Raw genomic sequence first — 64,492 nt, 5'->3', positions numbered from 1 at the left:
CCTTGCCCATGGCCCTGGCTCTGGCTCGGCTAGCGCGGAGCCCTCCTTGGTGGTCGCCAGCGGGATGACATCGATGCCGTCTTCTCCCTGTGCCTCCGCTTTTACCGTTCTGTTCTTGACGGTGCTTGGCTCGACGACTGTGTCCTCTTCTTCCTCCCCTCTCTGGTGGACGGGATGGTTCATCTCGGCGGTAGGCTCACTCCCTGCAGCTTCTTCTTCTTCGTCGTCGCCTTCGATCAACGAAGGCAATGCATGGCCCAAGGAGTAGCTACTTGCCACCCCGCTAGTCATCACCTCTCCTTGGACGCGCCCACCGTTCGTATCCACATCCTCGGCGTGTGGCTCGTCCTGGGACGCCGCCGCCACCGCCAACGGAACCACCGCGTCGCAGCCGATGATGCCCCCCTGCGCGGCCACCGGCGGCGGCTGGGCTGCCGACGCGCAGGGAAGGCCGCCGCCGTCGTCACGGCTGGGACCATCACCGTCGTCGTCGGCCGCGGGCCTAAAGAGGAGCGCGCCGGCGTCGGCGGAGGTGGCGACGATGGCGGCGATGACGCAGTTGGACATGAGGAACCAGAAGGCGGTGTCCCCCGCGAGCGCGGCCGGCGGCGGGCGCAGCAGCGACACGTAGAGCAGCGGCAGCGAGGCCACCAGCGCCGAGACGGAGGCCCTGGCGACGGCCTGCCGCCGCGGCAGCGCGCCCGCCACAGCAGCGGGGAGCATTTCTACCTATCTAGGAGTATCTATCTACGTCGCTCGCGGCGGGATTAATGCCACCCACCGCGACCTGGTGAGCTTGCAGGTGTTTCTTGTGCGCGACTTGGTGTGTGCGTGTGTCGGGTACTCGGGTGCGGTAACATGTAGCTGTCCAATTTATAGGGGGGCTTTGTGGAGTATTCTCTGTAGGAGTGGCACCCTGCTACCCAGCTGAGCTGCCATGTAGCGTTTGGTGATGTGATCTTGTTTAGCTTAATAAAACAGTGGCGTGGTGGTTTTGTCGTCGTGCTCGGGGGGAGGGTGCTTAATGATGACGATGCTGGAGCAGCAACCATGTGTGTCTGGACTCTGGAGAGTGCCAGTGACCTCTGCCCTGTACAGCAAGTAGTGTGTTCCTCACGTTGCGGCACCCAGCCGTGTGCCTGTCAGCCTGTGCGGTATGTCTATGTGTCATGAGGCGGAGGGCAGGGAGGGAGCGAGCGAGCGCGTCCGACCTGCGGAGCAGGGCAACCCCGGGCGTCTCGGTGAAAAAGGCTCCATCGGTGGCCGCACCGGCCGCGAGCCACCGTACCGTGCGCGTGCGCCGGCGGCGGGGCCAGCCACAAATGCTGGTGGCGCATCCGCGTGCCGGCGTGTTGGTGTCCGTCCCATCTCCCGTGGCCACAGGGGTGCCGCGCGCGCCTCGCGAACACGCGACATTTGTTGGACGGACAAATTTGAACCACCATCAGCTATTCAGCTTGCATAACATTCGGTTACGAACCTATACATGTTCTTGGAAATCAAGCGTTACGGCGAGCCCCTGAAAACGTTCCGGTGTTGTATGCACGTTACCTTTAGTACTCTTGGTGATTCGGAGATTTCACGTCCAGTCCAAAGTTGGCAAGGGGAAAAAACAAAAAAAAAGACGATGATTGAACAGAACTTGGATGATACACCACGTTGACTTTCGAGTATACCGAGCACGCTACTCACACACTGATTGCATCGTTAGTATACACGAATACACGATCGAATCAACCACCGTACAGGAACCGCGCGTCCACAGTCAGGCCAAACGCCTCAGCCCACCTGGCCCTGCACAGGATCTTGCTCTCAGGAAAACTAGAGCCTGTGACGTCGTTCTTGCAGTTTAACTACTCTTGTTTAGATTGCAAATTTTTGCAACACGATACTGTAGCGCTTTCGTTTGTATTTGACAAATTTTATCTAATCATGGACTAACTAGACTAAAAAGATTCGTCTCGTGACGTACAATTAAACTGTGTAATTAGTTATTTTTTTACATACATTTACTGCTCCATACATGTGTTCTAAAATTAATGTGACGGAGAGAGAGCGTAAAAAGTTGAAATTTAGAGGGGAACTAAACAAGGCCGTGTTCTCTGCCCAGAACAGCTGCAGCCCGTCCAGCCGCGGGCGCCAATCGGAGCCCTGTACGGCTCAATCAACCGGCGGCACTGATGGCGCTCGGGGCCACCACCTGGCGCGCGACAGAGGAGCCCCTCTGAATTATGCTGTGAGGGCGACCGAAACGAAAATGCAAGGCTTCAACTCTCCAGCAGAGCTCGAGGGAAATGATTCTGCCAGGATGATTGCTGAGACAGCTAAGGGGAACGACCAACAGCAACTCCACGTAAACTCGAGTCTCGAACGACACCCATCGACCTCAGTTTTTCCCCCTTGCTTGCCGCATGTTTCATCGATCTTCGATGAAATGGATCTGCAAGCGTTGCCAGCAATAATTGTGAAATGCTCGTGGTTAATATAGTGTGTGAATCATGAGATCAAGGACCACGCGTTGATGCTGCGTGCAGTGTGCAGAAACAACAAGCAAGCAGGGCTTCAGCTCACTGTTAACTGACATGGTGGGCACTTCATGGGCACCCAAGCTATGCTAGCTTCAGATTCCAGCATCGATGCCTCTTCGTCCTTTCTCGCGAGACGAAATCATGGGGTCATCCTTCAGTCAGCACGAACAATGAGTAGTATGTCCTTAACTTCACAGTGAGTTTACTGTGTTTGTTGTTTCTCTGAGTAATCCAGAAAACGGTCGTCCTTAACTTCACAATGAGAAGCCAATCAATTGGTTTTCAAGTAGATAGTCTCTCAAAAAGGAAAAGTAACATACTAATCCACCCTGGTCAGGCTAATCCATTCCGTCCATTAGAAATCACTGGAAGTTTGATGTGCATCACTCAAACTCCGCTGATTTCCTCGCTACAGGTGGAAAAGCTGCTCGCACAGCTATTCACGCCGCCACGATTAAATTTTGACGACCAACGAGTTGATTGCCTCACAAGTTAAAATGATTAGAAAACGACGGCAGGGGTCAGAAACAAAATGGAACATCAACATCTTCTTTACTGAGAAATGTACTAGCAGATGCTTTGTTCTAAGATCAAATGAGGAGCCAACGACCAATTTGCATCCTCGTTGCTCTCTGTGACTCGGCTGGTGAGTCGAAACAAAAAAACATGTTGCATCAAGGTCTGCATGAAAGCCGCGCTGATCATCTGGTCTGTCTTCAGTGATCCGATAGAAAAAAGGAGAAACTATATTAGAGAGAGAGAGAGAGCAGATGATGATGATGATGATGGGTAATCGGGCGACAAAGTGAACTCCCACTATCTGATTCTGATCCGTAAGCTAGCGCGTCCGAGTATTACAAATTGCATCTTTTTGAAAGGGCAGTTCTATCTCGCAAAGTTGCGGTTTGTCCCGTCCTCTTGGATGTCTATCCATTCTTCCCTCGCATCGCAGGCATGGCGTCCATTTGTTTCGCCGCGTGGGCTGGCCCGCTGCCGAAATGGGAATAGATTGGCGGTGAGCTGGCATGTAGGTGCTGGGCTCGCCCACGTGACGTGGATGTCCAGCGTTGCTTCCCAGTGAAGCCGGGCGCCTGGGGTGCCACCTGTCTCGGCGCCGTTGCCCATGTCACGCGGATTGATTAGTAGCTCGTGCTCGAGTGGACTGAGGGGTCTAGGCTTTGGGGTCAACATGTGCAACAGACCTGGCTTATTATTATTACTCGGTCCCTCTTATAATGGGCCTAAACTTCCATCCAAGAAAGCTGATGTGGGCCTCCTTGCGAGTTGTGCGAACGGGCCGCGCTTACGATTTGTGCGAGCAGCCCAGGGATAGGATAGCGCGCGAATACTGCTGGCTGCTCGCTCGCTCGCTCTAAGGCATCAACACGCGCCCTCCCGGTCGGAACAGCGCACCCGTCCGACCTTCTGCCTGGCGCCTCGCCCTGCCACAGCTGCCGCGGCCGCGCGCGCTCAGCGCTCGGCAGCCGGCAGCTTGCAGAGGAGGCGGGGAGGGGGAGGGGATCACCGGATCAGGCTTCAGGCCGGAGGACGGGAGGAGGGGGTCAGCGAGGTCTCGTGCGCTCAGGATGGAAACGGATCGGATATGTATGGAATCGAATTCGGATAGTATTTTTTACCGTATTTTAACTCGAATAAGGATATGGATTCGGATATTCTCGAATACGAATGTAAAATGGATGCATCGGATTCGGATTTGAATTCAGATATTTACTCGATATATAGGATAACATTTAACTATTTTCTTTATTAATAGTTTTAGAATATGAAACAGTTATATATATACAAACTAAAGTATGATAATATAGCAAACATAGCTTGTTAAAAATAGCTTATTTATCAATAAATATTTTAATAAATGAAATAAGAAATAAAAATATATTTTCAATAAATATATAAATATTTTTAATTAATATATAATAAAAAATTATAAAAGTAATTTCACCTATGAATAGATAAGATATGAATATTTACGAGTAAACTTAATCTTCTTATAATTTTATTATAAAAATTAATAGTGTTGGTTATGAAAAATAAATATAACCTTTTTAACAGTTCTATTGAAAACAGATACAAATTGTATCGGATATTGTCGAATACGGATGTGGAATCGGATAGAGAAAAATAATAAAAATTAGATTCGAATGTATCTATTTTACTACTATATTAAATTTAAATACGTTATGAATATAAATATTAATGTTTAAACGGATGCGAATACCGAACATTTCGGATATCCACGTGCACGATAACCCCCCCCCCCCCCCCCCCCCCGGCGGCCTCGCCTCTGGCCAGTCTGCCTGCCTGCCCGTACCCCCCTTGCCGCCCACTAGCACCCTGCGCCGGCACCGCGCTGCCGCGACGCGATGGCCAGCCAGCCACTGCTCGGCCTGCGGCCCGGCTCGGCTAGGACAAACCTGACTGACCCTGTCCTGCTCCTGCCTCCTGCCCGGCCTGCTCGCGCCTCCTCTCGCCACGCCTTTTCACGCGCACGTGTTTGACCGGGCCGTGGGGCCGCGGGGGGCGCGCGCGTCGTGTGCGTGGGTCAGCTCGCGCACTGCCGGCCTGCCGAGCCATGCGGTACTACAGTACTACTGGCCTACTGGAGCGCCACAGTCGAGAAGGTCGGGTCGGTCTCCGCAGTGGGCTGCGCGCGCCAGGGGGGGCAGGTTTTGCTGCAGTGGCGGCAGCATACACGGGCACGGCCAGCACGGGTCCCTGGCTCCGTCAGGACAACCAGTAGCAGTGCTCCACTGTTCCTGCGTACGTGCCGCAGGGACGCGATCCGAGCCACCCGGACGCTTGGGTCGTACGATGCCAAAGTTTTTTTTTAAAAAAAAGATACGGTGCCAAAGTATACGGGTAGTATATACGTTTACATCGGCGCCTCTAACTCCATACAAAGGGTACCTATGATCAAGGCATGATTGGCAGGTGATATGCCATAATGCCAACGACGAATGAAAGGTCCGTCTTAGACGGCTTATCTGGCTTTAGCTCCGCATGTTTCGTGTAAACTAAGGTACTACAGTTTAAATTTTTTTATAAAAAGAAAGTTAAATTACTTTTCTCAACTACACTCAGAATTCGGATAACCCTTTGAACTATTGCTATGCTCTTTGATTCAAATTACCATCTAATATAATTTATCCTTTTCATTTCGCTATGCATAGGTGGAGTTTTAAGTTGAAATTTTATAAGATGATAGTACACATCATAACACATGTTATAAAAAATATATCATATTTTTTTATTATTTTAATATGATAGGATATTTAATAATAAATTAATTATTGGAGTTAAAATTATATAAAAATAACGATGAAAATATTATAATATTTTTTTAATATGCATTGTGATGTCCATTACTACTCTGTAAAATTTGAAATTAAAAATTCAACTTGTGCATGAAAAAATAAAAAACAAATTGTATTACGGGGTAAAATAAATTAAATAGCATAGTTTGGAAGGTAAATTGAACCAAATTATAGTTTAGAAGGTTATTCAGACTTTCGCTATACTTGGGAGGAGTAAATTGAACTTTTTTTCTTAAAAAAACGGAGATACTAAGTCGTCTAAGGGTGTGTTCGTTTCCTGGGGTCTAAAGTTTAGAGGGGTCACATCAAAGAGAATCTTATCATTTATAAGTATTAAATAAAGTCTAATAATAAAACTAATTGCAGAACCCCAGTGCTAATTCGCGAAACGAATCTAATGAGGTATATTAGTCCATGATTAGCGGATGATTACTGTAGCATCACTGTTGCAAATTATGGATTAATTAGGCTCATTAAATTTGTCTCGCGAATTAGCACCCAGCTGTGCAAAAAGTTTTATAAACAGATTTTATTTAATATTTTTAAATAGCAAGATTCTCTTTGATGTGATGGGTATAAAATTTAGAGGGCTGGAAACGAACAGGCCCTAAGAATAAAATGCTTGATATTCGATGTGTCAAGGTTGGGCAGCCGCTCCCGGTGTCGATTATCCAAGCAAAGCTGTACCCCTGCGCTTGCGTGTTGCGTCTAGCTGCTTGCTGGATCCCTCAGCTATCGCAGGCACTGCTGTATGCCGCGCCTCTGCGCCCAAGTACGAACGCGACGCGCCACGGCGTACGCTGGGCCCGCCGCCCAGGCCCCAGGCCTTGCCGCCGTTGGCGTTCGCGCCGCGTCTTTTCCCCCGCGTTGAATCCAGGATCCGAGCACGGCCGTCCGATCGCGTGCTGCCCACCATCAACCCTCTTTCGCATTCGCAACTCTCTCTTTGATCTGTCACTGGCTCACTGCGCACGCTTCGCTAGTCACACCTGACCCGCGGTCGCACGACCCGGCCGCGACGCCGTTCCTCTGCCACCCTGCGCATTGACCCGTACGCCCCGTGGCCCCCTGGAGCCAGAGGCCTTTAGTAGTAATGACGCTTTGATCCGGTGCGCACACGCATTGCACCGTGGCCATGCGCCTTTCGTTGATTTGTGCCGGACACGCTGGCAGCGCACTCCCCGTTGTTCTTGGAGCTTGTGTCACTCGTCAGTGATCAGTCAGTTCGTCCTCACAAAAATTTTAAAAATGTTTCACCAAAAATGTTTTTGAAAATAGATGTCCTAGATTTAAACACACTACCAGGTGACCTACCTCCCTATGCCCTCGCGCTATACCCCACCCGCAATAGCAAGTACACCACCCGCAATGGCTCCCTCCCTCTCCTTCGCTCTCTCCCTGGCCATCTTGCTCCTGCTCCAGCTCGAAGCCGCCACCGCGCAGCCCGGCGCCGGGGACGCGGTGCCCCAGCTGCCGAGGGCGGAGCTGGCGGCCGTGTTCCGCGTGATGGCGGACCTCCTGGGCGACCCGGCGTGGCCGCAGCTCCACCCGCGGCCCTGCACCGACACGCCGTGGCCGGGGCTCCAGTGCGAGGCGGCCCCCGACGACGCGCGGGTGCTCCGCGCGTCGCGGCTCCACTTCGGGCCCGACGTCGCCACCCCACCCTGCCGGCCCGGGGCCAGGCTCGACGCCGCATCGCTGCGCGGCCTGCCGCACCTCAAGACGCTCTCACTGTTCGGTTGCTTCGCTGGCGCCGGCGTCGAGTTGTCGGCGGCGCTGTTCGCGGGCGGGCCACCGTCGTCGCTTGAGCAGATCGTGCTCAAGTCCAACCCGGGGCTGAGGGGCCCGATACCCGCGACGCTGGGCGGCCTGCGGAGCCTCCGCGTGCTCAGCCTATCGCAGAACGGGTTCGGCGGCGGGATCCCGAGGGAGCTCGCCGGCCTCGCCGCGCTGCAGCAGCTCGACCTCAGCTACAACAACATCACCGGCGAGGTAAAACCAAACGTGCGCGCACGCAACATTGTCTTGTCACGTGTCATGCGATTAAACGTCTGCTCGTTGCTACGCGCGGCGTGACCGCATCACCAGCAGATACCCGAAGAGATCGGAGGGATGGCGAGCCTGACCATCCTGGACCTGAGCTGGAACGGCATCGCCGGCGGCGTGCCGGCGGCGCTGGGGAAGCTGCGGAGGCTGCAGAAGGCGGACCTGAGCCACAACCGCCTCGCCGGCCGCGTGCCGCCGGAGGTGGGTTCGCTGCGGGAGCTGGTGTTCCTGGACCTGAGCCACAACGCGCTCGCGGGCCCGCTGCCGGGCTCGCTGGCCGGCCTGTCTAAGCTGCAGTACCTGCTGCTGCAGGAAAACCCGCTGGGCACGGCGGTGCCGAGCGTCGTCGGCGCGCTGCGGCGGCTGCAGGTGCTGGGCCTGTCCGAGTGCGGCCTGACGGGGCCCATCCCGCGGGCCGCGTTCGCGGCGCTGGGCAGCCTCACGGCGCTGTCGCTGGACCGGAACCGGCTGGACGGGCCGATCCCGGCGACCCTGGCCGCCCTGCCGCACCTGGGCCAGCTGAACCTGAGCCAGAACCGGCTGGCTGGGGAGATCGCGCTGCCGGGGGAGTTCGTGGCGCGGCTCGGGCGGCGCCTCGACGTGCGGGGCAACGACGAGCTCTGCGTCGGCAGGGGGCTGCAGGGGAGCGGCTACCTGGTGGCGCCGCCGTGCGCGGACCGTCGGGACGGCGGCAGATCGCCGGAGGGATCCGGTGCTGCCGCGGCGGCGGCGCCCGGTGGCCGGCGGCGGGGCTACGGTTACGGGGCCGTCGGCGTACTGGCGTGTCACGTTTTCGTGTCGTCTCTGGTGTACCGGTTGTGACGTGATGTTACTTGGCTCGCTCTTCTTGCGTGGTCGTCTGTGCTTAACGGCTAACCGGATGGGACGCGTGTTTTCCTTGGCACGTAGCTGACCTCTGATCCTGCCTGCCCTATGTGGGCGCGCAGCGGTACTCCTCGTTGCTCACTGAAGCATATTTTTTCAAGAAAAAAAATTCTTGATCTAATACTTACTTATACGTGTAGACAATACAAAATGGTGCTGCATTTCAGTACTTACCATTCATATTTCTTCTTTCATAATGACAGCTTGCATTTACAAAGATATCATAAACTTATCTAAAGTTTAACTACAGTCAACTATAGGGATGCCGTAATGTGATAACCCTTCCGATCGGAATAACTTCACGATTCAACAACCTTATTAACTTGCAGTTAGATAATTTTGCCAGTGTGAAGCATTATCTTTTTTTTTCGGATGAAGGTAGTATATGCAACAGAGATAATAAATCACAAGTTACTGCAACAAAGACAATAGGCGCAAGTAACATTATACGTTAATGGAATGACGGTCTTATAAAATGAGACGTGAGATTTGAAGTAAGGTGAAGGAGATGTGAGAGAGAAACAAAAAGGTAATTAGCTTTGAACCCAGTTGTTAAAAAAGAAAGAAAGCTTTGAACGAAACAATCATTGGTCCTCCGGGTTCTATTCGGATTTCAAGAAAAGGTGGAAAGAGAGCATAAACCCCTTCATCCCCTTGCTCTCGGAGTCGGAGCTCGCAGGCGCCGTTCCCCTGCCCTCACCGTCCCTTGGCTATTTTTCCTCGCCGCCGCCGCCTACATTTCTCCATCGCCACCACGCGCATTCCGGCACCACCGCCGCCCACCCGAACCCACCCTTCTCCTCGCAATACAACTGCATAAAACTGACCGCCGCCACTCCGCACCTAGGCCGAAGCCGCAACCCCCGAGCGAGCTAGCTCCAATGGCGGCCGCCTCGTCGTCGCGTGCCGCGCCTTTCGCCGCCGCAGCTCCGGTGGGGCCCGCTGGCTTCGGATCTGCCTGAGGCAAGGCTAGCGCGCTCGGAGCTTTGCTGGCATTGGAGCGGCTTGCCGTTTCGGCTGCGGCGGGGAGATAGCTTCTTGCTGCGGCGGGACGACCAGGTTCGGCGCGGTGCGCTTCCAATCCCACGCTTTTATTTCTCCCTTGGTCTATCACAGGTGTACTGAAGTCTGTTTTCCGTGTGCAGGGGAATTTGGCTTCGCGGCAGGCGGCGGCATCCAAGCCCAGCAGATAAGACCGTAAGAATTCAGCACGCAATTCTCAGTTTTCACTAATTGGTTCCAAAATGGTGCTTCAGTACGCATATACAGAACAAAGAGTTCAAGTGGATCTTGTCTTCAGAGGAACCGGCGAATTGTTCCACTTTACTTTAGGTTTGCTTCCGAGAGTGACTTGATTAGGACTAGTGTGGTACACTAGAGTCAGATATGAATTGGAAGCGGGGAGTATGAAAGCTGCATCATTCTGGAGGGGGTATTGATTTCAACCAATAGCATATGGCCAGATGCTTGTAGGTGGGGTTTAACACTTCAGCAGATTTTAAGCATAAATGTGAAAGGATCGCAGTTAACAACCAAGGTCCCGGTAGCCAATATTGAGGTCAAGCAATTGCTGTCAAAGATATAAGTATTCAATCCAGGGGTTTGTACTTTTTCAAAGAAAAATCATAGGTCATATGATACAAATATTTGGCTACCAGGACATGGGTATTCTCTTGGGAAGGTAGAAGTGGTTGGCCATAAAATAAAAAACTAGAAACTAATGATCTTACAGAGTTTCTGTATTAACAATTGAATTTTCCTTCAAGTTTTTATCCAGCCCTTATCATCACTTCAGAACATAGATGCCAATTTCGTACAGAAAACAGTCATACCTCAACTACCAGCATTCACTATGGCCCAGTGGTCACCTTGAAATTGTTTTGGCTTCTGGCTCCCCCTAGTGGCATTTTCTTACTTTGCAATGACTTAACGATTTCATATGCTAAGCCCATAATCACAATACAAAAGAGATAAAGTGAGTACAGAGGATATAATAGGAAGGTTTAAATAATTTAGGTGGGTCCAGAGGTCTGAGGAACTTTCGATTCATAATCCTTTCTTGTTATCTTAGATGTTGTTGGGTATTTTTGAATACGTTCCTTTGCACAATATACTCATAGTTCTATCATTCTGAAATATCATAACGTAGGATCTGCTGTGGCATGTTGGCTTATATATACTGTAAGATCTGAATAACAGCTTAGGGCTGCATCTGCATGCCTTTTGATTTATCCTTTCATGTCAAGGTATCATCAACTTAGTTTGAATGTGCATATACCTCATTAGCGACTTTATACCTGTCCCACCTCCCAAATCTTCTCCCATTTAGGCTTTGATTATAGGTTTACTATTTTGCTAGTGATGAATAGTGATGTCTTCTTATAGTAGAAGCACAAAACTGCACTGCAAAATAAAGATCAACCCTGTCCTGTTATTTTGTCCTTAATCATCTAGCAAATTTTTCGGTTCCGAAAATGGCCGGCAGCTAAACCTACTCGAAGTGTGTATCGTGCGTCGTGATCGAAGGTGGCCTGGCACACAATGACTTAAGATTTATACTGGTTCAGGCAAATGTGCCCTACGTCCAGTCGGGGGTCGGTCGGATGTATTGTTTGAGCCCAAATGCTCGTGAGAGTTGGGGAGTTACAAGCTTTCGAGTGGAGGATGAATCTCTTGGATTTCGGTCCCCTTTCCTAGGCGGCTGACCCTCCCTTTTATAGTCCAAGGGGGGTCTACTTTACAGGGGAACTAAGGGTAAGAAAAGAGAGAGAGAGAGAGAGAGAGAGAGATCCTAACCCCACCGGTCGGGGTCGTCAGCTCTGTCAGTCGGAGTCCTTAGACGGCCACCGTCCAAGCCCTGTCTCGCGGTGTGGCCGTCACGTTCCTTCCCTGTATATCGCATTCCGTCGGTCGGGGGCGGGTGTGCGCCAATAAGTACGGTACGGCAGTCACACCCCGTCCTTGGCGCCATGCCCTGTCACTCCGTCGTGTCATGATGACGTTGTGCCCCGTCCCTTCGTGAGGACGGGTAGGTGGAATAGCGTCCCTTTGCTGTGGCAACAAAGGGGGACTGTAGCCCCGTGGAGGGTGGTTGGCCGTGTACGGCAAGTTGACTTCGGCATCCACCCTTATCCTCAACACTTGCTCTTGAGGACCGTCAGTGCGCAAGGCCTGGCCGGCCCCCAACCTCGTCAGTCGGGGGCAGCGACATGTGTACGACGGAGTCCGATCGGCCCCTTAGTTCAGGACCATGGTATGGACCTAGGCCCTGGTCGTCCACTCGGTCAGGGACGCGGGTCGAGGCTCCTGCCGACCGGCCGGCCGGTCGGGACCGTGGGCCTGGAGGAAGTCACGGCCCAGGAGGGCGGTCGTTTGATCCATGAACAGTCTCAAGCTATCCAGAGTGCCAGCGGGAAGTGGGCTCGCTGACCCGTCAAAATTACACTAATTGCCCCCTGTATCATCACATAAGCTGCTCGATTCGTCTTCTCTCTCCTTGCAATTTTATGGTATTTTGTATCTTATCACCTGCAGGTTATTGTCACAGTGCAGAATATGGCTTCCAAGATTCAGCGCTTGTCCTTCATTGCCATTACAGTTTTTGCTTCACTCCATCCTTGCATGTCCACTGGGTTCCGCCATGAGCTCTCCAGCTGGACCACTGGCATTGCTACGTGGTATGGTGATCCTAATGGTGCCGGAAGTGAAGGTAATAGTCGTATAACATTTCTCATGAAAGAATATCTGTCATCACAAATTGCCGTATTATAGCTCTTCTCAGAGCGGTGTGTGGCTTGTAATAGTTATTCTGATGCCCTTTGTAGGTGGTGCATGTGGGTACCAGTATGCTGTCGACCAACCACCATTCTCGTCCTTGATTGCTGCCGGCAGCCCTTTCATCTACGATTCTGGAAATGGGTGTGGTTCTTGCTACCAGGTGCGTGTACTCCTTGTGATCGAGGCGATCGCATGCTGCATTTCTGCCATTATAAATTTGGAAATGCTGATTCATCAGGTGGCATGCTCTGGCAATCAAGCTTGCTCTGGTTACCCTGTGACTGTAGTCATCACCGACCAGGGCCCTGGTGGCGGTCCGTGCCTGAGCCAAGCAAGTGATGGCATGTGCCTAAACGAGGGAGCCCACTTCGACATGAGTGGGACGGCGTTTGGTGCCATGGCAAAGCCTGGATTGGCCGATCAGCTCCGTGGTGCTGGCATCCTACAAATCCAATACACTCGGTATGCCGCTCATTCAGGACATGGCTGCTTGCAACCACCGTTACAACTTATTTGTGTTGACCTTTGTCATGACCCATGCACATATGGATGTACAGGGTGCAGTGCGAATGGCCTGGAGTGGATGTAACCTTCTCTGTGGACTCCGGTTCGAACCCAAACTATCTGGCCGTGGTCATTGAGTATGAGGACAGTGATAGTGACCTATCGGCCGTGGACATCATGCAGAGCTCGACGGGGCAGTGGGTTCCGATGCAGCATTCGTGGGGTGCAGTGTGGAGGCTCAACTCTGGCTCCACCCTTCACGGCCCGTTCCATATCCGCCTGACTTTCAACTCAGGCAGGGTGCTCATCGCCAGCAACGCCGTACCTGCAGGGTGGAACGCCGGCATGTCATACCGGTCAGGAGGCGTTGCAGTGACCAGGGCCAGGCCCAGGAGTGCTGGCTGCCGGGGCTACAAGGCGGCCGGTGCATTTAGCGATCTGGTGTATCACCTTCTGTTGTTTGTGGTATTGGCGTTGTGAATTCTGATGCAAATTCAGCTTTCGTAGTTTTGGGATGCAGATTAGGGACCCGGATGGACTTAGTTGTGTATTTAGATATTTTCTTGTAGCTGAGGCCTAAGATGATGGAGTACCCGTGGTGTTGTGGGCGTTTTTGTTGTGGTCTAGTTTCTGTATGCAACTAATCTGGTTTGACAATACCCATCCATGTAAAGCGTTTCATGAAACTGATTGAGTTGGTTAAGCAACCTGGCTCCTATTTCCCAAGGGACAAGGAGGACAAATTTCTGATTCTTTCTCCGGATAGTAGTGAGCTCAGATACGCATGTTTTGAATTGAAAGTTTGGGTTTATAGGTTAAAGTTTGAGATTCAATTTTTTAATGTGGAAAAACCTTTAGATAATGGAGTGAAGTCAGTTCACGTTGGAATATGGAACTGCGATAGATTGGAAAGCCAAGTTAAAAAAAAGATTGTTACAACTTTTTAATGCAGATGTAACTTTATTCTGACGTCTGTATAGAACATGAACCAAACCGTTCATAGTCATGATTGGATTTGCTTGGCAAGTCAGGACAAGAATCGTTTTTGCCGACTTGCCGTCCTTTTAACTAGTCTATTATCCTAGCTGTCGTGTAAGCTTTCTTCTCTCGAATTCTCTTCCTCGATGTTGAATTCCGGGTGGTCGGTGGTGACGTGGCCGCCCCGCGAGATGACTGATGCTGAGAGACTATGATGGCACGCATCATCACCTCCCATCCGAGCCATTCCGAGGCAAATGCGAGTCACTTTCCAATCTCCATGCCATGTCTGGGTTTTTCCAACAAGGGCAAGCATAAACCCTGTTCCCACTCCCCTCGTTCTCTCCCAGCTCCGGCCTCCGCTCCCGCCACCCCAGCCCCCACCACTCGGCGCTCGCTCCTCCTCGTCCCGCCGCCGCTGCCTGCATTCCACGAAATCAACCACCTCTATTCGAGATACAACACGTGCCATCGCCGCCGCCACTCCACTCCCCGGTGGGGACCAGGTACCTGGCCCCCAGGCGGCCGGGCCCCGACGCCGACCGACTCGTCGCTGCGCGCCCCGCGTCCCCGGGCGGCGGGAATTCGGAGGCTGTTGGTCCGCCGCAGGCACAGCTGGCGCGCTCGAGCATCAAGGCTCGCCTCTTGCTGGATTCGTTCCTGACGTCTGCCGGCATTGCGGTGCCCGCTGCAGCGACTGCGGTGGGGGGCGGCTAGGTCTGCGGCGGCTCGGGCTGGTGGCGTGCGCGTGGGTGCGTGCGAGCATTGCGGCTGCGTGCTCTGCGCTGCTTTTTGACTTGGTATCAACAGCCAACAGCCTACAGGTAAATTCTGCTCTGCTGCTACTATTGTGTTGGGGATAGTGAAATTCAGACCATGGTCGCTTCAAGTCCATCGGGTAAACCTTTGGAATTCTCTGTGTCATCTCAGCTATGGTCATCTGTAACTGCGTCAAAATTAACAATTCAAGTTCCACTGTCGATATAATACAGGCATACAGCTAGTCAGCCGCTTCTTTTTCAGAGGAACCAATTGGGTCGACTCGGCATAGGTTAATTTTGATCTTGATAACTCAAGTTCGAACTTCGTTGGGCCTAGGGTAGTTTTACACCTTAGGCAATTTGTCTCAGATATGATTTGCAATTTGTAAGTCGGTAGTATACAAGCCTGACCATTCCTGGGACAGATTGTGCATTTAGCTGATAAAAGAAGGCACCACATAGTTTGCTCTCAGGTGAGTCTAATCTTTGCAAACGTATGGTTCAAGAAGGTCTGGATCGATTCTGTTCAAGCCTTCAAGGCGATGCGGCTAGATGGTGAATGTCAAGTTCTTATCGCAGTTAGTGACCCAAGCTAGTCCTACCTCAGATCAGAAATTGCTGTCGAGGTATGACCATATGACAGCCAAACTAAAGTTGTTCTTTTTTCTGAGAGTTGCCAAATTACAGTTATGAAGTTTCGGATACAATGATTCGTGTGACTATATCATGTGACCTATAAGTTTTCCATGTAAAAAGAAGAGACAGAGAAAAGGGCATGTGCCGGCCATGGTCAGACTGGGAATCTGTGAGCCAGATATGGAGTCTATGGCATGGTGATAAGCTAGAGCATCCTGTAGTTTGCTAGCAATAGAGAGTTAACTAACTGACTGAGTGTGATGTTTTTTCCCCAATTTTTTTTGTTTGGGAGATGTTTGCACTGTAGTTTTACTGATTGGAGGCACACAGGTTGGTGTTGAAATACTTCTATCCCTTGGAAAATGTTGTGAGGAAAACTTGAATGGAAAAATGCAAAATGATTCTCCGGATCTAGCACAGTAACTAAACTGTCTTGAATGGGTCAACATGTAATTTGCATCTAGTGCAAAGAGTTAATCTTAGACTCTCTGAGGAAGTAAGTTAATTATGTGAATGATTGGATGCTTTTAAAAGGTGGTATATCAACTTATCCGCATAGTGCTTTGACTCCTTATGCCTGAATGCTGGGTGAGGCTATCATGAATCATGATTCAAAATTTGTGCAGAGGTTAAAATTGTTAAGTCAATTGATCAGGAGCAGCTAATCCTTTGATAAACCATGGCTAGATAGAGCACATCACTCTCTGAGAATAATGAAGAAAATACTCTCAGAATGGGTGGTTAACTTCTGATTGCCACCTTATCATTATAATTTTTATGTACAGGTAAGGAAATAATAGATTAGAGTTAATATATGTATCTTTCCCCTAGTGATTTACGCTAAGTAGAAAATCATTGATAATTGGGATTTACCAGACCATTTATGTTCACCATATTCTACACTACTCCATAGGAGATCTCTTTAGTAACTATGACCTTGCATGACGCCTACAAGCATTATTTTTTATCTGCAACCACCTGGACTTCTCAGGTTATCGTAGATATTTTGAAGCATTGGCCTCTATCTAACAGAGGCAAGGTGATACTACAGTACAGCTGTACAGCATTATGACAAGAATGCAAGGAGCATTGCGAAATTCCACTCCATATTTCCATCATATCAGCTTTGAAGCATTAGATTTTATCAAATTTAACAAAATTATGATAATTCATCATGTAAGGATGCTTGCTGTGGTCCATTGGCTTAAATACTGTAAGCTCTCCTTGGTTAGCAAAAGAAAAAAAAAGTAAGGTCAGACTAGCAATTCAGGACCTCATGCAAGCATTTTGGTTTGATGAGAACTGGATGCCTTCTCATACCGATTTGGTTTGATAAGATGCTCCCAAATTTACACCCAGCTGGCAAGGGTTTATTGTCTTGCTGCATGGCAGGGCATGGGTGACAATGCCTTTATGTTAGAAAAACTGCACTGCAAGATCCTGTAATCCCCAAGGAGAATCGCTGCCTGTTCTTGTACCTACGTCCTTACACAAACTGTCCATCACACAGTGAAACACTCTTCTCAGTACGCTAATATTCTCTGTCGCACCCTCCCAGTGCAAGTCCAGTGTCTTTCGCCTTATCAATGGTAGCTACTTATCACAGGGTGTAGTCATATGGCCTCCAAGCTCCAGGTGTCCTTCATTGCCATCACAGCTTTCGCCTTTGTCCTCCACCCTTGTGCATCCATTGAGTTCCGCCGTGAGCTCTCTGGTTGGTCCAATGGCATTGCTACATGGTATGGTGCAGCTGATGGTGCAGGAAGTGACGGTAAGAGCTTATCAAAAGTCAACGCATAATAGTCACCAGTTAATACCATGTATTACCTCTTTCAAACTGGCGTGCCTTATAAAGTAACTTGCATGAAATTTTCATTCACATGTTGCAGGTGGCGCGTGTGGGTACCAGAACACTGTCGATCAGCCACCATTCTCCTCCATGATTGCCGCTGGCTGCTCTTCCATCTACGACTCTGGCAAGGGCTGTGGTTCTTGCTATCAGGTGTGCATGTATACCTTAGCGGTTGAGAAACCATGTGTTAACGTTCGCGCAATCTGTAATTTGACACTTGGAAGATTCATTAGGTGGTGTGCACTGGCAATGATGCTTGCTCTGGTAACCCGGTGACGGTTGTCATCACCGACGAGTGTCCTGACTGCCCGTGTCCGGATGATCAGGTGCACTTCGACATGAGTGGGACAGCATTTGGTGCCATGGCAAAGCCCGGCCAGGATAGCCAGCTGCGTGGCGCCGGCGCCATCCAAATCCAGTATACCCGGTACACACACAATGCTTGTTTGCTTACTGGAAAGCGATTTGCCACGAATCCTCTGTAACCGCCCTGCGATTTTTCAGCTCTATAAACGCTATGTGATGTGCTAACAAAATCTTTACCCTATTATTGTACAGTGTGCAGTGCCAGTGGCCTGGAGTGGACGTCACCTTCTCCGTGGAGTCTGGCTCCAACCCGAACTACCTGGCTGTGCTCATCGAGTACGAGGACAGCGACAGCGACCTGGACGCCGTGGACATCATGCAGAGCGGGACGGGGCAGTGGGCGCCGATGCAGCAGTCGTGGGGCGCCGTGTGGAAGCTCAACTCCGGCTCACCCCTCCAGGGCCCCTTCAACATCCGCCTGACCTTCAGCTCCGGCAGGGTGCTCGTCGCCAGCAACGCCATACCCGCGGGATGGAATGCCAGCGTGGCGTACCGGTCAGGCGGCGTGGCCGTGTCGCGGACCAGGCCCAGGAGCGGCGGCTGCCGGAGCCACGACGCTGCCGGAACGCTGCTGAGCAGGTTGGTGTATCACCTCCTCGTGTTGTTTGTGGCATTGAAGCTGTGAACTGCGATGTGATGCATTTCTGGTGGTTGTGTTGTGTCATTGTGTGAGGGTTGCTGATGGTTCTGCCAGTCCGCTGGCGCTACTCTCCGTCCATGTAAATATATGCTGTATGTTTCATGAAAACTGGCTGTCTTGATTAATGATTTTGGTGGTATTGCCTGAGAGTCGATATATTACAATCAAAGGAGAAGAAAGATAGTACACCAGGATCCTTTATCTGATGAAGAGGAACTCCTGTTAAAATTGGAGTTCTTGTGGAGCTCAAGAACCTGAAATGGCTGAATCTCTCAAGAAATTTCCTCCATGGCCATATTCCAGATATAGTTGGCAGTATGGGTTCAACTTGATCTCTCATGGAACCAGCTTTCTGGTGTGATTCCTCAGAGCATGGCATCGTTGCATTTACTAAGCCATCTCAATATGTTTTTCAACAATCTCTCCGGGAATACACCTCCGGGTTCTCAGCTTCAAACTCTCGGTGATGAAGATCCATACATGTATGCAGGCAACAGCGACCTCTGTAGCCCTCTTGTTCTTGAGTCAATTGAAGTTGCAGGACAAGCACACCGATGGTTATTTCTCATCTGAGATAGTTAATCAATAATCTGCGACATCATCATCCGGCTACAAGTGAAGATTGGCCGCTTATGATGTGTCATTTTGTCGCCTTGAATTTCTGCATGGAGCCTGCAATCTCGATTTATTGATTTTGGCAAAGGGTGTAATCTTGCTGTTTCTTTGTGTTGGAACAATTAAGTTACACAAGCTTGACTGATGGGTGATGGCAGTAAGCAAAAGCCGCACTTGGTGCTTGCTATCACCATGTAACAAACTAATTGAAGGTGCTTGTCACTTGTTCAAGTGTATTTGACCCCAAGTGGGACGAAGTCTTTTGTGCTAGTAATCTGATTTCGACCGTTTGAAATTGAAAGTCCAAAGTTCGAAATCTATGGGCCGAAGAAGTGGCCCACCAAATCGATCCATCTCCTCCGTAGTGTGTACAGACCCCGTCCACAGGCCACAGCCCATCTCCGCCCGCCGCTTCCCCCTCCTCTCCTCTCACCGTCCGCCCCTCCCGCCTCGTTCTCTCCGCCGCCGCCTCCGTTCCTCCTCCATTCCACCGCGCAGCCAAACCCAAGCTCCTCCTCAGCCTATAAACGCAAACCTTACCGCCGCGGCCACCTCTGCGTTCCGAGATCCCGATCCCCGACAATGGCGACCGCATCCTCGCTGCGCGCCGCCGCCCCTTCCACCGCCCCCTGTGCAGCTCTCAGATCCACCTCGAGTAGGCCTCTTTGCTCCCCAAGCGCCGGATTTGCATCGGATCCCTTGATGAGATTGTGGTTACCTGCTTCGTGTGTTCGCAGCTGCAGCGGCGAGGAGCGTGCGCGTGGCGCCGGCGCCGGCGGCGAGGGCGGGACGCGTCCGGCTTGTGGCGCGTGCGGCGGTTGCAGTTGCGTGTCCTTGCTTTGATTTGATTTTTTTTTCTTACCTGTTTACCTTTGGTGGCGACGTGCGCGGCGCGTCGGCATCTGTTGCTGGTGTGCTGAACTGTTCTTTTCTCCGTGCGTGTTCTCTTGTGCAGGCAAAGGCAGATGCGCCGTCGAGCGCCGCGGCCTCCAAATCCGACGGGTAAGAACGTTGCACTGCTTCTTGTCCATGAAGTATATATGTACTATTATTAGCTAAGTACTCAATGGCGCTTCGGGATCTACACAAAACCAACGAATTAGTTTCGTAGTAATTCTCATCTGTGGCGATAGGCAAATTTGTACAATGGACTTTGCACAACTTAGAACTTGATTAGGATTTGTTGACTTGTGTGTTAACCGCGGCCACAATGATGTAGTTATCTTAGATTAGAACATCTCCCAAAGGGGTACACCACATAATATTTGCTGTAGAGTTTGGTTGCAGTTTTTATTTTAAGTCATTCATCACAGACCAACTATTCTCCTCTATTCCCTGTCGGCATAATCTCTCCTTCTTCCAAATAATTAGTGCAAATAGAGGCACATGTTCATAGGCTCAGCTGGACAAGCAGCGGGGAATAGAAGTCACTGAAGCTAACCATGGTACAAGACTCTTGCTGTAATTAAATCAGATCATAAGTACCACTTCAACAAATAATGCACCAATGCCCTAAATTCAGCAATTTATGTGGCAATTAATGTCATTCTGTGATATGTGATGTACTATGCATGCATAATTAGCCATTTATGTGGAATTACTTGCTGTCATATTCTGTAGCTGCTATGTCACTTCTATGTGCCTATGTGGCACTACACGTTGATTTGCTTGCATGGTTAGCAATATGTTAGAAACTCTAATAATCTTTTGCTAACTGTTCCTGTTTCTCCTGCAAATGGAGTTTTTCTCTTGTAACTCACCTATGCTTTAAACTTTATGTATGTAAAGACTGACTATTAGACTAATATTTGGCTACACTTGATCTTTAATATCATGATTTCTTATGTGCTCAACTGCATATTCTTAATTTTACTCACTTTTCCTTTCAGTCATGAGGTCTTGCTGTTTGAGGCTCTTCGTGAGGCCTTGATAGAAGAGATGAAACTGGATCCAACAGTGTGCGTGTTTGGTGAAGATGTTGGTCATTATGGTGGTTCTTACAAGGTGACAAAAGGTTTGGCTGATATGTTTGGAGACCTCCGAGTCCTGGATACCCCTATTGCTGAGAACTCATTTACTGGCATGGGAGTTGGAGCGGGAATGAAAGGGCTGAGGCCTGTTGTTGAAGGCATGAACATGGGCTTCCTGCTCCTTGCTTACAACCAGATCTCAAACAACTGTGGCATGCTTCATTACACTTCTGGTGGCCAGTTTAAAATCCCACTCGTGATCCGTGGCCCAGGTGGTGTTGGTCGGCAGCTTGGCGCAGAGCACTCACAGCGTCTGGAGTCATATTTCCAGTCTATCCCTGGCCTGCAAATGGTTGCCTGCTCAACTCCTTACAACGCTAAAGGTCTGATGAAAGCCGCCATCAGGAGTGAGAACCCTGTGGTGCTATTTGAGCACGTCCTTCTGTACAACCTGAAGGAGAAAATCCCCGACGAGGAATATGTGCTCTGTTTGGAGGAGGCTGAGATGGTGCGGCCTGGGGAGCACGTGACCATCCTCACGTACTCGCGTATGAGGTACCACGTGATGCAGGCTGCAAAGACTCTGGTGAACAAAGGTTACGATCCAGAGGTCATTGACATCAGGTCGCTGAAGCCGTTCGATCTGCACACAATTGGCAACTCCATCAAGAAGACGCACCGCGTGCTGATCGTGGAGGAGTGCATGCGCACAGGAGGGATCGGTGCAAGCCTGAGGTCGGCCATCATCGACAACTTCTGGGACTACCTCGACGCCCCCATCATGTGCTTGTCATCACAGGATGTGCCGACGCCATATGCTTCGACCCTGGAGGATGCGACCGTGGTGCAGCCTGCCCAGATCGTGGCTGCGGTCGAGCAAATCTGCCAATAGGACGGCTGATGAATGTGTTGGAATCGTTGCTGCCATGAAATATTTTCTGTTGTGTTCGTTTGGCCATATAGCTAGGCATTCGTTGCGGTACAGGCTTATAGCCGTTCTGTTTGTATTGAGATGTATACTTGAAAGCATTGCTGGATGGAGTGGATCTTGTTCTTTTTCTGCGAGATGCTGATTGCTTAATGCTGCAATGGTTTGAGCAAGTCACTATTGGCAGAACATCCTCTTACAAACAGGGTAAGAAGAATTAGCTTTCTGATTGGCACACAGCACTAACAAATGTTTCAATATTCTACAGTTAGTGAGAGAGTTGAATCAGAGTTCCATATGCAACAAGCAGAAATACTCATACTACACCAGAGATCAAACATCACTAGACAACGTTTTGCCACCAGTAATTAAGCTACGCCCTTCAAACCCGTCAGTAATCGTCGCGCCCGAAGTCGGGCTCCCTCGGCTTGGGCACCGGCATGAGGAGCTCGTTGACGGCCCCGGCCCGCCTCGACCGCTGCCGGTGCACGCCGCGCAGCGCGTTGGCGGCGAAGCGCGACACCAGTATCGTGGTCCTGATGCTGGACTTGCCTTCTTCGTTCTCCAGCTCCTCCTCCCTGCGCCGCAGCTCGGCCGCCTTGCGCTTGAGGTGGCGGCGCCAGGCGGCCTGGATGTAGGTGGCCGCCCAGGTGCGCCACTGGTGCGAGTAGAACCGGAACGTGTGCTGCACCGCCTTGCTGTGCATCCGCCGGAACTGGCCGGCGACGAACTTGAGCTCGTCGGCGGGCAGCGCGAAGGCCTCGACCTCGGAGAGCGCCCTGACGGTGCGCGTGGAGGAGGGCAGGCAGACGCCGGCCTTGGGGTCGAGCGCCCAGGTGAGGAGCTCCTCGCCGCAGAAGTCTCCCTCCTCGAGCAGGCTGCGGTTGTAGAACCCCGTGCGGCCGCCGTCGGTGGTGATGCTCTCGAGGCTGCCGCGGATGATGAAGACCATCTGGTCGACGGGGTCGCCCTCCCGGATGATGTAGGTGTGCTCGGTGCAGAGCGACGGCTTGAGGCGCTCGCAGATGGCGTCGAGGAGGCGCTCGTCCATGTTGGCGAAGAGCGGGACCCGGCGGACGAGGCCGAGGCAGAGGTGGCGCTTGATGTCGCGGCGGAGGTCCTTGGGCAGGTTCTGGACGAGCGCCTCCTCGTCGACGCCGTGCGTGTTGAGCCACTTGTACTGGTCGTAGCGGCGGACGCGCTCGCGGAGCTCCGGCGGCAGCAGGCGGTGGTGCATCCACTGCTCCGAGTCGCGCTGCTTGACGCGCATCTCCTCGAGGCGCACGGTGAGGGACTGGAGGTAGGTCTGGATGTTGCCGATGAGCATGGCCATGAGGATGAGGCCGAAGATGGCGAGCGCGATGGAGAAGAGCGCCTCCCCGGTGTAGATGCTGGTCTTGAGGCCCTGGCCCAGGGTGCTCAGGTTGGCGAGCCCCCACCAGAGGCAGAAGAGCAACTTGGAGGCGGTGTCCTTGGACTTGAGCACGCTGGACTCCACGGCCGACGAGTAGATGCCGTAGTTGAAGGGGGCGCGGCCGTCCTTCTGGGGCTCGCAGGTCTCGTTGATCACCTGCCGGGTGATGGTGCGCCACTCCAGGAACCCCAGCTGCCGGTCGTTGCCGCAGTACATGTAGATGCGGTTGCAGCCGGGGAACTCGTTGCACGCGTCCCGCCAGCAGTCGCTCACGCGCTCGATGGACAGCAGGTACCAGAAGGCACCAACGATCTGCAAGTGAGGACCTATCTATCTGAGGTCGCGGCCGATCGATCTGCAATGGAGATACGGGAGAATTGCTGCTGGCTGCTTGCACGTACGTGGCTGGCCAGCAGGTACCAGAGGAGGTAGTAGGCGGCGCCGGCGTAGGCGGTCTCGGCGAAGGCGCCGCTGCTGCGCTTGAGCTCCGAGGAGATGGGGTAGATGCGCACCACGCGCGGGATGTACTGGATGAAGACGATGAAGAGCAGCCGGTCCTTGGTGTCCAGCACGGCGGTGCCCCTGGAGCGGTGCAGGAAGTTCCAGATCACCACCTGCGGGAACGGGAGCACGGACGTGATGTCGGCGGCGAAGAAGCGGCGCATGTAGCGGCGCGCGATCTGCGCCGTGTCGATCACCAGCTCGCCGCGGCCGAACACCCGGGACGAGGGCTTGATGTAGGCAGTGCGGAACTGCAGCGCGATGCGGACCAGGAAGAAGAGATCCACCACGCTGCGCACCACGGCGGTGGCGATGGCCAGCCACCGGTCGATGCCCACGCACAGGTTGCCCTCGTCGGTGACCATGGGCAGGTAGAAGAACATGGGGTCCACGGCGATGGCCACGATGCATGAGATGAGGAACGCGCGGTTCAGGCGCACCAGCATCCGGTCCTGCGGGTCGAAGATGCGCCGGGAGGTGTTCTTCAGGTCCTCCTGGAACACCGCCGCCATCGTCGCGCCCGCGCGGATCGACCGCCCGATCGTGCGCAGCTGCGCCGACCCCTGCGTGATGACGCCGCGCGCCAGCGACTCCGTCGGCGCGAACCGCCGCCGGGACGCGCTGACGCCGGCGCCGGTGCCGACGCCCGCATAGTCGATCTGGAGGCCCGACCGGTCCGCGCCGCCGTACGACATCCTCCTCGGGCTGTCGTCGCCGTTGAGCCTAGCTACGCGCCTCCACGCATGCAGATTTCTTTCAGTCAGCATGCAATTGGCTCGTCGATCAAGAACAAAAAGGAAAGGGGAGGGAAATGCTGCTCACCTCACGAATCTGTGCTGCCTATGGCCTTCGATGAACCGCTTGACGGCGCCGCCGCCGAACATAACGCGCCGGTGAAGGGGATGGAGGACCGGTTCGACTCATTGCGCGCCCATCGTCACGACATGGCCAATCGATGGAGCGAGGAAAGGCCGAATCCTAGCACAATGATCAAACAAGGCGAAGCTCTGATCGTCAGAGAGAAATTTCCACAAACACTACGATCGATGGACACGAACTCGAATGCGTCGCAGCTGAGCATCATCACCTGTGTGATCGGTCGCGGTTTCTTCCAAATCGCCGCATCAATCAAAGCGGCCAATTTAGTTTTTATTTTTTTCCCCTCGTCTTTGCTCCCATTTCCCCCGCCTATTCCGTGCGAGCTTTCGCCCACACCACCGGGGACCTCTCATTTGGGCCGAATCTCTCGGCGCCCAGCGGCCCAACCGGGACAGACCCACCAAACTTGGCACGAGATCACACACCTCCGATCCGCCCATCTCGACGCCCTCGACACTCCCCTTGACCTACCGCCCACTCTTTCCCCCACCGCCGCATTTTTTCCTCGGCAAAATCCCCTCCCAAAACCCCCGCGATGCCTCTGCTGCCGGCGCGGGCGCGGCGGGCGCCGGCGGCGCTGCTCGTGCCGGTGCGAGGGCTCCTGGAGGCGCGCGTGCCGTGGGCGCGGGACCGGGCCCTCGACCACGCCGTGGAGCGGGAGCGCCACCTGGTGCCGTTCCTGCTCGCCAAGGACGCGCTCCTCGCCGCCACGCCGCCGCCGCACGCCGTGCCGCTGCACTCGCTGCCCTCCACCATCCCGTTCCCATTCCGCCCGCTCCGCTTCCTGCGGCTCTACCCGTCGGCGTTCGCGCTCTCGCCGCACCCCATCGAGGTGTCCCCGACGCCCAGGCTCTCCGCGCTGCACGCCGCCGAGGCACAGGTCGTCGACGCCACGCGCCCCGACGCCGCCGACCGCCTGCTGCGGCTGCTCATGCTGGCCCCTTCACGCGCGCTGCCGCTCCGCCTCGTCGCGCGGCTCCGGCTCGACCTCGGCCTCGCGCCAGACTTCCAGCGGTCGCTGCTGCCCAACTACCCGGACTACTTCGCGCTCTCCCCCGACGGCACACTCCTCGAACTCGTCTGCTACAGGAAGGACCTCGCCGTGTCGGCGATGCAGTCCTACGCGCAGCGCACCGGCGGGTACAAGGTAGGCGACGCGGTCGCCTTCCCGCTTTCCTTCCCCCGGGGGTTCGAGCTCGACAAGAAGGTGCGCAAGTGGTTGGACGAGTGGCAGAGGCTGCCGTACATCTCGCCCTACGAGGATGGGTCGCATCTAGCGCCAAGGAGTGACATCACGGAGAAGAGGACCGTGGCGGTTCTGCACGAGGTGCTCAGCCTCACGGTGGGGAAGAAGATGGAGAAGGAGGTGCTGGTCAAGCTTGGGGAGGCGCTGCGGCTGCCGCCGGGGTTCAGGAAGGTGGTGGCTAGGCACCCTGGGATTTTCTACATGTCACACAAGCTGAGGATGCAGACGGTGGTGCTTAGGGAGTCATACCGGAGGCATATGCTGGTGGACAAGCACCCAATGATGGGGATAAGGTATCAGTACCTCCATTTGATGCATATGGGGAAGGAGGAGGTTGGAAAGGGCAAGGGCAAGGATCGTAAGAGTAGTCGTGGCGAGCAAATGATTGGGGAGGAATTTGGTGCAGAAGGGGAGGATGGTGATAATGAGGAGGACTATGATGATGAAGTTGATGGAGATGAATTGGACGAGGAGGACATGGAAGCAGGTGTTGCTTCCGAGGATGAGGAGAGTGACGACGACATCGATGAGGATACAGGGAAACAAATTGCTCATTGATGCTGGAGCTGGCAGCTGCTCTTCAAGATGATGTTAGTGCTCGTAAATCTCTGTCTTGGACAGCATGAATACGCACGCAGGGAACACAGAAAACAGATGTACAATCAACTTTGGTGTCAGGTAGAAAACCTAATAGAAGATGGAACATGTCTTTCTTAACTCAATTTTGAAGTCGTTACTGATGTTAAGTGCAACTATTCTTGTTGTATAATTATGGCTTCACCTGAGTTATTCAAATTCTGTTCTAGAATCTGAGCATATCTACATTAGTCGTATATAATATGCTTATATCTTAAATTCCCTACACTAATATGCTGATCTCTTGTTCAATCAAGAGGATGTTTGGCACAGATATTTTCGAGGCATATATTCAGTTATTCACATATTTGTCCATCATCATCTGATAAGAATCGTTCTGTATTAAGGCAAATGAATTAAGGAGCTCTAGGTTTTGGGTTTGTGCTCTGTGAAAGCTTTGACAATGTCAACTTGGCACACCGAACTTGTATGTGCTATACTTATGTTCTCACATCCATCAGAAGTAAGCACATGTAAATTATAGAGGCATCTTAAGATCTACTTGTTGCCTATAAGAACCTATCTATATATGCTAAAGGGCGATGATGGATATCCAAAGTTGAAATTTTAAACCATAGCTGGCTTTTTTTCTTTACGAGAAGAAACTACACTGAAGTCATGATGCTACATTCCCTACTGGATAAAGAATTTATAGCATTGTGTGTGCTAGCACTAAGTAAGATTTTGACAGATTACATAAACTTATATACTAAGTGTTGACAACTTGCCATCTTTATGTTTACCAATGTGTAGGCTACAGAACCCATTAGTTACTCTGTTCAAGACTAATCTAAAACAGTCTTTAGTTTTTTTAAAAAAAATGGTATAAAAATAATTTCTTCTACTGGATCAACTTTGACTCTGACTCCATCCATATAACAACCCCCATTTCTATACAGCATTTTCTATTGTGCTTTAAAAGTTTTTTTTCTTTTTTTTTTGGGGGGGGGGGGGTGATGATGAAACAAGAAAATAGTTTAGATGGTACTTGCAAGATTTGAAGGGAGAGGGAAGATAAATTAGGGCAACAGAATGTGGCTTCTATACATTTTCGTTACTCAATTTTTTTATTTTAATATGTGCTGCTGAACATCTGATCCAACCACTAGTGTTGTAGTTTTATCACTGATGTTAATGCGTAACTGTTAAACTATTTATCGCACATGCACTTCATGGAGTTATTATTACAACACGCATAAAAGCACTCATAATTTAGATTTTAATAATGCATCCTTTTCGTTCTAGTACTATTCTTAGAAGTTGTGCAAAGAGGGGAAAAGACTAGTAATGGAAAGATAACTGTAGTGGGTCAAATACAACATGCTTATTCGATCATGTACTGCAAAAAGCAAGGATCTGTTCTTTTATTACCAACTGGATGAAGTTACATCTTTGACTGATTTGGAGGTTGCTGATGTGGGCTGAAAGATAGGTTTTGCTCCATGGGTGACACATTTGGCAAAAGGGGTAGTTTTTTCCCTTCTCTCCCAAATCCCAATCATATTTCTTCATCATGTGTCACTTACATGGCAAATTCATCTCTCATCTTAGTCCAAATTAGCAAACCACCCTTGAGAACTTACTCATGGTGTAAATTGACCCTCGGTTTTTTAAGTTCAGAGGTTAGATACCTGGCATTATAGTTCAGGGGGTTAAGTGGACTTCTGAAACTTTTGAATGAATAAAATGGACTAATTCCTGTTTATGAACTTATTTTGCATAATGATGCTTCAATGGCACTGATATTTCCTTGCTACAATGTATTTTCAAAATGATTTTTTGACAGCAATTCTGGTAGGCATGGAGCTAGATTTTAATCAAATCCATCCCTTCCCTTACTGTGAATATAAGTAAATACTGTATCAGTAGGTGCCCAAACTGACCCACATAACACTACAGCCAACACTTATCCCAGCCAGCACTCCATTTTGGCTCTAATTCTTCTGAGAAAATAGGTCCGAATTTGGGGTGGTAAGACTTTGATTTAGTCTAGCACTTTAGCCTGTATGTTTTGTCACGGACTAGTAATGTTACTCAGATGATTAAGCCAAACTGAATTTGTCAGACTACCAGTTCAATTCTTGAGACCTGTTGATCTACAAAACTGCCAATGCATGAGACTACCATTTCAATTGGACTCAGTAAGATACGAACATTTAGGAAGATTTGCATGTTTTAGTTTAGAGAACCACAGATAATGACGCGGAGATACGTTCTTTTGAGTTAACACGGTTCTATATTCTTTCTGTAACATATGCATTGCTCAGGTTCGCCATTGTTCTATTCAAGACTAAGGAAATCGTGTTCGATAAAAAGAAAGGCTAAGGAAATAAACGAGGTAGGAATGGCTTGGACTTTGTTATGTAGATTGTTCATACCAAAATCTTATTAGGCAAATTCTTTACTGACTATTGGATGATCATGTTTACCGTTTAGCATCTCTAGAAGAAGACTTACCATCTGCTACTGCAGCCATGGTAGCTGGTGTTCTCGTGTACATGAAAAGCATATTGAAGCATGCTGATTTAAATAGTGAGCTTTGCTGTATGACTGACCAAGTAAGAAAAGACATGGTATCATCAATGCGTTTGGTATTCTCCTGTGGAATCTTGTCATGTGATTAACTCCATTGCATGTTGCAATGCCAAAGAAATGAAGTACTCAATGGAGAGAGAAAAAGGAATAGAAAAGGTGACCCATCTGAATCCTTATTCCAGATGTCCATGACTGCCGTAATCAAATTGAGATATTGTGCTGATTTGAGGTTTCATTGATAGTCTGATTCCTTTTCCTTAGGTAGTATTGACACATGCAGCATCCTTCCCCACAAACACCATGTGTACTTCTCACTGGTCAGTCAGCTTAGTTGCATGTTCTGCTGATATTGAGTCACTGATTTCAAGTGGTACATATTTTAACTTGCATGCTCAAAAAGCGTTCAATGTATTCTTCAAGTTATCTTCGAATCATGACGATTTGATCGGTAGAAGTGCTTATGCATTCTATTGTCTTTCTGTGATCTCTTGTGTCTTGGTCTTATGGACTTGATGATGTCATAGTTCTAATGAATCTTTGTTTCTGTTTTAGTTTATCTTGCGACAACAATGTATATTGTTTTGATCGTCACAAAATTTTAATTTATTTATTTTTACCATTGCCTAAACTAAAAAAAATAAACTACCTCTTGATAGTGTAGTTTGTACTTTGTAGCTGGTCTATATAAAATCTGGGTGAAGTATCTTGGATAGATTGGAGTTTTAAATTGTGGAGAATCAGAAACATATCTGTAGACACATTGTAGGGGTTCAGAGTTTATTATTTTACCTTCTGAGTCAGTATCCTCATTACGGACACCCGAGCTTTGTTGCCACTTAATTGTAGTCTTCTATATAGTGGTTTTGTAACTGTGTGACTGTATATACTTATAATTGTTCAAACTTCATACAAACTTTCTCGATTTCACCAGTTGAATGCATAGAATGGCATATTTCAACCTTCCCTTGGTGCTAGTCCCAACTCTTCTGTTTCAGAACTGATACTGGAACAAAAAGGCACTAGAAATTGGTCTGTGCCATTTCCAGGCTAGTTGAGATTATATGTTGGAGTATCCTCCAGTCACCTACTGGCATCTCCAATTCTCCATCTGTTCCTGGCTATTTATTTTGTTCAGTTAGTTATGAGTTATGGCATACAGTATGGATTCTCCTTTAGAACACCAGATAGGCAGATACCCTGTCCTCACTTCTTGAGACATCCATGTGACTGGTAACCAGACTGCTGGGGACAAGAACCAAGTGATACTGCCACAGTGTCGTCAGTGAGTTCCATCTTCAATTGCAACTGCCTAGCCTCTAACATGAACCGAGCATCAATGCCTGACCAGAAGATATTGATATGTCTCCTTGCATTTATTCAAGCACGCATATCTTGCGTTGATCTACGTCAACCGCTAAGGTTGATATCAACAGGTATCTTGCAGGATGTGTTCATGTCTTCCAGAATCTTTAACATGACCATATTCTGGTCCTAAATGTCCATGTCTGAACTTTGGAGGTATCTTCAATGCTGTATTCTTATAGCTTCTGATTAAGCATGTTCAATGCACGCATCCTCATTGTAGCATATACTATAGTGATTACTTATATATCTAACTGGAACTGGTTACCGGATCATAAACATCTTCATCATTTCCCTAGTTGAATATATCATGTCAGATTGCAAGCTTGTTCAACTCGCTGTTTCATAACTTTCCTTATCGTGACCTCTGTGTTCAGCAGCACCACTTTCTCTTGTTCAACTAATATTTCTCATTGTTCTTTCAGGATAAGCTAACAGAAGCACCAATCAGAGTTCAGTGGACATAATGGGATGGACGCAATAAGTGCTCACCTACTGAGATCTCCATCTGTTCAATCGTTTCTTTTGATAAGTTGGGTCATGAGTTCATGACATATAACATGGATTCTCGCTTGGAGCACCAGATACCCTGTCCTCACTTGTTGGGCACAGCCATGTGACTGAGCAACAGACTGATAAGGAGTAACTACTAAGTGATAGTCTACCACGCAGCACTGTCTTTGGCAGATGGACAGCGAGCTACATCTCCATGTGCAGCTGCCTCTCCTCTAACATGAGCGGAGCACCAATACATGGCCAGAGCATATCGGTGTGTCTCCCTGCATGGATTCAAATCACGCATGTCTCGCAACTAGCGGCACAAACAGCTGAACATCCCGACAGGTATCTTCAAAGTTAATGCTCATGTTGTCAAGGATCTGAACATAAATCATAGTATTCAGGTTCTGAAGATCCCCACTGCAAGGTGCCATCAAGCTTAGTGCTCACGTAGTCCAGGACTTGAGCATGACTGGTACTTCAGTTTCGAGATTATTACATGTCCGACATGCATGTTTTCTGGGCCAGTTTGGCCAAGCTGAAGTGGTTGGACACAAGTAGGGGGGTCACACCCATGTTAAACCATGTGCCAAAATGTTACATAAGGCCAAGATCCCGGGTCCTGGCGACGGCCATCTGGTAGCCAACCCGGGGACACACTCGCTCACTAGTCTGGTGCCTGTCTGGTTCGGTCAAGAGACCATTGTGGCCCTAGCTCAGTCAGAGCAGGGGTTAGGAGCAGCCGTTGGACTAAACAAAGCATTTTTCCGTTTCATCAGATGCACAAGATCATTATCATATTGGACTGCAGTTAGCCCAGCCTTTTAGAGATCCCCCAAAATATAATTGAGAAGAGATGTGTGTGACAGTGTGACATGCCACCAGTACTGGCGTCTCCTCCACAGAAACTGGCATCTCCGGCCGGTAGCAAGCATATCTCTGTCGTCGTGGACTCATCCTGGACTTGGACTCCACCTAAGTTGCAGTTGTTTATGCTGTTTGGTGTCAGGGCATTTTCCTAAGCTAGTCTCAACTGCTCTACGCTTCATGCAGCTATCTGACTTACCGACTGACCACTTGCGAGGCACAAACTCTGGCAATGTCTCTGCACGATTGTCAGGCTCAGAGACTCGGAAGTCATGGGTTGCCCACCCGAGGCCTGCAGGCCACAAGAACTGGATGAATCTTGCATAGAAAGGTCGATTCAGATCGGATCTGTAGAGCATGCATTGCATTGGCCCCTGTGATTTCCGGGGATAAAGCAAATAAAAGTTGACAGGGGGGTTCCTATCAACATCTTGCATCAGCGCCTCACGAACACCAGGAACTCATTTTAAAATCTCCATCCGTTAGCAGATTCTTGTTAGGTGATTAGTAGCGATTTCTGGCCGGTGGCCAATGGTCTCTCATAATTGATGGAAAATTAATTTTATAAGCAATATGTTTTCTGTCACAAGGGACCTGTAGCGTATGCGAGAATTTCGCCGAAATGATCCATTTCCTACAAAGATCGAAATCATTCCATGTGTTTCTTTTCTTTTCCAAAACCTGCAGTGGACGTCAACACCGTATTTCCCGTTCAGTTAAGAGAATGGCTCAAATACTTCAAACAGGCCTGCTGGCTGTGTCCAAATTTGAAAGGATCTTCGCATAGCCTTAAGCCAGAAAGTGGGGGGATTTGAGTACAATTCTGCAGGTATAGAAAAGGTACTTGTGGGAATCCTGCTCCGAAAAGCAGGGCCAGAGATCGTCTCAAACCTTCCACAGATGACGCTCCATCTCGAATTCTCTTATTCGGTTTGATTGATGGCATCACTGCATACGTACTCGGGCATCTGCTGCTTCTTTTCTTCGAGGTATGCTACTTAATTGCACCCTGAAATAAACTTATGGTGATCCCTCCCACCGGTTGTCATCACCATGCATCAATGATTGCAGAGTTCGGTCATCGGCTCGCACCAGGTTAACTGGTTCAATGAGCTAGTTTAAACAGTGGTAATCTAGCTCTCTCCAAAGTGACACGCTGTAGATGGATGTAGCACGCGTGCGAACTTTAGGTACAGCAGAAGTTTGGCAACCTAAACGAAGTTAACAAGTTGCTGTGTTACTTGTTCTTATCATCATTTCCTCTCACATGGATTTCATTTTCTCCAGAGTCTCTTTTAGATGAACATTTATATGTATACATATATATATCGGAGGATTTCTCCAGCCGGGTGGCGGAGTACACCCGCCTAATCCTAGTTTAGGATGAGTTTAGGGAAAGTCAAGAAATGTGAGATCAAGAGGAGTATGAATACGGGAAACACACAAGGGTTTAGAGTGGTTCAGGTCTTCGGAGCGTAAAATCTTACGTCCACTGTGTGTTGTATTGCTTGTGAGCTTGGAAAAAGCCTAAGAGAGCCCGTGAGAACGTCCGTGAATCTTCTAAAGCCTATGTACTAGCATGCGCACTCTTCCTTTTATAGGCTTAAGGGGAGCACGTACACTGAGCGGGGTCCCGACAGGTGAACCCAGCGACATATTAAATAATATACATACTGGAGCCTTTAATGCCACGGGTACAGAAATCTCCCACTTCAGCTCCTTCCTGTAGTCCTCGATCGAGAAGTTGACGTGCGTATCTACAACTAGGGTATGGTCATGTGCCGCCTTACCGGCACAGTGCCTACTGTCAGTGACATGCACAGTAGAAGACGTGCTGTCACTGTTGGGCCAATTCCCGCTGACAGACGAAGGGGCTATGTTGACCCGCTGCGCCGTAGCCTCCGCGCATACTTAGCAGCGCACGCTGTAGCCCTCCTGCAGCAAATCATAATTACCCTTTGCTCATGCGCGCCGTGATGTGACTACACGTCGCCCGCCCGCGCGCAGAGCACGGTGATGCGATGCGCCGCCTCGGTAACAGGCAGGCTTACCGTGGTGTCAGCATACCTGCCCAACGTGTCAGTGGGTAGCCCACGCCCCGTCACGAGCACGCACAGCCCACCTACCCGCATTTTATGCGGTAGTTGGGTTGACGTCCCGCAGAAGGCTTATTGCCACCGGACACGTGGCAGAGCTGGCTTAGCAGCCACTTCCTCTAGGGCACGCGGCGGCACCGGACCTCCTCCCTGGTGGGGTGGAAGGTCCGGATCCCCCTGGCTGGCCTAGGTGCACAGGCCCCCAGGGGGTCCGGTTTCCACATGTAGCGGCACCGGACCACCCCGCGGGACCGTTCCTGAGCGCCTTGTCCTTGAGGGTACGTGGAGGCGCCGGACCTGCCAGAGCACGGGGTGAGGTCCGGAGACCGTGACCCCAGCTGTCAAGCCCAGGCCGTACGCCCCGTCACCCAAAGACTTAGGGCAAGGTTACGGATAACCTCACGCCCTCGGGTTGGACACTCTAGCAGGAGGTACTCCTGTCTGTATGTACCGACGATATACGTCGTGGGAATTTTACAAGCGGCGGCGGTTCAAATAATATCGTTGCAAAAAAAAGAGGAAATTTACCTAGTTACTGCATGATGCAAACTACTTCTCCCAACATTTTTTTTGGGGGGGGGGGGGGGGGTGGTTACTTTAACACATCATCTTTGAACTGAATAAGTAAGCAAGAGGTAGTCAAGCATCAACTGTATCTGAAAGTGCCCGGACCTAACGGCAGGATTATCCTAGCTGGTTCACCTTAATCTCCCCTAGTTAACTATTAGCACCAGTACGTAAACAAGGCCGCGTCTGCAAGATAAGGACCGCCCCTGGACGCGTACTCGCGACCTTTGCATGCGCGCGCACATATAATTGAAAAATGGCTTCTTTACGCAGATATGATATATATATATATGTGCATACATAGCATATATAAACACAAGCAGTAGCTTTCTTGCCGCGCTAACCAGTCCATTAGAAAACTTCGAAATCGCGCCGCTTTTTGGGCCGTAGCCCGGCTTCGAGCTGGTGAGCTTGGACCGTACGGAAATGGCGGTCCGGTCAGTGACGGCCGGTCGACGCAGGGACGCCGAGATTCGGACGGCTCGCGTCGTTGTCAGCTGAGCACGCAGATCAGGCCTCGCGCTTTGCCATCTCTCCTTTTCTACTCCCCAGAGGTTGGTCGGTAAAATACACTATGATATCCGCGGATTAGGCAGCAAATCGGGGGTTGGATAACGTCCTCGTTCGAGTTTCTTGACCGGTGACCGATCGAGTTCAGAATATACTGCAGCTTGCCTTTCTACCCATTTGATCGATGGATCGATCCATCCGTGCGTGCGTCACCTCGTCAGCAACGTGGGGGGAATCAGAGCGTGTTTGGCCACGCCTCCGGGCGTGGCAAGTGGTGAAGCCTTTTTCTGGTAGAGGGGGCTAAAGTTTGGTGTCTCTCGGAGTCTCGTCAGGAATCTAGGACCAGGCCGTCGATGCGTGGAAGTGTGACGTTGAGCAGCCAAACTTCGAGACCACCTGGTGAGCTCAAGTTCTCTTTGATCTGAATTCGTCAGGTGCTTAACTTTGGGCGTCGGTATGGGCTCGCGTGGATGCTCCCAAAATGGCAATTGAACGCTAGGGTCTCGTTTAGATTGCAAATTTTTACAACCGGTGATACTGTAGCGTTTTCGTTTGTATTTGACAAATTTTACCTAATCATGGACTAACTAGGCTAAAAAGATTCGTCTTGTGATGTACAATAAAACTGTGCAATTAGTTATTTTTTTACATACATTTACTGCATGTGTCCCAAAATTGATGTGATGGAGAGAGAGTGTAAAAATTTGAAATTTGAAGGGGAACTGAACAGGGCCTAGGTCGGACAACTGGGGTCCCGTACCATCATCCCGACAAAATGTGGGCTTCTCAAAGAAAAAGATAAAAAATCCTATTACTTGAATGGTAGCAGGTCGGGTAGATTTTCTTGGGACGCCGGGGGAAGAAGCCACGGCCGTCCACGTTGTCCCGTACCAGTGGACAGCCTCTAGCTCCACTCAGGACACCCACCCGACCGCTCGACACGGACACAATATCCGGTCCCCTCCCCCCCACCCCCCCGTCCTCGATCGACGACGTGCGCGCGCAGACATCCCCGGCGCTGGAACGGCGGCTGCCACGCCGGGCCGGCAACGCCCTGGCGCCGTCGATGGCGCGCGCCGCGGGGCTGGCGGCGCCGCGACAACGACGACGTCCCCGCATCGCCGTCGCGCGCGGCCTCATCCCTTCCCTCCGGCATCCCTCCTCGTGGCGCGTGGCCCACTACACGGCCGACGACGCAGGCGTGGCCGCGGATCCCGTCGCGTTTCCCTGGCACGCATGCAAAGCCGATGGAGGCGCGACGGCCGGTTGGGGATATGGTGGCGCGCCGGTGGATGGGGACGGGAAAGGCTGGCCGCCCCCGGCCATTAACAACTTACTGATCTAGGGGGATGATCGCATGCAACGCAACGGTCGATTCGATCGACCGGCACCGGTAGGTCTGGTACGTGCCGCGCCGGGCATGTACGCGCGCGGTGCACCCCCAGTGCGTGACCATCCTCTGTACTACTAGTACCCTGATCGAGGCAGAGCACGGGCAGGCTAGCAGCAGCGCCAACCGGCAATGCGCGTCTCTCCCAACCAACATTTTTCCACTGAAAAAAATAGACGTTTCGAGAGGGGGGGGGGGGGGGGGGGGCGCTCCGTTTCACACTGCGTGCGAGTGCGCGGTCGAGCGCTCAGTGTGCGTGGCCGGCGCCCGGATCGCTTGCCAGCCGTCGCGAGTGCCGCGCGGGATCATATCTATCAGAGCAACGGCCAACGGCCGGCGTCGCGCTCGGCGCCGACGGCGACGCGACGCGACGGGAGTGGTCGGCGCGACCCGCGACCGCGACGTCGCCGCGTATACGTGCCGGGCGCTCGCGCTGCAGGCAAGCGGAGACGGTAATGGCCACGAAAGGGACGTGGCATCTCTCTCTCTCTCTCTCTCTCTCTCTCTCTCTCTCTCTCTCTCTCCCCCCGCGTCCGCCGTCCGCGACGGCACAAGCAAGCAAGGGCGAAGCGCACGTCCCGCGCAGGCCGCGGCCGATGGTCATCAGGTGGGTGCTGGGGGTGGGGATGAGTGGCTGACCGGCAGGCTACCTGTTTTGTTAGTTAGTTGGGTGCTTTCGGTCTCGGGACGCTGGGGGGCTGCGGCTGCTCGTGCTCCATTGCCTCTGTGCTCGCACACGACGGCTGCTCAATTGTCTCGTTAGAACTGTACTCCAGATTTCTATGTAACTTCGTCCGGGTGATTGACATAAATAAAACTACTTAAAGATAAGCAAAGGATAAGCAGCAGTGGAGTCAGAAAACTAGGATGATCCTTTCAAAAAAAAACTAGGATGATAGTAAGGCCAAGCAGCAGAAATTCTGTCTTCTTCGTGTCGATAATGATGCAGCTCATTCCTTCGCAGGAACCGGCTCGGCCGGCCGCGCTCGACGCGGCGTCGGCGTGAAACACGTACGGTTCCCAGCACGAGAGCGGTGTGAAGCACGACGGCGAGGCCACAAGAAAAGCACGTAGCGGCGCGCGGGCGAGGACTGCGCGCATCCGCCGGCACATTGCCCATGCGGCTAATTATTCTAAATCCATCACTTGGGGGAATGGACTACGAGCCGAGGGCATCCGGCGACAGCCACGGCAAGCGTATGGTCGCGCACCGTGCGCGGGCTCAGACTTCCATGCGACGGATTCTATTTCTATACCACGTGGGGATAAAGTTTGCTCCCGTTTCCTGCATCCGCTAGAAGGTTCTTAATTTTTTAGTTTCTCTACGGCTTTTTTGTGAGGTGGCATGCAGTTTTTGTGGTCTTCTTGCATAGTGATCTTTGCATGCAGATGGTCTTCTTGCATAGAATCAGCAGAAGTACATAAAAGAGCTCCAAAAAGAAAAAAGAAAACGTGCAAGCTCTTACTGGCTGACTGACCCAACAAGGCGTGTATTGTATCTGACGTGCAGTGATCTTAATTCTGGTACAATCATGTGTGATATGCTCCTCAAGAGGGAAGAAAATTAAGGAACAACTTGACAAAACCAGACCCAGCTAACGGACTTGGGAACTCTGTGAAGCGCATTCCGCACGATGTCAACAGCATCCACAAGTCCTCACCTGCAGCAACGAGCCGCATCACAGACGACAAAGCCCCAATCCGCCTCGTCAATTTGCAGAAAGTCCTTCTCAATCAACTTCCCCACTTGGAAACCAAGCCCCAGCCACCAGTGCGGCAGCATCCATCCACACTCCGTCAGGGAACAGTGGCCGGGGCGGGAAGAAACAAGAGCGAGCCCCCATATGAGTGGACCAGCAGAGGATCTGTGGAAGAAGCAAAGTTTCCATCCGCGTTCGGCACCAAGATCAGTAGATCACCATGCCCGTGGCCGGACAAGGAGGCCTCTTGGGAAGTCCCCGGAGCGTAGCCCCGCAACAGAGACCCCCACAAGAGGACACGGGGATAGAATTGAGGAGCAAGAACAAGATTTGAATCTCCGGACAGAAATTGAGGCAGAATCATCACCATTTTTATTATACTATCGACAAATGTACACACCGTGACAGAGAAACCATGCCAGCAACACCTCAGCGGCAACTGGGCGGCAATGGCGGGCAAGTAGGGCACAGCCAAGATCCCAGACACTCCAGTCCACTGCGAGGAGTGACAACAACTGGAGCTGGAGCGGGGAGGCATATCCCTGTCTGATCCAAAGAAAAAAGGGAACGAAAAAAAAAATGTAGCCTAGACTAGCAGTAGGCACCAGCTGAGCTCTGGCTGCTCTCTAGAAGCAAGCACCAGCTGAAAAGCTACGAGCTGGGCCCCTGTTCTCTCTCTCTCTAATCTGCCACTATCCCGACTAAAATATACTCTTAATTACACTAGTGTGACCCGAGCTAATTTTTTTTGGAAATTTAACTACCAACTGCTGTAACTGTGGTGTCGGGGACGGCGAAGACTCCGGGGACCTACTGTGGCTGAGGCTCCCTCTGGTGACTTCTCCCCTGATCCATGGCTCGTGTCTCCTCTGTTCCTCCTCACCCTCCTGCCCCCTCCAAGAAACGCGGAGGTAGGTGGGGAACGAACGGGAGCTCAGGCGATCAGGCCTGGGCCTCGAGCTCGCTGGCCGTGATGAAGGTGCCGTGGAAGCCGAAGGGAACGCGGGACGGGAGCTGGACCGTGGCCTCCAGCCGCATGTCGGCGGCATTGACCACCAGGAGCTCCGACGTGCCGGCGCGCTCGTCGTGCACGAAGGTGAGCACGTACCCGTCGTCCTCGCCGCGCGGGTGCGCGGCGGCGGGGTCCATGGGCACGAAGCAGGGCTCGCCGCCGAACCGGCCCTCGCCGTACTCGAACTTGGTCAGCTCGCCCGTGGCGAGGTCCACCTTGGCGAAGCCCGACACCTTGGGCCATGGCTCGGCCACGGCGAGGTACGCGTACCGGGTCTTGCGGCCCAGGAGGTTGCGGTTCACCATGCCCACCTCCAGGTTCACCTGCTGCGATGGCGGCAGGATGGCGCGCCGCGTGGACCGGCCAGTGCGGGTGTCCAGGCGGATCTCCGTCAGCACGCTCTCGAGGTGCTCGTCGGACTCGTTGAAGATGGAGTCGGCGGGGGTCATGCAGGAGCCGATGACGACGACCTCGCCGGTCTCCTCGTCCTCCCACGCGTTCCACAGGTGGAAGCAGAAGCAGTCCGGCACGTCCACCCACACCATCTCCGACGCGTCCTTGGCGTGCTTGGGTAGCACGCCGAAGCGCGACGTCTTCTCCTTGTCCAGCACCACGGGCGAGCCGCCGCGCAGCATCTCCTGGAGCTTGAACACCACCTGGTGGTCGGGCACGACGACGAAGTTCTCGGTGATGGCGAAGTCGTGGATCATGGTGGGCTGGTCGAGTGGGATCTCGACGTCGTCGGATTTGGTGCCGTCGGGCCTGAAGTAGAAGTACTTGAGGTACGGCTTCTTGATGACGTCGTAGCTGAGCGCGTGGAGCTCGCCGGTGGCCGGGTCGAGCTTCGGGTGCGCGATCATGGCGCACCCGAGCTGGCCGTCGAAGTCGTAGCGGCCGACGGTCTCGAGGTCGCCGCCGTCCGTGACGCGCACGTGGTACGGGAGGTCGTCCTCGGACATGGCGAGGAGGTGTCCGTTGAAGTAGACGAGGCCGGCGTTGGCGACGCCGGTGCCGTGGGAGGGATCGACGAGCCCGCACGCGGCGCGCGCGTAGAACAGAGCAAGGCGCGCGATCCCGGAGTGGCCGTGCAGCTCGCCAATGGCCTTGGGGAAGACGGGGCGGCCGATCGCGCGCTCCTGGCGCAGGCGCGCGGTCTCGGTGAAGCGGCAGGCGTAGGACTCGGCGACGCCGTTCCGTATCCGCAGCGCGTGCACCATGCCGTCGCCGTCGAAGAGGTGGTGCCCGGCGACGGGGTCGAAGCAGGGGTTGGCGCCGTTGCGCGCGTACACGCCGTTGATGAAGGGCGGGATGCGGCCGGAGACCGAGAGCTCGCGGGCGGGTGGCCTCTCCCCGACGGGCGCGAAGTTGCCGGCGATCTGCACGGCCGGGTCGGCCGTCCTGGGCAGGCCGTGGGGGCGCTCGAGGACGCCCGCCACGAACCCCTTCTCGAACGCGTCGAGCGCCGCCGCCGCGGCGCGCTGGAAGAAGTTGAGCTCCTTCTTCCTCCCCGCCGTCCGCGGCGGCGAGGCCGGCGCCGGCGCGGAGGGCCTCGGCGCGGCAATGGCGGCGGCGTGCTTCCTGGGCGCCGGCAGCTCGGCGGGCTTGAACGTCGCCGGCGGCAGGCACTCGGCGGGCGCGGCCCGCGGCACGGAGCTGACCGCGCGCGGCGCGAACCTCACCGAGCTGGGGGCCCGGGCCGCCCTGGACCCGGCCGGCAGGCGCCGGTGTATTGAAATAGAGGTGGGCGGGGCGAGACCCTGCATCGCGGCCGCTGAATTGTCGAGGATCGCTGGGGTTTAGGCGGAATCTGGTGGGTTTTTGCGGAGGTGTGCGGAGAAGGGTCGGAGGCTGGAGCGAGCGAGCCCGTTGGTGTGGTGTCCGGTGGGGCGGATGGTTTGGGCTGGGAGGAAGGAGGCGGGGCGTATATATAGAGCTCGGGGGGCAGGCGGAGCAGGGGAGGGAGGGAAGAGGGAGGAGGTGGGTGAGTGAGGGGGAGGGGAGAGAAAAGAACTGACAGGGAGAGGAGGGGGAGGCGGAGACGGGCGGCGCGGTGGTGGGGATCATGGGATGGCCGGTTTGAACGGGCCGCGAGTCCAAGGCAGGCAGGGCGGGGGGGGGGGTGGTGGGCGCTGAGGCAAGGGAATGAATCGCGACGCGGACGGGCGCCCACGTGGTGCGCTGCGGGGGGCGGCAGGGGGGACGCGCTGACGGGGACGTGCCCGCGCTCGGCGATGCCGCAGGCAGCGTGGTTCCTTTCTTTTCCCTTTCTGTTTCTTCTCCTCCTCCTTTCTTTCTTTAGTTTTTCGCTTCCTTCCTTGTGCCCCGCAGGATTTTATCGCCAGCGTTGTTTATATCTGGAAAATGAGGAAACAGTAGGACCAAGGAGCAGGGCGATTGGGCGAAGTAGGCGACTGGCGATCGAGTCTTCTATCTCCCTCCCCGGCTGCGGCAGCCCGCAACTGGGGCATTTGTCCGCTTCCCCCCGCGCCCCACCCCCCACCCCCCCCCCCCCCTGCCTCGCTTCCCGGCGCTGCGCCTCGGCACTTGCGTTGCCTTGGACGCGCCCCCCGTGCCAAGCGCGCCTCCAGCTGCGGGCGCACGGCCAACCTCCCAAGTTACAAGCTTTTGTTGCTGCCTGCGGGCTGCGGCCAGGACGCCGCGGCTTTAGGTCAAGCAGGTCGTCAAGAACAGCTAGCAGGATACTCAAGACACCATCAGCGGTATGATTAATCTAAGCCCTAATCTAATTAAGCGGGGGAGCAGGACTCGTGCGATTGCGTGTGTGATTGCCTCCGATGCTGGCAAGGTATAGGAGTATCTCGAATCTCTCGTGTGGGAATGGGAGCGCCGAACGCGAGCCCAGCCGCGATAACCTCGGACAAATCGTGGCCGACCGCCGGCGACAGGGGCGCAGATCCCTGCCCCGTGCTTGTTCCCGCCCGCGGACACTCGGACAGGGCCAACCGTTCTGCTTGCCCCGGCCGCGACACGGCGCTTGTCGATCGCGTACCCGTGTCTGGTCGGCGAAAAAAGTACTCGTAGTAGCACTAGTAGTATATCCGCCCGTAACATTTTCACATTCAGTGTACAAACCAGACTCGCGTAGTGCAAGCATCGCGAGCGTCCTTTGAACCGAGCACGATACGTACACTGAAGCAAGAGGATCCGTCGCAGCAGGTCCCTTCCCCAAAGAAGGCATGGCTCGAGCGAGCAAGGCAACAACCACGCCACGCCATGCGTCGCACGAGCGCGGCACCGAGGGGGGCCGGGACGGGGACAAGCAGCGCCGAAACCCATGGGCTCAGGTGCCGGCGGCCAGGCTGGCGCGCAGGCGGAAGCGGGGGCGAGCGCGTGGCCCCCCGGCATGGCGCGGAGGGCGGCGGGTGGCGTCTTCTTCCTGCCTTGGCGCGCTTGCGCGCGCGCTTGGCGCTTGCTGGCGTCGCGGGGGGCTCCGCGCGCGCGCCACGTACGCGCGCCCAGGGGCTTACCTGCCGCGACCGCAGTGCGCGCGCTGGCCCAGCGGGCGCGCCGGCGTGCCCGTCAGCCGTGGCACCTCACCATCACGGTATCACCCCGCGCCGAGGGAGGGACAGACAGCCCACGCCGCGGCCACGCGCGGACCCCCGTCCCCTCTTGGCAAAGATGACAGCCCACATGCGTGTGCGGGCGCCGGGCGCCGGGCGCCGGGCGCGAGCATTTGGCACGCGCCCCCCGGCGCAGCGGCGCGCTGTCCCCTCCCGCCGGCCGGCATCTTGCTAGCTACGAGTACACTACTGTACATTTTACACGGGGTTTTCGTGCTCTCCTGATCGATCGTCTGCCTCGCGATCCGGCAGTGAATCCGCCAGTGAATGCGACCGTCACCGTGGACGCGGGCGCGACCAGGACTGTCACAGGCGGTGACTTCGCGACTTGCGGGCGCGCGCGAACAACAAAGGCGATAAGGTCGGCGGCCGCTCGTGTGGGCTCTGTGACTCCGTGTTGACTGTTGTCTGCTGGGCGAGCGTGCCGATTGAATTCGGAGGCCGGCGGACAGGGACGGGGAGGGTAAAACACCGTGCGGCGATCGGTCGGCCGGTCCCGGTCTCGCCGACGGTCGGTGAAGCCAAGTCCTTGCCGGCAAGGGTTCCGTATTTTCTCACTGACTCCGTGCCCAAGTGAGTCTTTGTTCCCGTGGTCTTTGTTCGTGACCCAAGGAGAGTGGAAAACTGCAGTCATGTAGGAAAGCATTGACTATCGCAAGCCAGTGATACTAAGGTACCATGGGACACGTTACTGCTTCCGTTCAAATTATTAGTCATTTTAGCTTTTCTAAATATATAGATTTTTCTACGTAGCTAGATATATTGAATGTTGTATTTTTTTTATTGAATCCAAATTGAAGTGGATTTTAAAAAAGTGGGACACTAGCATATGGTGTGGCAGACATGCAAGTATTGTTTTATTAAAGCACTCTCGTGATCCCGAAGACATTGTTATGCTATTAAAAAAACGAGTAATTCCGCATGAGCAGAATAGGAAGCGATGGCGTTAAAAAAAAAGAGGAAGCAATGGGCATTTGATAGGTTTGTGGCAGCAATTCGACGCGAGACGTACGTGAAATGCCGACCAGTACTGCTGTATAAAGGTTTGCTTTGATTTAGTCTCTCCTACGTCCGGGCTTACGTATACGTGGCTAGTTTCTAAAGCATCACGCCAAAATAATTTTTAGCACTGTCGTTGCAAAACACTTGTACAGGTTCATACGCCACGAGCACAATCTGGAAGCCGTGCGCCTTTTTGCCTCAGCACGCGCACTACGGGGATCCGGCGCCCACAGTCCTAACCGGAACGCTAGCTCACTCGAGCAAAGTGCGGCACACGTGGCGGGACGGGACCGGGCGTCCGGGCCGGATGGTTCGTCGAGCCATCCATACTCCATGGACCGGCCGACCAACAATGGCGAGCGCGAGATGGCCGGGCGGGAAGGCGGATCGGAGGACGGAGACGATCGCTCCCCTCGCTCGCTGGGCAGCGCCTCCGGTCCACGACGTGATGCTGACTTGGATGGATCCTGCGATGAGTCCGAGCGCAGCGGCGCGGTGGCCCGGCGGTGCACGCGTTGCGCGCGGATTGGCGGGCCCCGAGTTTTGTTTGCGTGCGCGCCCCACGGCACTCGCCTGCCTCCATCCATGAAAGCTCTGCGCTCGGCAGCTCGCGCGACGTGCTCAACTGCTGACGAAGATCCGGCGACCTGGTCCAAAGCCGCGGAATCTTTTCTATCGCCAGTGTCGCTGCTGGCGCCCCCAAAACGGCAAGGTGTTTTTTTAAAAACAAAATTTCTTTCGGGCGCGTTCCGGGAGGCTTCTTCGAATGCTTTTGATGCGCAGCTGCGGCGGCGGCGACGGCATGATTGATCCCGACCGGCGGCGGCGACGGCGTTGCTGGCGAGACCTGACATTCTTTTTATCCCCGCTTCTGTTTCCTTCCTCGCGGGGGCCGGGGTACGTGTGGCGCGGCCATTGGGCGGCGACGGTGAGGTGGCGCCGTCGCCGTCGGCCGGGTCCACGTGTCGCGCGGCCGCGCCCCGTCCCCCCCACGCCCTGCGTGCTTTCCATGGCAAAACTGCTGGTTCCCCGGCTCGTGGTCGCTTTCGGTGACTCGCTCCGCGCCCGGAAAACGAAGGCGGGCCGTGTCCGCGTGCTCTGCATCCAGACCCGGAGGAACGGAACGGAGTCCGTTCCGTTTGGATTACTGGCTGGACCGCAGGACCACCTCCGACGATGATGATGAGCCGGATGCTGAGAGAAAGCTTGGAGTCGCTCCACTGTAGCACGCCAGTTTGATCGGCACAGCCAGCCTGATGCTTGCGGCGTGTCTCCCCGTCCAAGTTCGTCGGCAGGCCGGCTCAGAAGCAAGCAGAAACTGGGTGTGTGATGCTCACCGATGGACTGGTAACGCGTGACTGAACTGGGGTAGTGAGGTATACCTTTCACCTGCTTATTCCTCTTCTTTTGTTCACATTTCCTTTTGGGTTGGAGCACGAGTTGCTGGGACGGTCCTGCTCTGGCATGGGCGGCACGAAGGCAGGAAGCGGGGCGTGCATGCGGGGTCGTTCTCCGCGCGGGTCGGCGTCGCCCCGGGGGGGTTGGTTGCACGGACACCACGCAAGTTCTCGCGGTTGCAGGCGCCCATGCCTCGGTGGCGCGCGCCGGTTGGGCGCAACAGCGACAGCGCCGCCCACGCTTTCGCCCGCCCGCCGGTCGCCGCTGCTTTTCCCGCCCTGCGCGGCCGCGCCCGCAGCGGTAGCGCGGACCGTTTCAACGGCGTCGTCCCGGCGTGTCGCCGTGGAACAACTGCCGCCTCCAACCGTGCTATTATTATTATTCCACTACCGAGCAAATCCTTTTTGTCTCGATTCATTAGCTAGCTAACCGTACTGGTTAACGATTCTTTTGAAGAGAAGCCGTTTTGGTCGGCAATTTCTTTTCTCGTCATCCGTCGTCGCCCTACTTGGTGAGTCATTTTCCATGTCTCCGCTAATTCCAGCGATAACGGATCAAGCCAATAAACTAATAATAATCCAAGACAGCGAAAGGAAACCTCGAGCAGCGCACCGACGGATGTGCATGATGAACATCGCGCACAAACCCTCCAGTCTCCATCGACCGTCCATGCATCCAAGCCGGCCTTTCGCTAGTTGGTCTCGCAGATCAACGTGGTCAAAAAAATAACAGTACTCCTCCATCCCAAATTATTAATTATTTTGGTATTTCTAGATATATAATTTTTGCTACACATCTAGATACACGTTATGTCCAGATGCATACTAAAAATTATGTACATGGAAAAATTAAAATAACTAATAATTTGGAACGGAGCGAATACTAACTAAAGAATCGTTCACTAAATACTTATACATTTCCTCCACTAAATACTTGGCACTTTTGTTCACATCACATATCCTGCAGAAATTAAACTTTGGTATTTAACTAAATTGCCATCCATTAATACCTAGAAAGCGGCGACAATGGACAGAAATTACAAAATTGTATTGACTTGAAACTTCCCCTTGTTCTTTTAAAAAAGGAAGTGCTATTACAGAGAACTACCATTGTTGATTATATATATCTTTATAATAAATGTGTAGGATTGCCTATTTGTAAGGCGCCTTTTTCCATAATGAATAAGCTACTTTTTTTTACCCATCGGATCATCAACGTTACGGTACCTCTGCAAATCTAATGCGGCCATAAAAAGTGTCATAGACTGGAGAAAAAGAAACTTAAAAAATGTCAGCTCGCGGAAAAGGCAGTAAAATGTCATTCGACAATAACAAAACCTGTTGCGGTAACAAAACAGCAAATGCGAAAGCATCCGCGAGCCTACTTTCCGGGCAGCTAGCTTTAAGCCCACATCTAGGGCCTCTAGAACCTCGACAAATCAGTAGAGCAGACCGGTAGCCGGGTTGGGTAGCGCGCAGGGCCTCGGAGGCCACACACGTGTTGCGCCTATCTTTGCTCCCGGAGGTAGGTTCGGCCACAAGGCTCCATTTCTAAAAGAACGCATCATTCTTATATGCCTTTATATCTTCTATGTGCGGTAGTGGCACCCGCGCTCTATTCTCACCTCTGCTCCGAGCAGGCAAAGCCAGGCCATATTCTCTGTTGCGCTTTGGCACTCGCCGCGACCCGATTGGCGCGGCCGCTCCTTCCTATCCCCTGCCCAATTATTTCCGCAATCATTCCGTAGACCCGCCTGCTGCTGCCTGCGGATGCGTTACTGTTCTAGTGGTTGTATTATTATAGTTCCCCCCTCTTTTTTGTAGCTGGGAGGTAGACAGAGGTAGCTAGCTGCTGCTCGTCGCCCGTTTCTATTTAGGCTCGTCAGAACGGGGGTTTGATATCCTCTTTCCAAGAACGCTACGTCAAATAAATAAAATTTCTACCTCAATGGAGAGTTTTATTTCACTATTTTTAAATCTAACCAGTGTAATTAAATGCTAGTTGATCTAGTGGTGCATGGGATCCTTCATGAAACAACGGCGGTGACAGTGGTCGTTTCACGCCATTTCCAACGTCTTGGAAACGAGTTAGCAGAGTGTCGTGAAGATGAAACTGGTTCCTTCTCTTCTCTCGTTAAATCAGTGACATATCATTAAAAATGCTTATGTATCATGATAATTAATGCTATAAAACTCATCATGAAACCCCTATTGTGATTAGGCTCAGTGGCCGGGGCATCAGCTCACTGCTGCTCTGCTGGGCTGATCGCTCAGCTCGATGCACCGGTGGTGTTTGGAATTGACCCGGAATAGTCTTTGCACTCGGTCCTGCGGGGTGCATGCGTGAGAGCGACCGCACTCGAGCGCGACGAACGCTAGAGCTCGTGACTCACCACGCGAGGGTACCGAGAATCCGCCTGGAGATGCAACATCGATCGACCGCTGAGTTTGTTTGCTCCGATGACACCGGACGTTATTTCAAGTGCTTGTGTGGATTGCATTCTTGCCCCCTGTAACTCTGGAAAATGTTGAGGCTTCGCGCATCAACCAGTTCACTGAAAAGTCGAGGAAATTAAATATACTAGCTACTAGCTCATCGATCGATCGATCGAGATTGCAAGAAGAATGCACGTCGCGGTTGCTCGCTGGGGCTGTGGCTGCCCGCCCGTCTTCGCATCTATCTATCTTACCACAAGTTGCTGCAGGCGCGAGCGAGAGTGGCACTAGCTACCGGTGATGATCACCCCCAACTACGTCTCTGCCCAGTGCACACACGAGGAGCTAGCCGAGCCGAGCATATCCACCCTCGCTCAGAATCCCAGTGTAGTGTGTGCTCACCACAGGCCCCTGTCGCACGGCTCCCTGTCATAGCTGGGGCCATGTACACGCCGCTGCACTTTTCTCGCCGTGATTGGAGGACAGCAGGAGGAGAAAAAAAAGGGAGAAAAAAAAACCCCGCACCATCCACTACCCAGTTCACCATCGGCCGGCACTCGCACCCGACACGCCGCTGTCGCAGCTGCACGCATGTGATGCGTGCTCCTCTCCCGAGCAAGTATGTACCGTGCCGGCGCCGCTTTGTTCTAGCTAGCTAGCTACTCCCCCGGGTGGCGATTAGCCCGTGGTGGCGACGCGATCAGATTCGCTCCCCCCTGGGTGCAGGGTGCACTCGGGAACCCCCGTCGGATGGATGGGCCGGGGTGGATCCCGTCGTCGCCGGCGCCGCAGCAGTCGGCAGAGAATAAAGCGCGAGGGACGTGGCGGGCTGGAGCGCGAGATTCCCTGTCGATCGCGACCGCGACGCCGGCCGGCCGGCCGCACCTGTCCGCGCTTTCCCTGGCACGGACGGCGACTCTCGCCGCGCAGCGGCAGCCTCGCGATCGCGCGCCGCGCTGCAGGTTTCCCATTTGGTGCGGCTGTGTGCCCGGTGTTCGCTACTTACGGCAAGTGATAAAGGCCCGCCGGATCGGAGTGGCGCTCGCCATCCGCCGCGCGTGTGGCTCCCAGCGCACGCTAGCTAGCTAGCTGGCTGCCGATGCACGCTCGCGTCGACCGGTGCACGTCAGAGGTCACTGTGCAGCCAGCTGCATCTGCTACCAAACTTCTCTCTAAGGCATCAGCTAGGCAGGCAAGTCCTCGGTGCTGCAAGAACGTCACGTCCTTACTACTAGTCCACGAGGGTAGCGAAGAGGATGCACGCCCCCTCCTCTCGAGAAAACAAAGCGTAGGTCTTGGTCTCCTGGCGGCTGATCCGTGTTGCGTTACTCCTGCAGTCTCTGTCGTCAAGGCACATGCGTGCGTGGCCGGTGCTTAATCCTTTTGATTAGCACAGTGTTAACGCGGGGCTCGAGGCATGTTAGCAGCAGCAGCAGCAGCAGCTTGCAGTAATCTAAAACCAACTAGGCATGTGTGTGTGATAACCACTTGCGCGTATTGGCATGAGGCGGCGTGCGCGCGCCGGCCGGGCGGTCGGGTGGTCAGAGCTCAGACGCCCGCGGCCACGATCGATCGTGCCGCGCGCCCGCAGCCCGTCCGACGCGGCTGGCCGGCCGGATCGGGGCGCCCCGATCGATTCCAAACCTTGGACGGTTAGGTCACATGCGCGGCGGCCGGGCGGCGTGATGATGATGGAGGGCGACTCCTCCTGCGACCGCGACATGGGCGACCTGATGGTATGATTAACTGCGGGATTAAACAAGCACTAATGGGGATTTGGGGGACATGCAGGCCGGATTCAGGTATGTGCGGGTCTGCCTGCGAGTCCACTTGGGGACTGTGGAGCATTTACTATTATATTATTTATATATTTATATATAAAAAAGGGGGTTGAAGAACTGAATAATACCCTGCTCGAATTGAAAATTTTGCAGACCACAGTTTGCGCAACTGTGGGCGGGCGAACGCGGGCAGCAGGTCGCAGCTCGGGCAGGCGCCAAGTTGTTTCATGTGCATTTGGGAGTATTATAAGTGTGTTGATTTGACTCAACCAGTATTCTGTATACGATCTGTGTGCTTCTCTCGGGTTGATTTTATTATCACTAACCGCCTCTGGTCTTATTGGCTGTTAAGTAACTCTGGTCCAATAGCTTATGTCAGAACAAATACAGTAGTTAATGGGGAGTACTGAAGCCTGCAAGTGTTGACAGACAGTCAGACCGTCCAACCGCCGCCCAGTTACTAGTGGCTAATAACAACGTGTGTCAACTTTGCCGATTAACAACCACTGGTAGGAGTACATGCTAACCGTGTAATTAAGCATATAATTTAATTATAACTAGCAACGCGCAAATAGCGCAGGTAACTAGTTTTTTTTCCAAACCTTTAGATTTTTTTACTTTAAAAAAATTGAATACAAATAGTTTTATTTAGTTGTATCTTTGTAATTATTTTTTCCTAATAGCCATGGTCCAAACATGGGTGTACTTTTTATTTTTTTTCTTTATTATATTTTATGGTGTATTTTTGGATAATAATTTTAAATAAAAATAAATGCTTTATACATTATTTTGGGTATTTACTGAAAGTAATTAAATATTATATATTTTATTTTGACATGAATATTACTTTTAAAAAATATTTGCTATGTACAACTTCTCTTGAGTTTTCTCGTTACAGTACAAGATAAATAAATAATCCCTAAACTTGTAGAAGAAGATTTAGGTTAGTGGTTCAATATATATACCACCAACACCAAAAGTATAATGTACTTTTTATTATGCTTTGAAGAATCTTTGTTCGCTATACTATGGCAAAGATGCATTACTGATAGTGCACGTCATTATTTTTGAACGCTACTCGTGGCTTGCTATGACGGGCGTGCATGTCAAACATAAATTTTCAAGTTGCTTTATTCTAAATCTCGCATCATCACTCCACAGTGGTTGTATCATCTATCGTTGCTTCTTTTCTAAAATTTTTTAGCTCTCTACCATCAACAAATGACAATGCTACATAAGCAAAACATCACCGTCACGATTACCTATATACTTTCTATGTTTAGAGACTCTCATCCACTCATCATTTTCCAGAACAAAATCACTTCTTAGCAACATTTCTATCTTCTAATTGTGCAGAGTATGCTACTATTTGGCTAAGATTCTTCATAGCTAATTCATCGATTTTCTCTTTTTCTGATTGATGTGGTAATTTCTAGATCTTCTCGGTAAACTTGACGGCTTCTTTTTAACACTTTGTTCAAAATTCATATACAAATTAACTACTAATTTTATTAATTTTAATCCTAGATTTAGCTATTTATTAACTTTATTTGACATGAAATGTTTGTGAACGTGTAGTCCTGTTTTTCACTCAAATTTGGGTTTTATTATTTGCATTTGATCTATACCATTTTTTAGCTATTTTCCTTTCTAATTTTCTTCTTAATCACTATACAAATCAACGAATAATCACTATACCCTTTGGTCCACTGCTATTTTTCTTATATTAATTTTGAATATAGCTATTTTGCTAATAATAATTGTTCCTCAAGTGCTAATGCTAATTTTCTTATTTTTATAATCCTAAATTTAGCTATTCACTAATTGTATTTGATGTGGACTCCTTGGTTAAGTCCTAACTTTCTTATTTTTTAATTTTGAATTTGGCTATTTACTAATCGTATTTAGCATGGACTATTTGATCAATGTCCTAATTTTTTAATTTTTCTTATTTTATAATCCTAAATTTAGCTATTTACTAATTGTATTCGATACGTGGACTCCTCGGTTAAGTCCTCATTTTCTTATTTTTTGATTTCGAATTTAGCTATTTACTAATCGTCTTGGACATGAAGTCTTTGATCATGTCCTATTTTTCTTAATTTTTCTAATTTTTATAATCCTAAATTTAGTTATTTACTAATTGTATTCGATATGGATTACTTGATTAAGTCCTATTTTCTTATTTTTCTAATTCCAAATTTAGATATTTACTAATCGTATTCGGTATGGACTCTTTGCTCATATCCTTTTTTTCTTTATTTTTTAAATCCAAAATTAGATATTTATTAATGTATTTGATATGGATTCTTGAGTTAGTTTAGACCGTTACTTCTTCATAAAATTCTACGGTGCAAATCTTTCTCTTTTTTAGATTAATGTGGGAATTTCTAAACCCTCTCGACGAATGTGGTGATTTCTTTTAACACTCCCAGCGAACGTGGTGGCTTATTTTAACACTCTCTTATTAATATAATAGATTAATTGTATTTGATATGGATTCTTTGGGTTAGTTTAGACCGTTAGATCTTCATAAAATCCAACGGTGCAAATCTTTCTCTTTTCTTAGATTAATGTGGGAATTTTTAGACCCTCTCGGCGAACATGGTAGCCTCTTTTAACACTCCATTATTAATATAATAGATTTAATCTCTTCGTCCTGTCCTGAAATGTAAATCATCCTGAATTTGTCCTAAATCTGTCTGCCCAAGTTTGGCTAGTTTTATATAAAAGAAATTAAAATACTATTTACGACACCTCATAGCATGCATCATTAGATTCATTATGAAATATATTTTCATATTACTTTCTTTGATGTGGTACATGTTAACGCTGTTCTCTATAAATTTGTTCAAACTTAAAAGAAATTGACTTAGGACAAATTCAGGATGTTTTATAGTTTAGAACAGAGGGAGTGCAAAGTTTCAGCACCACTCACTCTCACCCTGCCCTCTAACTCGCAAACCATGTATGCATACACTTCCATCGTTTTATGAAACGGCAAAGTTAGCTATATAACGATGATTGGAGGAGGAGAAGAAACAACAACTAACATATTGCCATTACTTACTAACCTCCCATCCATGCTTTAATTCTATCGCCCTGTGCGTAACCATAACCAATCGACATATCAGATCAACGAGATGCTTGAGAGACCGAATGAGAATTAGCTGGTGCTAAACCCTTACCACCAGTGATGAGTACAGAGTGCTACTAGTCGACATCAGCCAACACCATGTGGCATGTGCTAAGCTGCCGCGAGCGAGTGGTCCTAGCTGCCGGCCGGCTGCGATGCATATTAATGGCCAATGCTGAACGGAGCACGCAAAATCCCAACGCCACAACGAACCGACATCCCGCCGCGGTCTCGAGGATACTACACCAACTGATCCTTCCATCTCTCTCTAGCTACCAAGCTCATATACATATTCCATTCATGACCGATCGATCGATCGATCCGATTCATCATCAAAGCCATGCATGGCGGCGGGCCCCACGCGCGGCGCAACACACTACTGCACTGCAACTGCAAGCGATCGATCGACGACCGACCGATCAACCTCCGGCCGGCCGGGGCGGCGCGCGGCCGGCGGGAGCCGCCGGCACATGGCGGCACATGACCTAGCCACCCATCACCGTCACGGCCGGCTGCCACTTGCGCTGCATCATGGGGCCGGTCGTGCATGCCCCTCCTCGCCTCCCCGGCGCCGTCCCAAGGAAGATTTGGGCGATCTCCGGGCCAGTATTCTACGACCTCGATCCACATGGCCGCACAAACAGATGCGCCCCCTCAGCTCATGATTAACCACTCATGATGCGGGCGCTAGCAGTCTGCTGCAACTAACTAACCGCAAGGTCTGTCCTCTGACCCTGCCGCGAATTAAACAATTGCTTGCCATGATTGGCAGTCAACACGGCGCCCTCTCTTTAGGTTACTTGAATAATCGACGAGCTGAGCATGCATGCGAGATTCCTCAGCTCGGTTTAGTTTGGCATCTATCTATCCTTTTTTCTTGTTCTTGTGCTGGAATAAAGAAATGGTGTAGCAGTCCGAATTTATAAGTTAGCTAGCTAGGTTGATCAGATCAGACGCATATATGGCCCATAGATAGCATTGGTCATGAGCGGACATACATTGTGGTGTGTGTGCTCCAACTAAGTTCTTAATCTTACATTATATAACCCTTTGTATACTTGTATTTTTTTTGAAGTATTATATTTTGTATTTTGTATCCCTTTGAATTTTGTACCAAGATTATTTCATTTCACAAATCTACAACTATGTATTAATTTGTGGATGGCTATCATTGAGCTACAATTTGTGGGATTACTTTCATAAAACTCAGCTACTTGAGGCATCTATTTCATAGACCACCTACAGCATTTTTCATGGACCCACATATCCGCCACACAAGTCATGTTGGACCCACGTGTTGCTTTGTGTGGTTAACAAGTGGGCCCATTCGCCCATGTAGAATGATGTAGTTTTGTAAAACTGAGATCACGAGTGGTTGCAGCTCTATGAAACCGATCATAAAAGATGTAATTCAACGGAACCGATCATAAAAGTTGTAGCCTTTGATAATTAGACGCACATATATATAGTTTTTAAAGACACCCAAAGAATACCTCATATATGATGTTTGTCGAAGAAAACAGTAAACAATTCAAAAGGAAGGGCGACTAGACACACAGCTGCCTATAGAAAAATTACACCGAAAACCTCTCTCTTGTTGTATTCTTCCTTTGATTGTTCAGCCCTGTGAAACAAGCTGGGACTCTTAAAAACTGAATCTATGCTTGGGGCAGGGCACGCACGGTACCAGGAGGAAGTTAATGTGGGTACCACGTTTCTCTGTCAGTGTCATGTGCCCACCCCCCCCCCCCCCCCCCCCCCCCCCCCCGCTGCCAATGCGCAGCGCAGAACGTGACATGGCCCACGCACGCACGCACCCGGGCCCCTGCGTTGTTTTGTTGTTATGGGTCGGCTTCCGATCGATCCCTCGTGGACCATGACCCGATCCCTACGTGCCTCTCCCCCTCACACTTATTGATTAGGGCTGATAGATGATGACGATGACGACGACGATGAGAAGTGGATTATCATAGCTTACGCTAATCATGCATGCTGCGCAGTCGCCGATCGATCACGTTGCGGAACGTTGTAGATGCACGTGGTCCCACCACAGCAGCTAATCATGCTTCATGCAGCCCCACGCACCGATCCGATCCTAACCCAACAACCCCACCCCACCAGAAATAACTACCAACGGCCGGTACCTACCGGCCGGCCGGCCGGCCCGGTCTATGCTTCAGTTATTGTTCTTGGCCGCCGCATGCATGTGCCCATGCAACAAGCAGCTAGGCCCGGTGTTCATACCCCCCATGCTTGCGTGCTCGCTCGATGCGTGGCAACCGGGGCGCCTGATGTCTGCAGTTGCAAGCCCTCTGCATCTCATCACGTGACCTACGAATTCTGCATGGTAGTATAGATTTATCCATGTGTAGGCAGCATCTGCATACTAATACTGCATGTGAACAGATCGATGGTTTATGGCAATTGATTGTTACTACTATTTTGGCTGTGCCCGGTCGCAGAGGCTAGACGTAATTTTGTTTTCCTAAAAAATGAGCAATGCGACTATGTCATTTTCTCAAAAATAAAAAAAAAGAAATGAAAAAAGGATTCTGCGATGGATACGTACGTAGCTTAGGTTACCGAGGGTGACGTTTTGTTTTCCTCTGAACAAATTCAACAAAATATCAAGGGCGACCTGTGAAGATTGTCGTCATCAGCTTGGATCGGCACAAACCAAGCTACATGTATGTGGATTTGACCACGGACAAATGGGCGTGGATGGGCATCCACATGTCTGCGCATGTGTAGTTGGCCCGGGGAGCAGCTAGGGCACGTCGGTCTCGCTAGCTAGCCCGCTACTCGCTGCAAGTTGCAAGCACGCTGCGTGCAAGTTGGTGTACCGCCACTCACTGCCATCTACTTCATGGGGAGTACTACTACACTGTGCCCCTGATGTGCATGGCTGCACTCACGTACGCATCAGCTAATGAAATGATTAGATGTGACGTACTCATATATATACAAGTTGGCTAAGCCACAGGGCCACGCACGTACCCCTCATCCTCAAGGACAGGGCAAGAGGCCAAAGACTGCACAAGCAAGGTTTGGAGTGACTCGTACTCTACACTGTCACTGATTCACTATATGTGTGCAACAGCTACTAGGCCACAGGATGGACTTTGTATATTATGGGGCCTGCTCTGTTTCCAGCCAATTCATCAGCAACAAATAAAATGTAAGGGTTATCATTTAATTTCCTTTGCTAAGTTTAAGAGCTAATCACCATCATGGCCATGGTGACATGCATACTGAAGTGGTATAAGAGGCCATGCGTGCGGCTCGTCTGTGAGCAACCAAGATGCATTGCCGCTTTAAGAGCCTGTCACTTATCTCGTGTACTGCAATGGGGCCTTGCATACTACTAGCTGCTACTTTCACATGTATGTATAGGTAGCTTGGACCCAATCGATGCAGGATGCAACAAAACCGGCCAGCAAGTGGTGATGGCTTGCATGCACCGACCAGTGCCGCCCGCCCGGCCTTTTGTGCCAGCCTGATGAGCAGCGAGCAGGCATTCTGTGTACGTCGTGGCCCTCCAAGAAGCAAGCGGCTACTGCCTAGACATGGACGATATACCACTGTCATGGCTACTGATGGGATCGGACAGACCAGGCTACAGAGACAATGCGCAAGGGGGTACTAGACATCATGGACTGAAAGGAACAGCGGGCCGGCGCGACCGGCTGCTCGATTGCTAGCTGAGAGTTATATATTAGCTTGTACTACCTCCGCTTCAAATTAAAATTTATTTTAATTTTTCTATATATATATATTGCTATGATATAGATGTACGCTATATCTATATAAAAATACATAGTAAAAATTAAATTCTGTATTTAAAAAAGTCAAAACGAATTGTAATTTGGGACGGACTTTTCTAGATACGTATATTTTGCTATGCACTTAAATGTACACTGTCTATGTCTACATATATATAATAAAAATTATATATTAAAAAAAGCAAAACGAATTGTAATTTGGGACGGAGGGAGCAGTAATAATTAACTAGTAATAATTAACTGGGCCTGTTTGGATTAGTTAGTGCTAAAATTATCTGAATAGATCTAGTTGGGTGCTCGAAATAGACCCTGAATTTAAGTAGGGATGTTGAAAACTTCAATCCGATCTGAATCCTAGACATGATGCACAGTGTGAGGACCAGCATCATATATACATAGACGATTGATCATGGATTCATGGCAAGAGAGAATATATCATTCTCTCTTTATATTATATATGGTGTATGGTATTAATCCTTAGAGAGGCGTGACACGATACATTGGATTGGGATTAGCCTAAATGATGCACCAATGCAAGGATTCACGGTGGATGTCCTCTTCATCAACTTTGAGAGGGTACCAACTGCATGCAGCATGGAGCAGATGGTCCACGGACGACGCATACATGCATGCATGCATGCCGACCTTGAGCGTGAACCACCTGATCAGCTGCTAGCTAGCCCATATGATGCATGGACGACGATGTGTCCTTGTAGTACGTGCATCATCATCCGGCTCCATGAACCATAATGCATGCAGCCATGCAGATACGACGCTTCTGGACCCTCACAAGTGTCGTGACTGGATTGGTCACTCGTATTTGGTCCCTCTAGCTAGGCTCTAGATGCATGCCGGCCGGCCGGCCGGCCCTGGCCTGCTCGCTCCAGAGCTCCACCTTGTTGGGGACCGAGAGAGACCCGATCAATCGAGACGGATGGGCCGGAGGATGCGCCCATGGCCGCCACCCCCGTCTAGGCCGGCTCGCCGGCGTCTGCTACATGCGCGCGTGCCGGGTGGTACAGCGACACGCGCCTGTATCGTGTCGATATCTTCCGGTGCCCATAACCGGTTTAAGGTTTCGACGACCTGACGACGTGGTCCAGCGATGCTGCATCGAGCCACTCCATGTAGCAGTAGTGTAGTATGGACTCATCATCTCTCCACGCACGACAGTGGCCGCACGAGACGTGCGAGCCTGCACCCGGTGGTGGTGGTGGCGGCTCATGCTCGTGCTCTTGTGTTTTGGGAGACGGACGGGTTGGTTGTTGTTGGTCTTGTTGAGCTACAGGCTTTAAATGGCCCACGTAAAGCCCCTCTATGATATTCTTGTCTGGGTCGGGCCGTATCACCTTCAGCCGCCTTTCGGACGAGTACCTGGGCCCAGCGAAGGCTTCCGTCTTGGGGCCAAACAGAAAAGAAAATATCAAAGGAACGAAGACACTTTGGTGGGTAGGCACAAGGCAGGTGCAGCGGGCGTTATTGGGCCCTCCACAAATGAGTTGCTAGAGCGGGGTGCTTCAAAAGGCGCGAGAACTGAGCTCCACTTCCCACACTGCAGCTACCGATGCTTGCGCTTGAAAAATGGGGAGCAGTGAAGCTCCGGTTCCAACTCAGTAAAAAAATATTTTCCTTCCCAGCTGCTTACTGATCTAGGAATAGAGGCATCCAACCTTGTGTACGTGGAAGCCTGCCGAAAAGTTAATTCTATCTTTTTTTATTACCAACTGGGTCCCGCAGCGATGCTTGCACATGCAACATAGCAAGCGCGATGCCAGTTTTTTTTTTTACTTGCGGAGTCTATTTTTTTCGGGGTATCACTCCACACTGTGGAGGGTGTAGCCTGCGCGAGTGGCGGCTACCCTATCGCAGAAGGAAAAAGCCGTTCGAGTTTTTTTTCAAAAAAGGGTTAAAAAAATTAAAATTCGAAAAAGGGTGCCGGTTCAGAACAATTCGAAAAATGGGTCCTTCCCGATGATCAACGGGCGGGATGAGACATCCCGCCCCTCCAACAGGCGGGGGGTCGAAAACTTTTTCACACGCCCCCATCAGGGGCCTCTTCGCGAAAGTTACGCGGCATCCCCCCAAACGGGCGGGAGGGCGGGAGGTTCCCCCGAGAGGCATCCCGCCCTTCCAACGGGCTGGATGTCACCCCGCCCACTATTTAAGCCCCCCACCCACCTCTAATTCTCATAATATTCATCAAAAATCAACAAAAAAGAAAGGGAGGAGAGAAAGAGAGGAGAGGAGAGGAAGCGGCGAAGCTCTGTCCACACGTCGGTTTGGAGGTATATTCTCGTTATAATCGTATAATTATTAATTATTTTTATGAATATTTGTTAGGGTAGTTATACGTAGAATAGTTTTCAGTATTTTCAATAACTTTTAGAAATATTTGTTAGGGTAGTTCTATTTTAAATAGTTTTGAGTATTTTCAATAGTTTTTAGATATATTTCTTAGGGTAGTTATATTTTGAATAGTTTTTATAATTTCAATAGTTTTCAGATATATTTCTTAGGATAGTTATATTTCGAATAGTTTTCAGTATTTTTAATAGCTTTTAGAAATATTTGTTAGGGTAGTTCTATTATAAATAGTTTTTAGTATTTTCAATAGTTTTTAGATATATTTCTTAGGGTAGTTATATTTTGAATAGTTTTTATAATTTCAATAGTTTTCAGATATATTTCTTAGGATAGTTATATTTTGAATAGTTTTTAGTATTTCAATTGTTTGTAGGAATATGTCTTACGGTACTTATATTCTTCATGCAGATATGGCGTAGACACCGGAGCTCCATGACGCGAACATCGACGAATGGCACAGGTCGTACCTGGCAGCGGTAGAGGAGCAGGAGCTTCACGAGTTGCGCCCTTGTGTAGCAAAGGAGTTGTTGCACCTGGACGACCGCTGGCTTGACAGGTGATACTTTGTATTTTTTTACGAAACTAATGTATAGCTTGTACGATAATTGCAACCACAATGCAAAATATACAGGTTACGTGAGGCTGGTTTGCTGCAACTCGCACGTATGGTTCAAGCCAGCGACGGCCAAGACGGTGGCGCCAAGAAGCAGATGCAGCTGGACCGCTCTCTACTTGCAGCGTTGACGGACAGGTGGCGTCCGGAGACGCACACGTTCCACTTGCCGTGCGGGGAGATGGCCCCCACGTTGCAGGACGTGTCGTACCTGCTCGGGTTTCCCATTGCGGGTGAAGCTGTTGGCCCGGTTGCTGTGCCACCTACCTGGAGGGTGGAGCTGCAGGAGCGGTTTGCTCCAGCGAACCCGCCACTTTTTGTGAACGTACTTGATTTGCCCGGCCCCGCCAAGAATTGGGTAATACAATTTAGGGTACGTCCAATTATTTTTTAATTAATTTAATTGAATCATATGTGACTACCTCTAAATATTGAACAAATATATTTCAGGCTCAGGATCTGCACCCTCTGGCTAGGCAGTACGAGGTGTCGCGATGCCTGGAGGCATATCTGTTGTGGTTGTTCGGCTGGACTCTTTTCTGCAACTCTATCGGCAATTATGTGGACAAGGTGCTCATGCAATACGTGCGCGCGATTGCGGATGCGGAGCCGGGCCAGGTACCTGGGTGGAGCTGGGGATCGGCAGTGCTTGCTGCCACGTACCGAGGCCTTTGCCAGGCCTGTTTGAAGACGGAGAGGACCGCCATCATTACAGGCTGCCCACTTCTGCTGCAGCTATAGTCGTACGAGCGATTCGCCATAGCACGCCCCCTAATCAACGAGGAGCCTTATCTGCCCGAGATGTATGGGATGTGGGACGAGTATAGCCCCACGATGGGTTCGCTTTGGACCGATCGACGGGTAAGCTCTTTAATTTACTGTTGTACATTTCTGTATATGCAAAGTACCGATGCAGTTGTGTAATTTTGCAGATGAGCTGGGCACATCGGCAGGTCCGAAAAGCATACCCGCAGTTCGTGTCCGGCACATCGGCAGGTCCGAAAAGCATACCCGCAGTTTGTGTCCGAATTTGATCGTATACGGCCACAGGATGTCATCTGGACCCCGTACACCGCTGCGTCTATGCAGACACATGCGCCGCACGGGTTGTCTTCCCTCTTCACGCGTGACGAGGAGTACTGGCTCACAAAGGCGAACCTAGTGTTCGATATTATCGTCGAGCCGTACTGCGTCGAGCGAGTAACGAAGCAGTTCGGGCGACGACATCACTTTCCTCTCCTACCTCGAGCGTTCCAAGCCGTGCCGCGCAACGTACACGAGTAAGTTTGTGATAACTCGTTTTGTATTAATTATATAATCGTTATCATAAAATAATGTTGTCTTTCAAATGTTTGCAACAGATATTCGCGTAGAGGATATCATGCCAACGAGGTCAACTGGGTGGTCAAGCTGCAGGAGTACGTAGGAGGGTGGCTGGACGCACGTGACGATGTGTGGGACGAGCCGCAGCCACACACGGAGGCGTCTTACGGCGCATACCTCCGCTGGTACCTCCCTCGCACGCGTCCGTACGTCACTCTTTCACGTATTGATGATGCGGAGCATCAGCACCAGCCGACCATCTCGGGCACGTATCCCTGATACCGTGATCAGGCGCAGCGTGGCGCGGTACGTCTTTCGCAACTTGAATTATTAAATCTTTTTTTATAAAAGATCGATAACAATATTACTCTGCATCCCATTACGTATGCAGATCGATCTGATCAACTTCGCGGAGATCGAAGCTACATCTCAGATCACGTTGCTTGAACGTGGAGTACGTGTACCGGAGGCACAGTACAAAGACAGCTTGCGTAAGATTCAAGACAACTTGACGCGAGCGTTACGTGCACTGACGTGTCGCGGCAGAGACAACGTGGGGGCCTCCAGTTCATCTCATACGTCCGCCCACGTGTACACAGCTGGCCCGTCGACCTCTGCAGCACCGCACGCAGCATCCAGCAGTACTGCCGCTAGTTCAAGTTGTAAATCCTTTATAATTGCCATTTCGATCATCGTTTGATTTACACGACTAATTTCGTTTCCTTTTATAGTCATGCACTCGACGGCAATGGGACCTCCTCCTGCAAGAATGGAGCCTCAGACGTTTGGCGCCTATGCTCCAGGAACGTCTCTCCCGTCGGGTTCGATGCCAGCTGCACCGTACTCTCAGGGCTATGCTCAGCATGCATGATCGACGGGACCTCCTGCATACGGTGGTCCATTCTGTGTGCCGGACTGGGACGACTGGGAAGGCGGCTCCACCTCTTATTCGCGAAGAAGCCTCGGAAGGGGCCTGAAAATATTTTTTGGAACATCCCGCCCATCAGATGGGCGGGATGTCCCTGGCCCCATACCTCCCGCCTGATCAACGGGCGGGAGGCACCCATTTTTCGAATCGTTCCCAACCAGCACCACTTTTTCAAATTTTAATTTTTTTAAACCCTTTTTTTAAAAAAACTCCCCCCTGCTGCATGCTACGCGCCAAGAGCCCACGGCACATGTAACCCGATACAGATATCACGTATGCACTCTAACTTAAAAAAAATATCTATTGTTCACACTGAGCGTTCAAATTATACCGTGATTATACCATCGTATTTTTTATTAAAAAAATCATAATTAATTATACTAAAATAGTATTTTAGTTGGAACAATTTGATGGTGAAGTTACAACTATTTTATTTGTGAAGCTATAACAATTGTTCCACCTACAAAATTAGAAAAGTATTCTACAACAATGTTTCAAGAAAAAATATTATGTTCCATTGGAAAAATAGAAATTGTTCGGAGAACAAAACAAAACAAAACAAAATGTTCTAAAAAATTGTTCTGGAACAAAATAAAATTATTTCAAAGAAAATATATATTTGAATAAAATTATTTGAATATAATCAAGTATGGTTTAATTTTTCAGATCCTTACAATCAGAATTCAGTTTCGATAATCGATTTGCAAACTGTACTTTTTTATTTACATAAAGTTATATATGGGTGTCAGTCCGTCACTGTACATGTCAGACTCCAGCGCTGAGCCGCTAATCTCGTGGGCCTTTTGCATGCAAGTCAGTCAAATCTCTCCTACGCTGGCCCAGTAGTGGCCCTACTAGCCCTCTGCGATAGATTGCACACGCGCGCGCGACCCCTATCAATGGCGGGTGCAGCAGCGGGCAGCCAGCTGCAGTTTGATTATTTTATTTTCTCTTTTATATTTTTGTAGAAAGTGGTACAGAAAAATATTTGAATATTTTCCCAAAAACACTGTTTTAATCTTTTTCAAAAAATATTTGGATAAATTTTAGAAAAGAGCTGTTTGTCCTCCCTTAAACTACCGATGCATTGCTATTGTTACAGATTGTTACAGTGTCTCATGGCTAATATAGCGGAAATAGAATAAGATTGCATGGTGCCATATAAGATAAAAATGCCATTGAAAAAATGAAATGTTTGAATAGTGCGTTGCGGTAGAGGAGAAAATCCAGACTTTGGCTATGGTGAAGAGAGGTAATAAGGTAAACAAAAGCTTCACAAAAAATAGTAAACAAAAGCCTACGATGTCTAAAGACCATGTGCACCAACACCCATGACCCACACTCAGGCATGTTGTTGTTGATGTTGCTGATGGTCCATCATCATCATCACTTGTGTCTAGCCTCACCCTAAGGCTAATCACAATGGGAGTTTCATGGCGAGTTTCATTTTTGATGATGTGGCACTGATTTAATGAGGGAAGAGAAGGAACCAGTTTCATTCCCACGACACTCTACTAACTCATTTTAAAGACATTGGAAATGGCGTGAAACGACCACTGTGACCGCCGTTATTTCATAGGGGATCCCATGCACCACTAGATCAACTAGCATTTAATTACACTGGTTAGCTTTGGAAATAGTGAAATGAAACTCTCCATTGAGCTACAATGTTTCATTCATCCCCCAAGATGATGTGGCATTCTTAAAAATAGGAATATGGAACCTCTCATCATGATTAGCCTAAGTGAACGGATCATTGGTCTCACTCTCGTTTCGCGTGTCTCGCCCCAAACCCAAAGCTCACACCATCCTTGTGACGGATCTTCGCTGGCTACAAATATATTTTGTTTTTGGTTATTGTCCAGCTTGATTGTTATAATAGGCTGCAAGTTAAAGCCTGAGCCCACCCGGTTCAACGGTTGGGTTAGATATACCAGGCCAGGCTATTCACATTAAGGTCTGCTGATCTTCTGTGATAGTAAAGCTCACCTAATGAATGCGATATACTGCTCTCATTTGGTAGGGTTCTGGATTCTCCTGGAAAAGTTCTCTAGGCTCGACATTGCTGGAATGGTTCCTAAGTTTGCTGCGGATCAAAATCATGTAGCACATGAGCTTGCACATCTTGCTAAGCGTCTGTGTGTGTCAAGCAAATGAATGGAATTTTCTAGCAAAGTAATGCATAAGGCTCTATTTTCCTTAAAAAAACCCTAACACCAGAGCAAATTTCTACACTCTTAGTGTCTTCAAAAAAAGGCAAAGGGTTTTCTCTAAGTCACTCGATAAAAAAGTTGCTCTACCTGTCCTACTTATGAATACGAGTCTATGACGACATTTGAATTTTATGGAGTAGGAGTTGATTACTGCTGTAACAGTATAATGAATATTAATGTCCTGCTAAAAATGAATGTTTATCCCAGCAACAATACAGGGAAATTACCCAGCACTGTAGTAGGCGAAAGGCGTGCACCACAAGAGCCATCACAAAGGCTGCCGATAAATATACTCGCGTCACTCCAGCTCGTTCCGGCTCTCTGCTCTCGCTCTCGTCCGCTGCATCGCCGACGCCAGCGCGAGAGAGCTATGCCTGAGAAATCGTCGACGTCCCGCTGCCCCCTCTGTTTCCTGGTACGTAGGTTATGCCTGCCCTTCCTGTGTACGGTTATGCCTACCATATACGTTGTTTGATTGTTCTATGTCCTGTGTAGTCTGTTCGCTAATTACACGTAGTCCATGGAGCTCTGATCTGTGTAGTGTACGGGTGTTGGGTTCGAGTGGGTAAATCCATGGAAGTCTAGGGATGCGTATAGAACAGATTGAACCCGGTGCGACCGGCATGCTCCTATTTTCGCGTAATAGGTCGAAAAATACAGTCTGATCTACAGTGAAATATAATAAAAGATCCCAGCCTATACATGCGGCTTAGGAATTCTCGCGCATCGACAACCTGCGAAAGGTTAGTTAAACTTTATGTAATTTTTACATTTCTTTTTTCTAAAAAATAACTTTCTTTAATTTAATGTATAACCAGCAGGGGATCACACACTCCCATTTTATATTTAAAAAAGTGAAACTTTGATGGTTTGATGTGTTAGCTAGAGATTTGAGGTGC

At 50.8% G+C, this 64,492-nt stretch overlaps 6 protein-coding genes and 1 long non-coding RNA gene across 7 annotated transcripts; 5 read left to right on the top strand and 2 right to left on the bottom strand.

Annotated features, from left to right (window-relative positions):
* Positions 1-7,333: 7,333 nt before the first annotated feature.
* Positions 7,334-8,731, top strand: LOC112872728 (receptor like protein 29-like). Its single transcript, XM_025935794.1, has 2 exons — positions 7,334-7,855; positions 7,955-8,731. Exons 1-2 carry the CDS (start codon positions 7,370-7,372, stop codon positions 8,729-8,731), a joined length of 1,263 nt encoding a protein of 420 aa, XP_025791579.1. The 5' UTR covers positions 7,334-7,369.
* A 1,084-nt stretch (positions 8,732-9,815) lies between these two features.
* LOC112872727 lies at positions 9,816-18,447 on the top strand. Its single transcript, XM_025935793.1, has 10 exons — positions 9,816-9,863; positions 9,940-9,991; positions 12,329-12,503; positions 12,619-12,731; positions 12,810-13,033; positions 13,129-13,540; positions 17,044-17,221; positions 17,340-17,452; positions 17,536-17,729; positions 17,861-18,447. Exons 3-10 carry the CDS (start codon positions 12,350-12,352, stop codon positions 18,291-18,293), a joined length of 1,821 nt encoding a protein of 606 aa, XP_025791578.1. The 5' UTR covers positions 9,816-9,863; positions 9,940-9,991; positions 12,329-12,349; the 3' UTR covers positions 18,294-18,447.
* Positions 14,326-15,860, top strand: LOC112878230. Its single transcript, XR_003225664.1, has 2 exons — positions 14,326-14,877; positions 15,277-15,860. It is a non-coding gene; the product is annotated as an uncharacterized LOC112878230 (long non-coding RNA).
* Positions 18,448-19,342: 895 nt separating the features above from the next.
* Positions 19,343-21,958, top strand: LOC112875568 (pyruvate dehydrogenase E1 component subunit beta-4, chloroplastic). Its single transcript, XM_025939451.1, has 4 exons — positions 19,343-19,578; positions 19,661-19,746; positions 19,879-19,925; positions 20,813-21,958. The coding sequence occupies exons 1-4, from the start codon at positions 19,506-19,508 to the stop codon at positions 21,783-21,785; spliced, it is 1,179 nt and encodes a 392-aa protein (XP_025795236.1). The 5' UTR covers positions 19,343-19,505; the 3' UTR covers positions 21,786-21,958.
* A 223-nt stretch (positions 21,959-22,181) lies between these two features.
* LOC112877503 (putative cyclic nucleotide-gated ion channel 9) lies at positions 22,182-24,263 on the bottom strand. Its single transcript, XM_025941820.1, has 2 exons — positions 23,637-24,263; positions 22,182-23,547 (listed from the first exon to the last, which is right to left on the bottom strand). The coding sequence occupies exons 1-2, from the start codon at positions 24,246-24,248 to the stop codon at positions 22,213-22,215; spliced, it is 1,947 nt and encodes a 648-aa protein (XP_025797605.1). The 5' UTR covers positions 24,249-24,263; the 3' UTR covers positions 22,182-22,212.
* Positions 24,264-25,097: 834 nt separating this feature from the next.
* On the top strand, positions 25,098-26,804 carry LOC112875538 (protein WHAT'S THIS FACTOR 1-like). Its single transcript, XM_025939419.1, has one exon. It carries the CDS (start codon positions 25,151-25,153, stop codon positions 26,417-26,419), a length of 1,269 nt encoding a protein of 422 aa, XP_025795204.1. The 5' UTR covers positions 25,098-25,150; the 3' UTR covers positions 26,420-26,804.
* An 11,567-nt stretch (positions 26,805-38,371) lies between these two features.
* On the bottom strand, positions 38,372-40,925 carry LOC112877956 (9-cis-epoxycarotenoid dioxygenase 1, chloroplastic). The gene has a single exon (XM_025942329.1). It carries the CDS (start codon positions 40,795-40,797, stop codon positions 38,965-38,967), a length of 1,833 nt encoding a protein of 610 aa, XP_025798114.1. The 5' UTR covers positions 40,798-40,925; the 3' UTR covers positions 38,372-38,964.
* Between the last annotated feature and the right edge of the window lie 23,567 nt (positions 40,926-64,492).

This window comes from Panicum hallii, chromosome 9 (assembly GCF_002211085.1).
Source record: "Panicum hallii strain FIL2 chromosome 9, PHallii_v3.1, whole genome shotgun sequence".
In the NCBI taxonomy this organism is placed as follows: Eukaryota; Viridiplantae; Streptophyta; class Magnoliopsida; order Poales; family Poaceae; genus Panicum; species Panicum hallii.
This window is presented reverse-complemented; position numbering and strand designations above follow the sequence as displayed.

Excerpts from the sequence above, each read along its gene's own strand:
- LOC112872728 (XM_025935794.1), top strand. The coding sequence starts at position 7,370 with ATGGCGGACCTCCTGGGCGACCCGGCGTGGCCGCAGCTCCACCCGCGG. Across the intron at positions 7,856-7,954 it reads ACAACAACATCACCGGCGAG|ATACCCGAAGAGATCGGAGG; the intron begins GTAAAACCAAAC and ends CATCACCAGCAG.
- LOC112872727 (XM_025935793.1), top strand. The coding sequence starts at position 12,350 with ATGGCTTCCAAGATTCAGCGCTTGTCCTTCATTGCCATTACAGTTTTT. Across the intron at positions 12,504-12,618 it reads TAATGGTGCCGGAAGTGAAG|GTGGTGCATGTGGGTACCAG; the intron begins GTAATAGTCGTA and ends TGCCCTTTGTAG. Across the intron at positions 12,732-12,809 it reads GGTGTGGTTCTTGCTACCAG|GTGGCATGCTCTGGCAATCA; the intron begins GTGCGTGTACTC and ends CTGATTCATCAG.
- LOC112875568 (XM_025939451.1), top strand. The coding sequence starts at position 19,506 with ATGGCGACCGCATCCTCGCTGCGCGCCGCCGCCCCTTCCACCGCCCCC. Across the intron at positions 19,579-19,660 it reads AGCTCTCAGATCCACCTCGA|CTGCAGCGGCGAGGAGCGTG; the intron begins GTAGGCCTCTTT and ends GTGTGTTCGCAG. Across the intron at positions 19,747-19,878 it reads TGGCGCGTGCGGCGGTTGCA|GCAAAGGCAGATGCGCCGTC; the intron begins GTTGCGTGTCCT and ends TCTCTTGTGCAG.
- LOC112877503 (XM_025941820.1), bottom strand. The coding sequence starts at position 24,248 with ATGGCGGCGGTGTTCCAGGAGGACCTGAAGAACACCTCCCGGCGCATC. Across the intron at positions 23,548-23,636 it reads GGTACCTGCTGGCCAGCCAC|ATCGTTGGTGCCTTCTGGTA; the intron begins GTACGTGCAAGC and ends CCTCACTTGCAG.
- LOC112875538 (XM_025939419.1), top strand. The coding sequence starts at position 25,151 with ATGCCTCTGCTGCCGGCGCGGGCGCGGCGGGCGCCGGCGGCGCTGCTC.
- LOC112877956 (XM_025942329.1), bottom strand. The coding sequence starts at position 40,797 with ATGCAGGGTCTCGCCCCGCCCACCTCTATTTCAATACACCGGCGCCTG.